The 56,139-nt window shown below is 53.1% G+C and overlaps 1 protein-coding gene across 2 annotated transcripts; it reads right to left on the reverse strand.

The window, feature by feature from the left end:
* Positions 1–10,571: 10,571 nt before the first annotated feature.
* On the reverse strand, positions 10,572–47,830 carry AKAP1 (A-kinase anchoring protein 1). 2 transcript variants are annotated; one of them, XM_055133129.1, is made up of 11 exons: positions 47,708–47,830; positions 24,182–25,751; positions 21,997–22,130; positions 18,598–18,724; positions 17,640–17,767; positions 15,431–15,608; positions 14,206–14,356; positions 13,696–13,763; positions 12,491–12,564; positions 12,228–12,290; positions 10,572–11,705 (listed from the first exon to the last, which is right to left on the reverse strand). In XM_055133129.1, the coding sequence occupies exons 2-11, from the start codon at positions 25,725–25,727 to the stop codon at positions 11,631–11,633; spliced, it is 2,544 nt and encodes an 847-aa protein (XP_054989104.1). In that variant the 5' UTR covers positions 25,728–25,751; positions 47,708–47,830; the 3' UTR covers positions 10,572–11,630. The 2 variants fall into 2 exon arrangements, with proteins under 2 accessions (XP_054989104.1, XP_054989103.1); XM_055133128.1 differs by lacking the exon at positions 47,708–47,830 and adding an exon at positions 47,481–47,634.
* Between the last annotated feature and the right edge of the window lie 8,309 nt (positions 47,831–56,139).

Genomic DNA, 56,139 nt, shown 5'->3' on the forward strand with positions numbered 1-56,139 from the left:
GAGTTCAGTAAAGTGGCAGGATATAAAATCAATACATATGTTTCTAGCATTTTATATATTCAAATAAATTGGAGAAAGGGAAATCAAGAAAATAATTGTATTTATAACTGTCACCAAAAAAAAAAAAAAGATAAAATATCTAAGAGTTCTCCTAACAAAGGTGGTACAGATCCATACAACAAAAACTATGACATTACCTAAAAGAAATAAAAGGCATTCTTCTTAAACTGGAGAAGGAAGTAGCATTATTAAAACAGTAATTTTGGGCCTGAGAGAGAGCGCTCAATGGGCTGAGTGCATGCTTTGCATGTGAGAGGGCCAAGCTTGATTCCTGGCGTAGCACAGGCCCCTAGCACAGCCAGGAGGGATGCCTGACCACAGAGCCAGGAGTGAGTCCCGAGCACAGTTAGGTGTGGTCCAGCCTCTTTTCCACCCACCCACTCACTCCCAAATAAAAGATTTGAAACAAATGTGGGTAAGGATATGGAGAAAAACGAACTTGCTACACCGCTGGTGGGAACGTTAAGGAAAACGGCATGGAGATTTCTTAAAAACACAAAAATGATCCAGCAATGCCATTCATTGTTATTTTTTTCTGAGGGATATGAAAAACACTAATTCAAAAGAATATTTTCACACCTATGTTCACAGACCTAAATGAGCGGAGGACTAGATGGAGAAGCTCTGGTTTATATACTCAATGGAATCCAAGAAAAACTGTTACTTGGGAGCAAAAGATAGAGCTTGAGGCAATTATGGTGAGAGAAATAAGACAATCACCAGCTGGTTTTACTCGTATGGAGAATCTGATTTAGCGCTTGTAGACTCCATGTAAGCTACAGTGGTGGGATTGATGGCGGGAGGAAGGAGCAGGAGTTTTCTCAGCGTGAAAGGACACAAAAGCATTGGTGGTGGCATTAGAGATAATGACACACACAGGAAACGGAAACCCTGAAATTCCCTAACACGGTAAATCAGTGATGCCAAAGGAAAAACAGTAAAATAAAGCTGTGCAAATTCAGGGCCAGAGAGGTTGTACAGTGGATGCTACTTGCCTTGCTTTTGGCAGACTCCGATTCGATTTCCAGCACCTCATGTGGTCCCTGAAATATTGTCAGGAGTCACTCCTGAGCAGAAAGTAAGCCCTGAGCGCTTTGGGTGTGGGGACCCAACCTTTTGTATAGCCAAAAAAAAAAAAAAAAAAAGCTATACAATTTTTTTAAACTGAGGATACAAGAAGTTAAGTATAAAAGTGTTTTTCCAGGGCTGGAGCGATAGTACAGTGGGTAGGGCATTTGCCTTGCACACAGTTGACCCGGGTTCAATTTCCAGCATCCCACATGGTCCCCCAGCATCTCCAAGAGTAATTCCTGAATGCAAAGCCAGGAGAAATTCCTGGGCATCACCGGGTGTGACCCAAAAAGAAAAAAAAAAAAGTGTTTTTCAACACTTTTTACCTGCAGATTGGCACCTGGCCTGCACACCAGTCCACAGACCAGCACTTATAACCTAGGCAGGAGATCAGCGTGGTCTTGAACCTTTCTACACCTGCAGACAGACAGGCTGAAGCAATAGCACAGTGGGTAGGGTGTTTGCCTTGCACGTGGCCAACCCGGGTTTGATTCCTCCGTCCCTCTCAGAGAGCCCGGCAAGCTACCGAAAGAATCTCGCCAGCATGGCAGAACCTGGCAAGCTACCAGCAGCGTATTCGATATGCCAAAAAGAGTAACAGCTCTCATAATGATGTTACTGGTGTCCGCTCGAGCAAATGTACGAGCAACGGGATGACAATGATACACCTGCAGACTGACCATGATTGAAGAACTCTGGTCTAATACCTGTGGGGGAAAAGGCTCCTTCTGAATATGAAACAGAGAGAAATATAATTTAGGCTAACAGTACAGAAACAAGACACTGAAAGCTAAATTTACTATAGGGAAAACTTTTAATCAAGCAAATAATGAGGGAAAAAAAAAAGCAGGAAGAAAAGATAAACAAATGGGATTACATCAAATTAAGATGCTTCTACACCACAAAAGAAAACAATGACCAGAATGAAAAGGCACCACACAGTCTGGGAGAAAATATTTTCCCAGAACTCATCTGACAAAGGGCTAATATCAAAGATATAGTAGAACTTTTTTCTTTCTTTTTGGGTCACACCCAGCAATGCACAGGGGTTATTCCTGGCTCTGCACTCAGGAATTACCCCCGGCAGTACTCAGGGGACCATATGGGATGCTGGGACTCGAACCTGGGTCAGCGGCATGCAAGGCAAACGCCTCACCCACTGTTCTATCACTCCAGCCCCGAGTAGCACTTGTAAATCTTAACAACAACAACAACAAAAAACAACCCTATCCAGAAAGGGGGGGAAGAGATGAACAAAAACTGCCTCAAAGTAAACATATGGATGGCCAAAATCTCTGCATTATTTAACGTTAGAAAATGCAAATCAGGGGCCGGAGCGATAGCACAGCGGGTAGGGCGTTTGCCTTGCACGCGGCCGACCCGGGTTCGATCCCCGGCATCCCATATGGTCCCCCAAGCACCGCCAGGAGTAATTCCTGAGTGCAAAGCCAGGAATAACCCCTGAGCATCGCTGGGTGTGACCCAAAAAGCAAAAAAAAAAAAAAAAAAAAATGCAAATCAAAACAGTGAGATACTGAGGCTCAAAAGAGAGTGCAGTGGGTAGGGCACTTTGACTTGTGTGTGGCTGACCAGGGTTCGATCCCCAGCATCCCAAAAGGAGTAATTCCTGAGTGCAGAGCCAGGAATAATCCCTGAATATCGTCACGTATGGTCCAAAAACGAAAACATCAAAAGTGAGAGAGCACCTCACATCAGTGAAACTGGAATACATCACAGAGAACGAAAACAGCCAGCATTAGCAGGGATGTGGGGGAAAAGGACCACTGCTGGTGGAATGTCGCCTGGTTCAATCGACCTTCTGGGAAACCAATATAACACTATATCACTGTCATCCCGTTGCTCATTGATTTGTTCGAGCGGGCACCAGTAACGTCTCTCATTGAGAGACTTATTGTTACTGTTCTTGGCATACCCAATGCACACGGTATGTAGCTTGCCAGGCTCTGCCTCTCGGGCTCGATACTCGTGGTAGCTGCCAGGCTCTCCAAGAGGGGTGAAGGAATTGAACTCGGGTTGGCCGCATGAAAGGCAAACGCCCAACCACTGTGGTATCGCTCCAGCCCAACACAATATAGATACTTTTTATTTTAAGAACTAAGAATTGGGTTTCCATATGACCCATCAATCCCAAATCTGACATCTATCGCAAGGACAAGTCATCTGTGTTTTCATGTTCACTGCAGAATCACTATCACTGTCATCCCGTTGTTCATCGATTTGCTCCAGTGGGTGCCAGTAACATCTCCATTTGTCCCAGCCCTGAGATTTTAGCAGCCTCTCTTTACTCGTCCTTCCCAATGGTGCCGCATTGGAGGCTCTTTCAGGGTCAGGGGAATGAGACCCATCGTCATTACTGTTTTTGGCATATCGAATAGGTCACAGAGAGCTTGCCAGGCTCTACTGTGCATTCACTGCAGTACTGTTCACAATATCCCAAAATCTGGAAAAAACCCAAGTGGCCAAGAACTGATTAAAGAAACTGGTATATACACACAACATTATACTACTAGGCTAAAAGACAAAACAGTGCAATTTGCCCCTATGCAGCTGGATCTAGAGGTTATTACGCTGAGTGCAGTCAGCCAGGAGAGACAGATACAGAATGATCTCTCACATGCGGATATAAGCATATAAGAGAATTTTAAGTGGCCCAAAGCAACTGCATTCTGTGAACTGGTGGACATTACCGAGCTTACCAGAGCAGAGAGACAAGGAGAGGCAGGTGTTCATATTCAGGGGACCCTGAGATAATGACCAAAGGAAGTGGACACTCTTAGAGGAGTGTGTGGGGTCGAGATACTAGTGCATGAACATTAACGACACTGTAAACCAAAAAAGAAAAAAAAAACAGGAAAATGAAATCAATAACAATATGGCAAGAGATCACAAGTTGGATTCACCTATGAAGGGACAGACAGTCCAGGGCTGGGAAGAAAACTCAAAGGGCTGAAGCACATTGCACACGGGAGGTCTGGGTTGGACGCCTGGCACCGTGTGGTCCCCAAGCACACCGATGGCGATGCCCAAGTCCTGAACCACTGAGCCAGAAGTAGTGCCTGAGCAACGCACAATGTGACGGGAAAACTAGAGAGGGCAAATTTCACTTTAAAAAAAGAACTCAGGCTTGCTCTTTAAACTGGTGTGTGCCCTGAACATGTATCTCGCTTGCTTTTTTCAATGTTTCTTTCTTTGCTTGCTTATTTCCATTCTGGAGAAGCCTTTGTTCTCTCTTGAACACTTATTTCCCCTCTTTTTCTCCTCTCAAATCTTTCAAAGCAAGTTCCATTCAATAAAAACGACCTGGATTCACTAGAATAAATAATTCAATGTCTTTACAGACCGCCCACCTGAAAAATTCAGTGAGAAAAAAATTCCAATGAAAACAAAACAAAAAAATATCCTAGCTACTTTACATTGGTAGGAAATACTATCTGCCTTTTTTTTTTTTTTCAAAAGAAGCAATATATATCTAATACTTACAAAAGAAGCTGCTAAGAACAGGAAAACATGAGAATTTAATGTACTTTTCTTAGACATGGACAGATCGTACACAAGAGGACAGAGGTAAAAGGAAAGAAAGTATATCTGAACAATCTCCAGAGTTGATTTTATAGACTGCACACTATTTTATAGCAAACATCATTGTGCATTTTCTGCTATGCATTTTCTGAAATGTCAATGCATTTATAAAGATCCCCTCTCAAAAATTTCTCAAATTCAACCTGGAAAAATGAATACAGAATTTTTTTTGAGTGCCACAAGGAAGAACACACGTTTAAGGATGTTAGTATTGGTATGACAGTAACCCAAGGAATGATCTAGTCCCATACTGCCCAACATGGTGGTCAAGTACAGTGGTCACAAGCCACCTGTAGCTACTCAGCAACTGAGCTATGGTTAGTGTCAAGACAGGCTGAAGGGCTGGAGCGATAGCACAGAGGGTAGGGCATTTGCCTTGCACTCGGCCAACCCGGGTTCGATTCCCAGCATCCCATATGGTCCCCTGAGCACCGCCAGGGGTAATTCCTGAGTGCAGAGCCAGGAGTGACTCCTGTGCATCGCCAGGTGTGACCCAAAAAGAAAAAAAAAATAAAATGAGTCTTTTTTTCCTTTTTTATTGTGACTCTTCAAAAAATTGAAGTTACACATGTGGTTTGCATTGCATTTCTACTGGATAGTGCTAGTCTAGAATCATACAGAGTGTCTATTTTCTGTCCACATTCCTTATGACACTTTCCAGTGAAGACTTAGTTTTCCCCTTTAAACCATGATCATCATAGATTATAAATGTTCACACTTTGATAAAAAAAAGTTACAAGCTTCAGGGGCTGGAGTGATAGTAGGGTGCTGACCTGGCACTAAGTGAACCCAGGTTTGATCCCCAGCACCCTATCGGGTTCCCCTATGCACTTTCAGAAGTAATTCCTGAGTGCAGAGCTAGGAGTAACCCCTAAGTATGTGTGGCCCCAAAACAAACAAAACCAAAAGCTACAGCTTCAGGCCAGAGAAGATAATACAGTAGGTAAGGTATTTGCCTTATATGTGGCAGACCTGGGTTCTATCCCAGGCACCATATATGGTTCCCTGAGGCCCTCCAGGAGTGATCCCTGAGCACCACTGAGTGTAGCCCCCAAAACAAAACAAAAACAAAAGATGCTACAAGTTTCTCTTGGCTTTATTTATATTGCTTAAAACCTGATCTTTCATTATTGTAAAAGAATTGGTCTCTACACAACTGGGTTGGAGCAACGTAGAGCACATAGGGTGCTTGCCTTGCATGCAGTTGATCTGGGTTCAATCTGTGGCATCCCATACGGTCCCCTAAGCACCTCCAAGAATAATTCCTCAGTGCAGATCCAGGAGTAAATTCCCTGAGCATCAAAACGTGTGGCCCAAACCCCAATAAATAAATTCCCAAACCTCGGTGGGCGGGTCATTTAACCAATGTGGCATTTATTTGGGGATATGAATCGAGGTACAATCAACCCTCATGTTTTCCAGTGGTTAAGAGAACCTAGCTTGGGACAATAGCTTTGCTTTGAATTCTAGTTTTGCTCCAGCTGGGAGTGAAATAATTATTTTGTTCATTATCTCCAATCCCGGGGACCAGGCAGTCCCTGCCTGGGTTGTTGTGAGGCCCAATATTACCAATGACATTGTCACATTTGGGGGAAACCTTCAAAATCCACTTTTCAGCTATAGAAAGTAATAACGGGCCCATGGGCACCACCTGATGTTCGTAGTGTCTGACATCATTCTGCAACTCTTAATTACAAACCTTGCTTGATCTGAGATGTCTGCGGTGTCTATGTTTTGCCTGTGTCTGCCAAGGTCAGAATCAAGTGTAGCAGTAAGGCCAACCCCGGGCACCCTGGGAGTCATTTCTCTGAAGCCAGCAGGCTCCCAGGGACCCAAGGAGAAGTTGTCGACCTGAGCACCTCCTGCCTCCTGCGTGGCGTCTCCTCCTCCCTCCCTCCACCAGGCACACTGTCAAACCTCCAAACCTCCAGCATCTGCTTCTCCTTCAAACTTGCCCTGGTTCCCTCCATGGCCCAGAGGTAATTGAAAGACTGTCAAAAATCACCTGCCCTATGAAAGACATCTGGAATACTGGTGCTGGGCTTCTACGTCCCCTCTTCCATAAAAAGCAAAGATTCGCTGTACAGGCCAGAATGTGGCTCAGCAGGAAAGGGCCTAACCTTCCCGGTTCGACCCCTGGGCTCAATTCCTGCCAACGTGGGCGGGGGGAGCAGGGGGGTGGGGGAAGGGGGGGAAGGGGGGAGGAATTTAAGTCGAGAGGAAAGTAGCAGTAAATAATTTCTAAAAGATTTCAGCAGAATAGCCAAAAATGACAAATAAAAATTTGTTTTCTAGGCCAAGCATATAACTTATGCAAGATAGGTACAAGGCCTAGTTTTTTGTTATTGTTTTTAATTAGTGAATCATCTTGAGGTACAGTTACAAACGTATAAACTTTTGTGTTTGCATTTCAGTCATACAGTGATTGTTTACCCATCCCTCCACCAGTGCCCATTCTCCTCCACCAATGTTCCCAGCATCCCTACAAGCACCCCCACCCCATCCCCCACCACCCCAACTCGCCTCTGCAGCAGGACATTCCCTTTTGTTCTCTCATTTTGGGTGTTGTAGTTTGCTATAAAGGTATTGAGTGGCCATCATGTTCGGTCTATAGTCTACTTTCAGCTCGCATCTTCCAACCCGAATAGGTCCTCCCAACATCCATCCTTTACTTGGTGTTCCCTTCTCTATCTGAGCTGCCTTTTCCCCCAGCATGTGAGGCCGGTTTCCAAGCCATGGAGCAGACCTCCTGTTCCTTATCTCTGCTACTCCTGGGTGTTTGTCTCCCATTCTGCTACTTCATATTCCACAGATGAGTGCAATCGATGTCTATCCCTTTCTTACTCATTTCACTTAACATGATACTCTCCATGTTGATTCACTTATATGCAAATTTCATGACTTCATTTTTTCTAACAGCTGCATAGCATCTCATTGTGTAGATGTACCAAGGTTTCTTTAACCAGTCATCTGTTCTTGGGCACTCAGGTTTTCTCCAGATTTTGGCTATTGCAAACAGTGCTGCAATGAACATACAAGTGCAGATGTCATTTCGACTATACTTTTTTGCCTCTGGGATATATTCCCAGGAGTGGTATTGCTGGGTCAAATGGGAACTCAGTTTCTAATTTTTTGAGAATCGCCCATACTGTTTTTCAAAAGGGCTGAACCAGTCGGCATTCCCACCAGCAGTGAAGGAGAGTCCCTTTCTCCCCACATCCGTGCCAACACAGGTTTTTTTGTTTTGGATGTAAGGCCCTTACTTTGATCTGTGTTCCCACATGGCCACTGGGTGCTACAGATACAGCCTCACAACTGGAAAAAAAAAAAAAAAAAACTTCAAAATTCACTTTCCAGCTATAGAAAATAATGGAAGGCCCAAGGGCACCTGAAAAACATGTATTCAGGGTCTGTCTGTCACTAACTTCCCAAGTGTCTTCGTGACATGATAGTAAAGACTAAAGCCACGGCCCATTCCTCATCCCCCAACCCTCAACCCAAAGATCCGGACCTGCAGGGTTTTTTGTTTTTGAGGGGGTCCACATCTGGTGATGCTCAGGGTTACTCCTGGAGTAACTCAGGAGTACTCCTAGCACTCAGGAGTACTCCTAGCAGAGCTCAGGGGACCATATGGGACGCTGGGGATTGCCGGGAGCCAAAATGTCAGTATAGCCTGACCTGCAATTAAGGACCCAACTCTTTTTTTGGAAAACTGTCCACACATTAAGAAACTAACCTCTTCTCTGAAAAATGTCTGAACACTTTGTGTAAGTTTCTGAGCAATGCCCGAGATAACTGTCATGTGCCTGCTGTTAGGGCTTGCACCGTGTCACTGAAAATGTGCATGTATTGTTACTTCCCCATTTTGCCTACTTCCTCATGTAATCAATGATAAAAAACCAGCTTGAGAGAAATAGAGCTTTTGCTTTTGCTTGCTTGCTTGCTCAAAGCCTTGTTTTGCTCCCATTCTTCTCTCTTTCACCCTCTCCCGGTTACTCGTTCACCCTCTCCCGGTTACCCACATTGACTAGTCCTGCGGGCTGGGACAGGGGATCAAGCCAGGCTCTGCCGTGTGCCAAAGGGAATGCCATACCTGCTTACTATTGCTCGGGACCCCAGACCTGCTTCCCCAAGCCTCCTTCCTGCACCAGTTTTCTCATTCCCACCTTTAAACTTCCAGCGGCACCCGTGAGATAAGGGCCAGGCCGGTACCCCAGCCTTTGTGAACACTCCCCCAAAACCAACAGGAAGGCACTCTTTTCCCAGGAGAGGAAACGGGTCGGGACCTGGGCGTTACATGGCTTGCTGCACCCCAAACAAGTGTTTACTGTTGTCACTGGGCCCTCAAGGGGGCGGGGAGCAAGCTGCTGGCCGGACCACGCTCTGGACAAGCAAGAGCCTTTCCAGGACCACCTTCAGGTGCTTTGTGGTGGGCGAGTCTGCCTGATCCCACACAGGAAGAAAGTTTCGGTGCATTCTGCCAGCCCCAGCTGAGCAAGGATAGCAGGTTCCTGCAGAGCTGGGACGAGCTCAAGGGGAGCCTGGCGGTGGGGGCCCTGGGGCCACCCTGGCTAGGGGAGAACCCCATACCTTCAGTCTGAGAGGCCTGCAGCCAGCAGGGGCAGGCCCTGAAATCAGCACTCAGGGCATGGTCTTGGCAACACAGGGGCTACTGGTGGGGGAGGGGCGCGCACCAGAGGGCCCTAGACAGGGTAGGTAGGGACAGGGGCAGCCACATACAAGGCCTCGGCTGGCTTTTCATCCTCATCACTGCCCATCACCCAACTCTAGAGGTATGCAACCCCACCCCCACTTCTGCCTCCTGTGAGGGCCCAGTGAAATCCACCCAAGGATGGGAGCAAGCGTATAGCGAGTAGGGCATTTGCCTTGCACGCAGCCGACCCAAGTCGGATCCCTGGCACCCCCATACATTCCACTGAGCACCAACAGGAGTAAATTCCTGAGTGCAGAGCCAGGAGTAACCCCTGAGCATCGTTGGGTGTGACCGCAAAACCAAAAAATAAATACCCACGCCAGGACAGTGCAGGAATACGAGTGGGGTCTGGGGGCCCAGAATTGACAGTGGGCTGTGTTGGGCAGTGACGAGACAGCAGCAGCATCTCAGCATTACCTGGAAAGCGGCTGGAGTCAGTGTTGGCTCTTTAATCTGGAACCCAGGCGCGCTACTGTCAACCCCGCTTCACCGGGCATAGGCGGGCACTCCGTGGAGCATCCCTCACTCCTGCGTGCCACCGCTCCATCCTCCCAGACCTGAGAGCGGCACTCCGCTTCCAGCTGCAGCGCTTCTGGGCAGCCCCAACACCCTCACGGCTGGCTGTCGTCACTGCATTGCAACTTGCTATGTGCATGAGCCTGTGAGGCTGAGTGCCCCATTTTGTGTGGTCAGGCGGGCCCCTGCTCCCGGCTCGGAGGATCCCCACCATGTGGGATCCCCCAGGACAGCCCCAGCAACCGCGGGCCACCAGGAGCTTGGAGGGTGGTGACTGAGTTCAATGTAAACTATCAGTGGATAAAAAAAGAACTCGCATTTGTATATGGAACATGTTGAAATTATAGTTTTAGAATGAATGTAGCAGTAAAAGTTTTTCTAAAGGATGAAAACAAATTTATAAAACTTGACTCTTTAAATAAGGTATGAGAGACATTCAAATGTCCCAGTGGTTCCTGAAGTCGGAGCAAATTTAGCTGCCACAACTTAAGGCAACAGGAAGGGAAGAAAGACAGCTTGAAATTTCCACAAACCTCCTTAGTTGGGGTCCTCTGGACCCTCTACACCCACCCCCAATTTTGTTTACCATGGAAAAGAACGGACTCAAAGCTACAGTGTATGCAAGTTGAGATTTATATAAGTTTTAAGTTACTTAACTTATTTTAAATAGCACAATGCGGAAGCCAGTCTATAAAAGAACCAGACACACCACTGCAAGCTAATTCAATGAGTTGCTTTTTTTTTTTTAAACAAATTTGTACAGGAAAAAAAAAAAACCAACAAACAGAAAACAGAAAAAAAAACCACCATGAATCACAAGTTCTACCATCCAGCCACCCTGTCCGGTGGGCCGAGGGGCCTGGGCGGGCCGCTGAGGGCTGCGGGGCGCTTTTGCTCAGAATGGTGTGCGCTAGGAGGTCGTGCGTGAGTTCCCTTTGTTCTCCAGTGTATGTTGTACAAAATATTACATTTTTTAAAATATATTTACAGTTTGCACAAATAGAAAATGGTTACAAATTACAACCTATCAGGCTTGGCAAGATAACAGATTCCCTTCCCCGTGGACCAAGGCCAGAGGTATGATTAAAAAGCCAGACTTCTTAGAGGCCTCGATGAAGTTTATAAAAACTGGTTTAAATACCATAAATTCATTTATGCAAGTTATACAAGTAATCAATACCAATTAGTCACATCATGTCTTGCTCCTTGAAGGGACATTTTTTTCAAGTTAAAGAAACGTTTCGAAGCAAGTGATGAATCCCTTGGTCTGTCTGCTACAGCTGTCCTGATCTGGGATGGGGAGGAAAGTGCGGAGGCAGGGAGCAACGGGTTACGTGGGGGAATGCGACACCTGATTGGGGGAGTTTCCCTTCCACTCAGTTAATAGCTTAGAACCAGGTTAAGCCCACTGGCTTGAAATACCCACAAAAGCCCGATGGCTTGTAATATGCCATCCCAAGGCTTTAAAAAGAACCCACAGTTCCTTCCTTTTCTCAGAGACATTTTCTCCACATAACTACCACATGTTGTTGATTTTTTTTTTTTTTTTAAGAAAAGAACTCTCTGGGGAGGACAAGGCTTGTAATTAGGATGTAAATCTTTGCCTTGAGTACCAAGCCCAATTTCAACAGTGCAAAAAAGACAAAAATTGGCTGTGAAGGACCAGGGGTCAAAGGCTCGCGTAGTAGCTGTCCACCCACTGGGCAAGTCCTCGCTCCACCAGCAACCGGTTTATCAACACCACCTGGAAAGGAAAAGGGCTTTGAGCGCTCTGCCCGTGGCGTGCAGGGACCACTTCCCAATCCAATGTGCATTCTCCCCCTTGACGGTCCCAAGGGCCACCCCAGGCAAGAGTGGCTAAAGCCACAGAGGTAACCAACAAGACTTAATGGTCCAGCTGGCAGGAGGAAAAGCTTGTCAAGAACTGAAGAAATCTGAGCCTCAATACCAGGAAATGGAGAGGAAAACGAAGAGGGGAGCGTGGAGGAAGGTCAGCACGAGGCACATGAACATTCTGTTGTGGGGCTGTCCTGCGTACTGCAGGATGTCTGGCAGCACCCTGGACTCCAGCCCAGTAGGTTACAGTGGCATCACCATCCACTAATGAGGTGATCAAAATGCTCTCCAGACTCTCCGGTGTTCCCTGGGCGACCCTGGCCCAGAGCTACATCTTTTCATGAGCTCAAGGGGAAACAATGCTGGAACCGGCTACCAATCAGCGCACTCCCGCTGGCCAGGAGCTTCGGCAGGAAGGGAAAGAACTTACTTCGTCTCCAACCACACTCCATAGCTGAATTAGAGGAAGACCAGTCGCACTGTAATTTGTCACCTGGAAAGTAAGAAAAACCACCAGGCATGTTTATTAGCACCACATGCACCCGTCTCCAAAGGCTACTTGCTAGCCAACCGGAAAACCGCGGCCCCGGGAAGGAATTCAGAGAGTAACTCCCACAAAGCCGGGGTTCAGACTGATGAGGCTGGAGGTACCTCGGGAAGGTCCCGCCAAGCCTCCACCCCACGACCACACACCTGAGCCAGCAGTGCTGTGTTTCCCGTCATCTCACTCATCGCTGCATCAGCTTCCGGTGAAAAGTGGTCGTCATCTTAAGAGAGAAGAGAAGCGGCCATTAGACTGTCACTGGAGCTGGGAATCTTGTCGCTTAGAGTTTGCAGATGTTTCAGAAGACCACTGCCAATGCTGCAGGGGGCGTCTGAACCTCACTGGGGAGAGCCCCCTTGGACAGGCCGGCTCAGGACTCCGAGCAGACACAGCTCTGGGCCACGCCGCTCACAGGGGAAGGGAGGACCAAAAGCATGCGCTCTCTCTGCAGGATGGGCACTGAGGCAGCACTCTTGGTCAGATCACAAAAGTGTTCACAGAACACTTTTACCATGGCAAGCAGCGGTACACCAAAGACCGGGTCTGTGTTACGAAGGTCTTATGGAGGAACCAGCACGTCAAGCGGGCCTGGTCAGACTGTCACCGAAACAGAGAGGGAGGCCAGACCAGAGCCAGCAAGGAAACTGAAGCCCACTGTCCCAGGGCACGACCACAACCAGCCGTGCTTCTGTGCATTTCACTGGAAAGAAAGGCACGGAGGAGCACTAGTGAGTGGACTCGCATCTGACTGACACACCGGAGCCAGGGATAGGCACAGAGAACTTGGAACGGGGAGTCCGGGATTACTGCGCTGACCACACAGCAGCAAGTCCAGAGCCTGAGTAACTCCCTCAACCATGCTGAAAGACCAGCACCACCCCACTTTCCGGGAGGGGGGCCGAAATCAAGGCTCAGGAACCTTCCCGGGTTTAGGTGCCCAACCTCATCCCTCAGATCACGTGCTCAGTCTCGGGCATCAGTGTCAGTGGGACCCTGATGGCCCCCCGCCCCCCGCCCCCACCACGTCTAGGCACGCCGAGGCCCAACTGAGCCGCAAAGTCTTCTCTGGCTGCAGCTGTACAGATCTGGTCTCTGTAACTACGTGAGGGGTGTGGGGGGGAAGGACTCCAGCTGGAGCCCTGGGGACAGGCCGGTGCCGTGGGCCTGAAAGGACAGTCCAAGGCTGAGTAACACAATCCCGCCCGCGAGCTTCCTCAGAGAGCCGAGCTCGAGGCCCACCACCGTCCTGCATCTGCTGACACCCACCGAGGGAGAAGCGGGACTCTCCAGGAGCCAGGCCCATCCCCAGAGGCGCCCCACCCCCCCTCCCCCAGCCCGGTGCCCGGTGTGTCACCTGACAGCGGCATCACGCTGTCCAGAAGAACCTCTGCTCCCTGGAACGGCAGGGTCACAAAGTCAGACCTAGAAAGGCAGAACAGGAACAAGCTGAGCATGGGCTTGACGGCCGGTGGCCCCGGAGGCCCGCCCTGAGCACCCGGACCTGATACCCAGGGTAAGACACGAAGCCTTCGAGGTCCAGGGAGGGGCAAGAGGCCACGGAGTCGATATGCGCGCGCGTGGGCAGCCGGCCACCACCCGCCGGCCCCGGCCCGAGAGGCGTCTCGCCTACAGCTCCCCAGGAGCCGGCTTCACTCTGGCCGGTGACACTCCGGGGGATTCTTCCTGTCACTGGCTGCCTTTCCGAGAGTCTGCTTAGACCAGACTCTTCTAAAACAGGGCAGGCTAGAGGACGCTTTCACCCACGCCCCAGGCTGGGATGAACGGGGTCAGCCGAGCCGAGACCGCGGCCCCCCGGCCAGCGGGACGTGCGCCTGTGTGCATGTGTCTGGGGGTCTCAGCTCACCGGATCTGCCGGAGCACGTCGACCTTCACTCTCTTGTAGCCGCCGTAGTCCACGTAGCGGATCTCGACCTCGTCAGTATCCTCATAGGAGGCCACCACCTGGGCTCGCCACCAGGCTCCGTCCACGCCAGGAGCCGCGCAGATGACCGTTACTGCAGGGAGCAGAGCGTGGGGGCACTCAGTACCACCCGCTCAATGCCATCCGCCTCCCCACTGAGCCTCTCCAAGGCAGAGGGCAGTCGGCGGTCCCCAAGCATCCCCATGAAGTGGCCTGAACCCAGGGTCAGGCACCAGCTGGGGACGTGCCCTCTCACTTGAGCCATATTCCTCTCAACGTATTGAGAGGTCCGATGCCCTCCCTGGGCAGCCTACAGGGACCTGGTGCCCGGTGATGGCTGCCAACAGCACCCGAGGGGCGGCACAGGGCAGAGCACAGGGGTCTGTGGCATAAGGGCCTGGTGGCACTCTGAGGGGCTGTGCCAGACAGGGTGGGGTTAAGGGCCTACAGGCCCCAGTGCCCTGGCCCCGGCTCAACTGCCTCGTGGCCTCCAGTTCAGTCTTCACTGCTGCATGGAGGCAAATGACAAACAAAATAGCTTATTCCTCCCAGGGAAAACCCATGGAAAAGGCTGCGGCAATGTCCAAGGTTTCAGAGGCGCCTGGAGGGTCAGGCAGGGATGGGTGGGTAGTGATGGTGTTCGAGTCAGGACTCCCTGAAGGGGCCGGGGAGATGTTCTGACATTCGATTCCCACCAAGAAGCCCAACTAAGTTCGCCGTGACCAAGGACGGAGCTCAGGAGAGCAAGCGGGTTGGGCTCCCAGGCCCTATTTGCAAAGGGGCCACCGGGCAGGCCACTGGACTTCAGAGGCTTGGCCTCAGCTTTCTCAGCCTGTGAAATGGAGACGCCCTCACCCACCGCAGAGGCCTTCATGGCGACTGCCATTTGACAAGTGTCACACTTACACAACTCTAATCCATGGGGTGGACGGACAACAACCTCATTCCTCCCCGTAAGTGGCAGGCAGAGAGACCTCTGAACTGATGTGTCCAAAGATTCCCAACACCACGTGTCCGGGGTCAACAGTGGCCTGGGCCGGCTAGGAAACAGCCCACCATGCCGCCAGGCCAGCGGCAAGAACGCGAGGACGCTGTTTCCAGACAGGGGCCCGGAGCCGACTGCTCTGGCCAAGTGGGTCTCTCCCCGCCCCCTGGGGGTCGCACTCACTTTCCACGGGGGTGGGCAGGGTGGGGATGCCGGGCTGGGAGTAGCAGAGGAACATCTGCTGGTCCAGGCTGCGCAGCGCATGGAAGGTCGGGTGCGTGTGCTGCTGCACGAACAGGTGCCCGGCGTTGACCTGGCTGACCACGATCACCTCCACCGTGATGCCGTCAGGAAGCATGAGCTGCAGAGAAGGGGAAGGGGCAACGTGCCCTACGGCAACCCACCTCACACTCGGGGGGTGGGGGGCCCCATGCCAGCGTCCAAGGCCCGGGCAGAGCCGTTCACAGAGTGCTGGGTCCACTGGGGCCCTCACCCTGTACCAGCGCGAGTAGTGACCGGCGGTGCCTCGCCCGCGGCCAGGGCGGGGAGGGTCCGAGGAGCCAGGAGGGAGTGAAGCACCAGGCCTCGAGCAGGTCGGAGCCCGGTCCATCCCCCAGATCTCACTCCCCAACCCCGTGGCCCCCTGTGGCTCTATTAAGACCTAGAGGAGGAGAATGGGAATGAAACCACTCACTCCTCTCCTCTCCCTCCCTCCTTCCCTCTCCCCATATTCTTTGTTTCTTCACTGAAAGTGCTTTAGGTCAAGGTCACCCCGAATGAGAGGGAAGCAGGCCCCAAGCATCAGGACCGGCAACTCGGGCCTCCTGCTGCCGACCCAGGCCCACCACCTAGCTGTGATGCCCTCTCCCAGTCTCCCCCAAAACAGTGGTCTGACGTGAGGGCTATTCACTCTGCCCACAGCCCGCAGGCATTCCCCCAAATCTCCCCATTTTGGCGAATGTAGATGTAGGTTGGCTCAGCGGTCAGGCCCCCACAAAAGGCCCTGGAGGAGGTAAGACTGGACTCTAAAACCACAGACATCCTTTCTGATGGCTAAGTCAGGCAGCATGGTGGGGGGAATCCGGACACCAGGGCATCTATCCATCCCCTCACCCCTGTCCAAATGCCTCAAGGCGAAACCCAGCCTCGATTTCCTCTCTAGTCCCAGAGTCCAGCAGAGCACAACAGAAAGAAGTGAGTCCAGGGGGCTGGAGCGATAGCAAGGGCATTTGCCTTGCACGCAGCAGACCCGGGTTCAAATCCCAGCATTCCATATGGTCCCCTGAGCAACACCAGGAGTAATTCCTGAGTGCAGAGCCAGGAGTAACCCCTGTGCATGGCCGAGTGTGACCCAAAAAGAAAAAGAAAAAAAAAAAAGAAGTGAGTCCAAGTACTCCATCCATCATCCACACTGCACTTAGAGGGCTGGCCTCTCTGCCCCAGCCTGAGGTGCGGCCACCTCTAGTGGTTATTGAAGGTGTTGCAGGACAGGGGTCACAGCAGGGTCAAATAACTTGAAGCTTTGTTTTTTTCCCCCTTTTTCGGTCACACCCAGTGATGCTCAGGGATTACTCCTGGCTCATGCACTCAGAAATTACTCCTGGTGGTGCTCGGGGGACCATATGGGATGCTGGGAATCGAACCCGGGTCGGCCGCGTGCAAGGCAAACCTGCTACCCGCTGTACTATCGCTCCAGCCCCAACTTAAAGCATTTTAATTAAAAATAAAGAATATGGGTCGGAGAGATAGTGCTTTCCTTGCACGCATGAGGCCTGGGTCTAATTGCCACCACCACCCCTAATCCCCCACTCGATGCACACGATGAGTATCGATCCCTACCCCTAGAGGTACACGGATCCTTAGGAGCGCGTCCAGTGGGGAGAAGAAATAAAACAAGAGGTAAACTTCTCTAAATAAAGCCCAGGACAGCCTCTCGAGGGCTGGCTCTGCTTTACAGTCTCGGGTCTCCTGCCTCAGAGCTAAGGGAAGGAAATCCTTCGAGAGGCAGCCACCAGACCTAGATCAACCAGCGAGGCCTAAGAAATGCCCTGGCCTGCTGCAGCCCCAGCCCTGCCCGGTGACGCCTCCCACGCAGGTCTCAGAGGTGGCAACTGTGGCCCTGGAGGCAGCGCCACCCTGAATGCTCAGCCAGTGTACACACATGCTGTCTCCTGGGTGGACTGTGACCTGCTCTCAACAGGGGCCTTGGAAAGACGCAGGATGCCCAGGAGGCACGACCAGGAAAGATGGTCCTGCCAGGAGAGGCTGCTGGCTTCCTTCCGCCTCGCCACCCCCCAGCCCTGCCCCAGAGAACACAGGCCAGCGTCTAGTATGCGCAGCTCTGGGGGCAGGGGAACGCCAAACAGCCGCGGCCCCCCGGGAGCATACTCACCCAGGAGGTCATCGGCAGAGAAGGCAGGGGCAGTGAAGGCAGTGGCGGGGCATAGATATTGGTGAGGTTCAGTTCCTTAAACTTCTTCCCAATCAAGTTCAGTGCTTTGTCCACGTGATGCTGAGAGCCTGAAACGAGGCGGAGCAAAGGCACTGACATTTCGCAGGAGAGAAACACCAGCTGATTGGGTCGGAGAGATAGTGCAGCGGGTAAGGCTCGTGGTCGACCCAGGTTCCATCCCCTGCATCCCATAGGGTCCCCTGATCCTGCCAGGAGGAACCCGGTGTGGCCCCAAAAACAAAACAGACAAACACAAATGAAACCTATCTCCCATTCTACACGACTCGTCCTGACTTCATGTGCTGACATGCTAACTTTCGCCTTGGAAGGAAGGCACTTCAGCTCCGCTCGGTTGAACGGAGGTGTTTACAGCCTTTGGGAAGACAACTCCTCCTTGTGAGCTGTATTCAGGACACAGAAGGACACGAGCAGCCATGAAAGGTATGGCCCCCAGGGCCAGAGGGGTCCCATCCTGGTGCTCTGACAGAGCCCACGTGGGTCAAGACACTGAGCTCATCTCCCCTGGCGAAGGGCTTTCTTTGCTCCTTGCAGGAGACACCAGAACAGAAGATGAGGGGTGACATGAAGACACTCAACGCTGTCTGCTTTGCTTTGGCCACGATGTGGTACTCAGAACTTCCTCCTGCCTCTGTGCTCAGGGTCACTCCTGGCAACTCTCGGGGGGACCTTCCGTGGGGATCCAGGGCGGGCCAGTGCAAGGCAAGTGTCTGAGCCTCTGTACTGTCTCCCCCGAGCTCAGTGCTGCCTTGAGGTAAACAGGGTTTTCTATCTGTGGATTTAGGTAGCAAAAGGGTAGCAAGTGGGGCTTAAAATGGCTTCAGTTCACTGACGGAGTCTAGGGAAGAAATCTAACCCCAGGGCAGCAGCTGCCACTGACCTTCTATGTGGCAGATCTGGACGTTCTGGGTGTACGGCAGGGTTGAGATGTAGATCTTGGCACCAGATGTTTGCTTCAGAAAACTCACATAGCGGCCCTGCTTGCCAATGAGTCGCCCGACGAGGTGCTTCCAGAGAGAGAGAGAGAGAGAGAGTTAACCGGACTGACCCACGGGTAAGCTGGGGCTCAGGCAGACTGTCCCCGCAGCCGCTCTCACACCCACCACTGCCGCCACACCAACGGCCCGACTCCGCTGCCTCACCACGGAGCTCGGCAGAGACCCAGACCGCCAGGAACTTCAGGGACACCAGCCACTGGGCTGAGAACTCGGGGGGCTTCTCCAAGTGGAGGCAGGCAGCCTCCTCCTACCCCTCTCTACTTCCGGAGGCCTCGGCAGCCATACCCACACCCCACAACTCCTGTTCTGTATTTCACAGCCCAGTTAAATACTCTAGAGTTTCTGGAGCATGTGCCTGCATTTGAAGCAGCCGACACCTCCAACCTCTACAGTAGGAGCACACCAAATTAGATGGGAAAGCAACACAGAAGCCAACTAAGCTCAGTAAACAGAATCTTTAACACAGGAGGTTCGACTAGCAACAGTTGCTTAGCAAAGCCTCAGACAAGAACTTAATATCCCCATGGTGAGATGTAACAATTTTCGCAAATTTTTCTTTCACCGAAGTATTTGATAATTACATTAGCTATTCAGTTATAATGCACTGTAGCACTATCATTCATCACACATTCAGTTATAGGGGCTGGAGTGATAGCACAGCGGGTAGGGCGTTTGCCTTGCACACGGCCGACCCAGGTTCGATTCCCAGCATCCCATATGGTCCCCCAGCACTGCCAGGAGTAATTCCTGAGTGCAGAGCCAGGAGTAACCCCTGTGCACTGCTGGGTGTGACCCAAAAAGCAAAAAAAAAAAAAAAAAATTTAACATAGCACATTCAGTTATGAGCAACATAAACTATTTTGTGCCACAAATGGCACAGGCTTAAAGGGATGGTTAGGAAAACGGGGACAATAATGAAAGGAAGGTCAGTCACACTGGTGGTGGGACTGGTGTTGGAATACACAATGAGAAAAAAATAAATACACAATGAAAAAAATAAAAATGCTTTTAAAAATATGTAACTGGGTCTGGAGAGATAGTACAATGGCTAGAGAGATAGTACAATGGTTAAGTGCTTGCCTTGCATGCGCTCAACCCACATTTGATCCCTGACATTCCATATGGTCCCCCAAGCATCACTAGGAGTAATTCTTGAGCACAGAGCCAGGAGTAAGCCCTGAGCATGTATGGTCTGAGCCAGGTATAGCCCAAACACTTTAAAAAAAAAAAAAGAAAGTGGGGGCTGGAGAGATAGCACAGCGGGTAGGGCGTTTGCCTTGCACGCGGCCAACCAGGGTTCAAATCCCAGCATCCCATATGGTCCCCTGAGCACGGCCAGGGGTAATTCCTGAGTGCAGAGCCAGGAGTAACCCCTGTGCATCGCCAGGTGTGACCCAAAAAGCCAAAAAAAAAAAAAAAAGAAAGAAAAATGTATGACATACAATATTAACTCATTTGCCAGACACTGTTCTCAGCCTTGGTATCTCACCCATGACACTGATCACAACATTACAGCATTTCAACGCTAATGAACAAGGTCAGGAGAGAGACTGGCCAAGGTCACAGAGGTACTGTGCAGCTGAAACGCGCCCTCAGGGGCTCTGAGTCTTCGCAGTCCCCGTGTCAGCCCTTTCCGTGTGGCCCAAACCCAGGAAGCTGCCAACACAGCAGCATCTCCAAATGCTGGCTCTGAGTTGCACTTCAGGCAGACTTGTGACTCCCCCTCCTCCTCCACACTTCTGGGGTCCGAAGACCGAGGGACAGTTGAAGATCAAGGTCTGAGAAGGGTTTACAGGCCCCAGCTGCCGAAGGACAGCCTCGAGGCACGAGGCCGGCAGATGCCCAGCGCGCCGGCGTTCACAGCGGAGAGCAGCCGCCAAATTTAGCTGTGATGTAAGACAAGGCCTGACATGATCGCTGAAGACCCCACCCCAGCAGCCCCTCAGGGCCCGGGCCCAATGCACCCAGAGCGCCCTCTGCAACCACTCATGCAGTGGCAGGAGAACTCATGACTAGGAGGGTCACTAGGAGGAAGCAAGCAAAGAGGGCGCCCACCTGACCGAGCTCAGACCCCAAAGTCTCCACATCCACAGAGAGCTCGGGGCCAGGGGAGAATGCAGTGGGCCAGTTGTTTCTGAGCCCCAGAGAAAGACACCGAGATCAAACTAGTAAGTCGTGAGATGTAACAGCAAGAAGCTAGAAACCACTTAAGCACCCTGGAACTGAGGACCAGTGCAGTGAACTGGCATGCGCACAATGAGTGATGCAGCTAAAAACTACACTTTCAAAGAATAATAGAGGAAAAATTAAACTGTTAAATATTTAAGAGCATTAATTAAAGCAATATAATCTCAGTTTTGTTTAAAAACCACAGGGTGCAAGATGAGAAGGAAATAAAAGTCTTCCTAGTCATTCTCCGGGGTAGGATTAGAGCTGGTTTTCATTTCCTGCACACGATTTGATTCCTCAAGTTCTCTGAAATGGAGACTGATCTGTGCTCAATTATTCAGTGCTTTGGAGGGCTCATGTAGAGCCTGGCAACAGGATTCTGGGGGGCCCCCACCCTCGGTTCTTGTTCAGCAGTGTGGGGATCAAACCCGGGCCTCCACAGAGACCGCACAGTGGGGAGAGCATGCTTGCCTTCACACAGCCGGCCCAAGTTCAACCCCTGTACCCCGTCTAGTCCCTCGAGCATCGCCAGAGTGACCCCTGAGTGCAGGGCCTGTAGGAAGCCCTGAGCACAGTGGACGTGGCCCCCGAACCAAAAAGATACATCAAGAAATTTGCAGGAGCACTATTGGGTAGGGTGCTTGCTTTGCTCGTGGCAGACCTGCATTCAATCCCTGGCACTACATGCCATCCCCCAGCACTGCCAGGAGTGACTCCTGCGCACAGAGCCAGGATACGCCCTGAGCATCACTGGGTGTGGCCCAAAATACGAAATTAAAAACAAGCCAAGAAAACTTCACCGGGCCTCACCTGCCTGAGGCACACACTTGACCATACCCCCGGCCCATCAGGCCCGCTAGCATCTTCCCACAGGCCAGAGCCCAGCACACACAAGGGACTGCGGGAGACTAAGCAGGAAGAGGACCAGGAGTCACTCTAGACGGCAGGAGACCTGTTCCCCGAGGCTCGAGGAACCTGGGCCCCACAGTTTCCTTTCCTTCCAGCCTCTGGCTCACCAGGGGGCTTCTTCTGGTTGACAGCCCCTCCCCCTGAAGCACCCCCCGACCAAGCAACCATCTAGACCCGACGGGACCGTGAGCTTGCAAGCCTACCTTCGGCACCTCAATCTCCCAGATGATGAGGTCGACCTTCTGTGGGCTGGAGCCTGTCTGGGCACTCTGGAAATCATCGGTCTTCCTGGGGCCACAGCAGCCGTCCACGGAATCCATGCTGTTCCCGTCCGAGCCTGCAGGGGAAGAAGCAGCACACGGACACGCGGACACTGGCTCAGCGCACTCAGGAACACTGATCCCCCAAGCCCACATCCCCCCGGAGGCCCTGCCCCACGCCCCCTCCTCAGACTTGGCAGGCGGCGGTCAACTTGCAGTCTAGAAGGCTCAGAGCAAGCCCACGAAAGGGCGGGGGGCGGGGGACTGCTGTAGAGATACACCTAATTTTAGCCTGTCACTCACAGCCCCACTTGCTTCACTGACAGCCGCGCCCAGCACACAGCTGCTGGGGCAGAGACAAGTGGTGAGTGGAGAGAAGCCGGCACTGGCCCAGGAGGGGCGCCCACGGGGAGGGGGTGGGGGGCCGGGAGGTCCACGGAAAGAGGGCGGGCCGCGCCTCCACTCGGATCTAAGGCGACAGCGGAGTGCGGGGCACCAGCGTGGGCTGCGTCGCTTGGGCGCGTGGAAAGCAGGGATCCAGAGGGGACGCCCCGGCTTTCAGAGAGGGACAACTCCACTGCCAGAAATAAGTCACCCCCGAGACCCCACTAATTAGGTTAGTTTCCACATGGTTTCCCCAAACCCTCGACATCCTCCTTCGCCGAGCCCGCACGTGCTGTGGGAAGGCGGGCGTCGGGCTGCAGGGAACCTCCCTCGCGGCCCAAGCCGCCCCCCGCCCCTGCCTCTGCCCCTCCCCATCCCCCTCCTCCCCCTCCTCCCAGGCGCTCCAGGGGCTCTGCCCCGACTGCTGAGACTGAGCGGTGTCTCCAGCACTTGGACCCCCAGACCCTCCCAACAGGCGGCAGTCAAGTCTCTGCAGCAGGTCCCGGGCACCAGGGCCCTCGGTGCCTGTCCCTCTCCGCCTCCACCTCCCCGGCCTGCGGGGGCGTGCAGGGAAGGGGCAGTCTGTGTGGGGGCCCTAACCCCCCACCTCCCACCACCAGGCCTCAGGCAGCTTCTCTGCAGGGAGCCTGAACGCGGAAGCCCTGCCTAGCTGTGCAGCCGCCACAGTCATCCCAGAGCTGGCAGGCTGAAAGGAAACGTCTTTATCTGCTTGGGGCAGGGTGGGCAGGGGGGCGCTGGGGAGACACACTGGTCTTGAGGTGTCTCTTGTGTTGGGGGGAGACCTGTTTGTGGGGGTGTGTCATTGGGGTGCTCCCCCACGCTTGAGGTGTTTAGGATGTAGCAGGCAGCACCCGGCCTTCCAGTCTCAGCCAGGAGAGCCGCCCCTCCGCTCCCCCCGCCCACACACCCCCTTTGGAAGTACACAGCCGTGGTGTCCTCACTGACTGAAACACTGTGAGGGGTGTGCTAGCACGGGCTGGAAACACAGAGGTGCCCGGGAACACCTCCCGCCTTCCCGGGGAGGACGAGCCTCCAGGCCCACGCAGGGGTCCAGCCTCGATCCCGAGCCAAGTGGAAGGAAACCATGCTGGGGTCCAGCGCTGCTGACCCGTGTGTTAGCAGTCTGAACCACCTCTGCGTGGCTCCAGACTGGAAAAACTCAGCGAACACCTGGTTATCAAAGGGCCCCCTTTTAGGGTGTGTGTTGGGGGTGGGGCGGGGCAGGGTGGTCGCAGAGCTGCGTCTGCGAGGCCCGAGGCAAAGGCATCAGTGGACACAGCCCCTCAGCACTCACCCCGGGAGAGCCGCCGAGGACATGGGAACAAGCCCACGGTGAAAGGATGCGAGTCCCGGAAAACGGCCTCGGCCAGACTCGGGACTGGGGGGCGTCACGCCAAGGCTGGCTCCCCGTCCCGGCTGTTTAAGGGCGAGCTGGCCGAGGAGGCAGAGGGGCACACTTAGGCTAACCAGTGGCCCCCAACGACCACGGGGTTCCTTCGTTGGGGTTGGAGCAGGTGACCGACAACGGCCAGTCCGAGGTACGGCTCCCAGGCCCAGAGTGAAGCCGACGGGCCCCACCCCGGCTCCCCGCAGGCCCGTGGGGAGGCAGCACTGGCCAGTGCCCTGACCGCCCGCGCACCAAGGCGAGGCCGGCCGGCTGGACTCCCAGAGAGCCGGAGGGAGCCCCGCCCGCTCAGCGTGGAGCCCCCCGAGCGCCGCCTACCTCCCGAGTGATCCGCCTCGGCGTCCGGGGGCCATCCGTCCTCAGCCCCCAGGTCCGACAGGCCCTTCAGCACCCCGTTGCTGAAGGGCACAGTACTCTCGGGCAGCGGTGGCGTGCTGGCCTTGTCCCGGGGGCTGGAGCTGGTTTCTGGACCAGAGTCTTCCTGCCCCAAAGTGCTGGCAGAATCTGAGGACTGCCTGGAGGCCACGGAGGGGACAGCCTGGCTGCTGTCGGAAGAGCAAGGAACACAGCCCGGATCTTCCACCGGGACGCCGGCCCCGCCGAGCAGCTCTCCCGGAGGGGTGGCCGGGGGCGGGCAGGCGGGTGTCAGGGAGAGGTGGTGCGCGGAGGTCTTTGGCTTCTTGTCCTTGGTGGGGCTGCACAGAGGGCTGGTCAGGCAGCTCACGTAGGTCTTTGGAAGTGGCGCGTCCTCTGCCGCCGGGGCTGGTGTGGGCGGGGCTCTCTGCTGGCCCCCGGGAGCACCTCTCTCCTCCTGCCCTGGACACTGGCTGGCAGGGGCCTGGCCCAGGCAGCCTGCGATCTTACCCACGGTCGTGGCCAGCACTTCTTCCGTCGCTCCCAAGATCACTTTGGAAATTAACTGGAAAGCCGCCTGTTCGATGGCCTCGTCCTGATCCAAGGCCTTCTCGGGGCCCGGCTTCCCGGCCGGCGCATCTCTGTCCCGGGTCCTGCCACCTCTGCCGGGCGGCTCGGGGCTCTCCGCCTGGCCCGGCTCTGTGCGCGCCACCTCTTCCTCCTTCCCCAGCTCGGCGGGGTGGGCACATGCCTTCCCTCCGGCCTTCCCCGACGGTCGGCCGCTCGGCCCCCGCTCGCCCCCGCCTCCCGAGGGGGCGGGGCCGGGGCCCCTGCTGCTCTGCAACTCGGGGCCAAACTCCTGACTCAACAGCCCTTCTTCCAGCACGCTCTCTCCCGGCGCGGCGGCCGCGTCGCCCGTGCCCTCGGCCCTCTCGCGCCCCTTCTCCCCGGCGCCGTGCTTCTCCGCCTGGGCCCCGGCCTGGCTTTGCCGGCCCTGCCCCGAAGTCCTGCTCAGCAGGGACTCCCGCTTGCACATCTCCGCGGCTTCATGGGGGAACGGGACCGCCCTGGAGGCTGGAAGGTGACACTCCCGAGGAACTGACTTGGCTTCGTCCCCCGTTGGGGCCAGCCCCACCTGCGCGCCGTCGTCCTTCCGGATCCCGGGGCGGAGTCGCGGGTCGGTGGTGCTGGGAAGGCTGCCCGAGGACTCCGACCGGCGGCAGACCGGCTGTGCCCGCAACAGGGCGGGGGGCTCCACCACTGGCTTGCCCGCCGGGGACAGCTCCTTCTCGGGCGGCAGACTAACTCTCAGGGGTGTGGACGCCAGTCGAGGGCCCGGGTCCCCGCCTGGGAACGTCTCCTCCTCGGGTGCAGGCGTGGCACCCACCTCCTCTGGTACGGCGGGGGTGCTGCTGTGCTCTTTCTTTCGAGAGAAGAACCACCACCAGCCGAGGAGTGCCAGCATGCCAGGCACTGCCAAGGGGAAGAGGGCGCGGAGCTGGATGGCCATCCTGGAGGCTGGACGCAGCTACACCTGGGAGAGGAGGGGAGAGAGGGAGCAGTGAGCCAGGTGAGGGGACCCAGGGACCGCAGAACGCTCCCTCCACCCACACCCACGTAGCTGGGGGGACCCCCTGCCACAAGGTCAGAAGATCTCCCACTCTTGCTCCCACACGTGCTGCCCTGCAACAAGGCCACCCTGGAGTCCACGTCCCTTTCACTTCTGGACGCCAAATTCCCCCCAAGCCCCCCCTCCACAGGGGGATAATTATATCCTGTGTTTCTCATCGCCAAGTCCACCTTTGTCCATTCCCAGGGAGGTTGGAGCACTGTGACGTCTCCATGGAATTCACATGTTCACACCCCTGATAGGCACCAAGAGGCCATGGGGCATGGAAAGGCAGCTCTGAAGCCAGGGGAGGCGGAGATGCCGGAGCAAGAAGGGGCATACTCATTTATGTATGATCAAGTTATTCGGGGTCAGGGGAAAGCCATGAGTACGGGCATTGGCATATACACACCAAGCTGCCTCCAGGAGATCTGAGAGCAGGACAAACAGGGCATCAAACAAAAGCAACCAGGAGGCCTGACCAGTTCCATCCAGACAAGGAGAAAAGAGAAGGGCCTGGAACAAAGTAAACAGGTTCCATGACAGGAAACCGAAGTTTCTGGAAGATGGGGACACACCTTAAGTCAGGGATACGAGCACTCACTTTGCATGTATGAGGTTCCAGTGGCAACCACCAGTTCCCAATCCCACCCCACCCAACACACGCGCACATGCACACACACACAGGTGTGCACACACAGACATGATTTATATTTAGTGTCTCCTGTGGCAGAATTTTTTTTCCCCAAAGTTATATCCTTCTCAATACCAAAGCTGTGGGCAGTAGGGATAGTACAAAGGGGAAGATACTTATCTTGCATATGGCAGACCTGGGTTCGATTCCCAGCACCACCTAACAGTCCCCCGAGTTCCACCAAGAATGATCTCTGAGCACTGCCAGGTGTGGTCCCCAAGCAAAAGAAAACAGTGACAACAACAAAATCCAAGGCTGCATCACTGGTGTGGTGAATCACACCTTAACACAGGGTTGTGCTTTGTGCAGAGATCACTGGAAAGGTCATACAACTCTTGGCAATCAAATTTGCTTATATTCATGATCTCTAACAAAACCAGATGGCAGCTCCCTGGGAGGCTCCTCCTTCCCCTGAGGCGGGGCACTGCCACTGGCACCTTGGAGTGCCATCTAGGGATGGGAGGGCACTCGGAAACCTGCAAGAACTAAAGGAGTCCAGTCCCAGCCAAGCCCCACTGAGCCAGAGCCAAGATTTCTCATCACTTTATACCTGTAGACCAGGACAGGGTACACCCGGGCACTGCAGGCCTGCTGTTAAAACCCATGGTCCTGGGGCCAGCCTGGCACTCAATGGGCTGAACGCACCTCGCCATGCCCGAGTCTGAACCCCTGCACCATCCGCCCCCACCCCACCCAGAGCCGGGCATAGACACAGACCACCACTGGGTGTTGCCCAAAACAAACAAACAAAAAAAACACTGATCATATGTCATAAATCCATTCCGAAACAAAGTTTTCCTGCTGATCACATTTAGTTATGCCACTGGACGGTGATCCACAGCTGAAGAATCTAGGTCCAAGAAAGGTGACACACACTTTAGAGTGTCTGAAGGAGCGCTAGGGAAGGTGTCCTGTCCACAGAGTTCAGGGGTGTGATCTCCAGAAAGTCCCTCCCCCTTTAAAGATAAGCCACCCTGGTGATATCTGGGGACCAATGTTTCAGGAGTCAGGAAGAGCTGAGCAGGGCTCAGAATACTCTGTCTGAATCCTTCCAAGGGGTAAGTTTCATGATGCTGCCTTACTGCTTCAGATGCAAACACGTAACCGCGGGAGACAGATGGCCACCTCAGGGATCCGAAGAACTCAAGGCTGCACATGCAAGGCACTGGAACTCGGGTTCTGGTCCACATTAGACCTAGAACCCACTAGTTCCTGGGACTAGGGGGAAAAAGGAAGTTCCTACTGCTCTGGGAACTTCATGACTGTATCCACCCTGTGGGCCAGAAATTCCACACTTGGAATCTTTCCTTTAAAATCAAACAATAAACAACACAGGCCAAGAATGAGCACAGGGTGCCTGAGGACAGTTCAGTGGGCTGGGCACAAGCTTTGCATGCAGGAGGCCCAAATTCATCCCCAACACCCCGTGGTCACCCAAACCACACCTGAGCAACCCTCAAGGAAAGAAAAATAAAAAGTCACTAGGCATCATTTTAGGTGGGGGAAGCTAATCATGGACCAACAAAAATCCAAAGCACACAAAAAAGCACACCACCACCCATGGTGGTGTCTATATCCACAGGCTCCCGGGAAAAAACCCGTCAGAAAGATAAACCGCAAGCGAGGACATTTTCGCACGTGGATCTTCTAGCCTTGTGGAACTCATTTATTAGATCTAATAGTTTCTCGAGCAGGCTCCTTGGGATTTATCCGAAAATAGTCTCGCCTCTTCCTTCCAGGAAGAGAGAATCTTTATTTCTCTAACAGTGGTACTCCAATTCGGCTGCACTATTAGCACCGTTTGGGAAGAATTACACCCCAAGACCAACGCAGCGCCCGGTTAGGCCAGAATCTCCCAGGGAGAGTCCCCGGCATCAGGATATTTCCAACGCAGGCGACTGCAATGTGCAGCCGAGTTGAAGAACGACTGCTCTGTGACAAGGGACACAGCCAACAGGTGACAGATGACAGGGACTTTGCTCTGTGCTCAAGGACTTGGGCATGAAAAAGTGATTCTGAGAAGGAAAGAGGCTTCGGGAGGGAGGGAGGGCATGAGACCCAGCAGTGGGCAGCGCCGCGTGCCCCGCCCCTGCCACAGCCCACGGAAAGTTGAGGGTCCGAGCCCAGGTGGTCTTCTAGCCAGTGAACGCACATTCTGAGTCAGTCTTAACCGAGTAATCCCACTGCAGGAAGGGTTATAATTGTGATGCCGTAGTGTTCTAATGGGGTGGGGAGAGAACAGAACCCCCTGGAGAACTCAGAGGGTCGCCTCCACACCTTTATTGTACCCACACCTGAGGCTTCACACTCCAACTGTGCGTGCACATGTGATGGGGAGCGAGGGGAGGGTCTTGTCCTGAAACCGCAAAGTGGCCCTAGGTGTCCGCCACAAGTTGACTCTACCAGACTCCTGGCACCGAGACGGAGGCCCACCATTCCATCTGGCTTTGGTCCTACCCCTCAGAAGCTCTGCGCCAGCTGCCAGACCCTGGCCCGCCCCGCCCCACTCCCGCACTTCTGCCGTTTTCAAGGCCTTGTACACACTGAAAACAGAACCACGTGAGCCCAGGCACGTTACCCCAGTCTACCGCTGTGTACCACTGCGCACCCAGCCTTTCACAGCCAGCCTTTCGCCCAGACCTGGACGGCCACAGAGCAAGTGGAGTCTCTGCTTTGTTTCCAAGCCAAAGGCCCCACACTGTTGTGCAAGGACTCCAGAAGGGGAAGGGGAGAAGGGTCAGTAGGGAGGCTGGGTGGGAGAGGAATGTGGCATGAGGGCTCAAACTCAGGGCCTCACACATGCAAGGCACGTGCTCCACCCCTTGAGCCACATCCCTGACCCTCACAGGTGTCTTATACCGCACCTTGCAGCCATGTCACCCAGTTCACGACTGATCCCAGTACCCACCATTCACCCTCTGACTATGAACTTTTGCTGAGAAACCAGAAACCAGGCACCTCCGCTTCTCCGGGTGAACCCCAGAACTATCTCTCAGCAGGGGCGGGAAATTCCAAATGCTTAAGGAAAATATTCCAGGCACTTACAGAGAGGAAATTCCCAGATAAAGGGAAAACATGTTCTATTTTTCCCTTGCTAGTGGCAGGGGTTGTGATTAGAAACGTGACCGCTGTCTCCAAGCACAGAGCCGGGAGCTCCGGGGAGCAGGCAGCAGCCGCCCCACGGGGCTGTGCGCACACGGCCTGGCGGGGCTTCATGTGGGTCCCCCAGGGCTCTGGGGACCCTGAGCGCCCCCTTCCTACCAGTCAACACAGGCCTCTCAGTTCCTCAGCCCGTCATTCACATAAGTGCTCCCCTCCAACAGGGCAACTGTTCTCCTCTGTGCCCTGTCCTGAGAGGCCCAGACTGTGGGTGGGATGCACCAACATTCCCCAAATGCCCAGCCAGGGCCACCTTCACGCCTGCCTGCACACAGGCGACCCAGCCGGACAGGGCCCGCGGGCGCCTTCCTGCCCAGGCACACCCCTTCTGAGGCTGTCCTCTCTGGGTTCTGTTGTGGTTTGGTCTTTTTGTTTGTTTTTGGTTCTCTGGCCACACCCGCCGGTGCCCAGGGCTTTTTCCAGGCTGAGCTCAGGGATCACTTGTGAGGGGTGGGGGGCATATGGGATGCCAGGAACAGAACACTTGACCAGCTACATGCAAGGCACGTACCCACCGACCTGCTACACACTCGCTCAGCCCCAGATGTGTCTTTTTCAAATTGCACCGGGTAGCTGACACTTAACACTGTGGGTCTAAGAGCTCTCACGCCTCGGGGCTGGAGCGACAGTACAGCAGGCCTTGCATGCAGCTGACCTCGGCTCAAAAGCTGGCATCCTATATGGTCCCCCCTGAGCACTGCCAGGAGTGATTCCTGAATGCAGAGCAAGGAGTAAGACCTGAGCAACCCAGGTGTGACTAAAAAAGAAAAAAAAGAAAATGAAAGAAAAAAAAAAGGGCTCTCACACTGAGGGAAGATGCCCCCCTCCCCAGGCCCTCCCACTCCTGAGACCAGGGCATGGGCGGGCGGGAGAGGAACCGGGGGAGCCCTGCCGGGGAGCGGGGGGGCGGGAGAGAGACTGCTATTTTGAATCTGTTGGAATTAAATAGCTGCTGGCTTATTTTTAGCAGGTTCATCTGCGCAGTGAGGAGATGCCTGCTGGCTGGCTGCCAAGTGGTCACAGCACCGAGGCAGGCACGCTCCGCCTGCTCATTCCAGGTTCCAAAAGGATTCCCTGTTTCTCCCAGACGCTCAGGCACAGCTTATCCCTGGAGAAGTCGAGGCTCCACGCTCCCAGCCCAGATGCCACAGTCTGGAGAATTTTGCAAAGCAGCAAACAAATGTCTGGAAACGGTCCACAGAGCACTGGTCCCAGCGCGGAGGCCAACTTGGCAGCGGAGACAGTGGAAAAAGAGCCGCGTGTCACTAGCTGGTGGGAAAGCCGACCCTGAGGGAGGAGCGGCAGCGGCGCCGGGGGCCGCCCCGTCTGCGCAGCCACAGCTGCTCTGCGACCCCAGTGGGCTTCCACGCACCCTGCGAGCAGAAGCCCGACCCTCTCCTCCAGCGCCGCAGAGCTACGTGCCCATTTCCAAGCCTGTCCCCCACCCACCAGCCACCAGCAGGCGACACTCGACTCTGCAGCGTCCGCACGTCAAGTTGGTACCGAGGGGTCTCTCCTCTTCCAGGGACAGCGGAGAGCCACTTGATCTAGCGGCAAAAGCTCAGCACCACGTGGCCACTGCATTCGGAGAATAACCACACGCTGGGGGCCAGGCTGAGGGCCGTCCGTCCCCGTCTCCCACAGCAAGTCCCTGGCTTGCTAGGAGACCACAGAGGTCTTCTAAGGGAACAAGAGGGCCTCTAGGTTAGTATCAGGTGCGTTTACTTAATTCAGCCCTGAGCACTGACAAGTGTGTCCCAAGAAGGACGGGGGTGGGGAAGATGATGCACATACATTCAAATATTTATTTTGTTTTGGAGGGCCATACCTGGCTGTGGGGTGGGGGGCAGGTTGGGACGAGGGTTGCTGAACCCAGGCCTCCTGCACCAAAAGCAGGCATGAGTCCACTCAGCCTTCTCGAGCCCAGATATGTTTAACGTGCAGTAACAAATTCCTAGGGGCTGGAGAGCTCAACGGACAGGGTAAGTTTCGCTTGCAGGGGACCTGGGTTTGATTCCTGACAGACCCTTCAGCCTACAGGGAATGACCTATAGTCAGAGAGTAGAAAACAACCTCAAAGCACAGCGAGGAGTAGCTTCCTGCCCTCCCCAAAACAAGGAATCTTCGATGTCTACCAAACGCTCACAGTTCTGACGGGAGAGTCGAGACGCCCGCTAGACCTGACTCCGAAGCAGGCGGAAGTGACAAAAAGACTTTGGTCCTCCACGGAGACCAGATTGCCCCAAGTTTGCAACGGGGAGTTAATGACATGAATCTCCAGCCAACGGGCCTTGGGATGGGAGCGAGTCCCAGTCCTGGGAGCCGACACCGGAGAGCTGATGGGAGCGGGAGAGAGTTTGACCTTAAGTGTCAGGGCGAAGAGAACCATCAAGAGTGGCAGCGCTTGCAGCGTGGCTGAAGCGGAGCAGGTCACAGGAGGCAAGGGCCTGGGCGATGCCCAGCGGCAACTGCAGCCAGCGCGGGCGGCCCTGGAGTCACAGGGGACAGCCGAGCACTTGGACTGTGGCAGGGAGCCGAATCTGGAGATTTATTGGCGGGTAATGATACAGCTAGAGAGCCCTCCCCCGGGCGGCGGCGGCCAGCAGCGCCCACCCACCGTCCCGAGGCGCAAGGCCTACCTGGCCGGGCAGCGCTGGGTCCCGCCGCCGTGCGTGGGGGCTGATCCGATGGTAAGCTGGGTCGCTGCCCCTCAGCAGCATGGCTGAGGCCCGGGACTCAGACGGCCGGGGCCATGGCGCGGCAGGGTTGGTCTCGGTGCAGCCCCGGTGTTCACAGGGCTCTTACCGCCATCCTGAGGGGGCCTGAGTGAGCTGTGACTCATGGTGGCGCCCTGAAGATTCCACGCCAGCTCACAGAGGGGCTGGGAAGTGCCGCTCAGGAGCCCCCACGCCCTCCATTATGACGGCCCCAAGAGGCCGGAGCAGCCAACCCCGAGCATGTGCGGCCCCTCGCGGTAGAGCAGCTCTCCCAGAGCCGAGGTCCGAGGGCCTGCCCCGGGGAGGCAGACATGCGCCTGGGGAAGGGGATTCTGCTCAGCGAAGCCTCTGCCAGTCGGGATGGAAACACAGAAGCGCAGGCTCTGGGCAGGGTCTCCCACTCATTAGGGCTCTTCCTCCTAACTCCGATGATGGCAAACCACACGTGTGGAGGGCCTGGCCAAGACAGGACTGGCACCGGGAAAAACTGCCCCGACCCACTCCTCCTCCACTTAGAAAAGGCCCAGGGTTTTTTTTTGTTTGTTTGTTTTTTCACTTTGTTTTTTTTTTTTGCTTTTTCGGTCACACCGGGTGATGCACAGGTTACTCCTTGCTCTGCACTCAGGAATTACCCCTGGCGGTGCTCAGGGGACCATATGGGATGCTGGGAATCGAACTCGGGTTGGTTGCGTGCAAGGCAAACGCCCTACCCGCTGTGCTATCGCTCCAGCCCCAAGACCCAGTTTGTAAATGAGGAAGGGAAGACAGTGTCAGCACCTTCTAGAAAGGTCATCCCAGTGATTCACTTGGGGATGGGGATATGGTTTTTAAAACTTCGATGACCACGTCACCTCTGTCCCATCCCTCATCCCTACTCTTGGCAACCATCTTGATTCCTAAGAGAATTCTGAAGAAAATCCGACAGGTGTCAGGAAAGCTTTCCCAGCCACAGAGTTCCCGGCGGTGATCGTGGGAGAGCATGAGATTGCTCAAGGGGTAAGCGGGGGTCTGGGAGGGGAGGGGAGGGAAGGGGAGGAAACACAGATGAGAAGGGGTCCAAGAGGGAAGAGAGGGAACACAGGTGCGGAGGGGTCGGGAGGGGAGAGAACACAGGTGAGTAGGGGGCCAGAGGGGAGGGGAGAGAACACAGGTGATAGGGGTCTGAGAGGGGAGTGGAGAGAACACAGGTGAGAGGGGTGCAAGAGGGGAGAGGACAAGGTGAGTAGGGGTCCAGGAGGGGAGGAACGCAGCTGAGGGGGGGGGTCCAGGAAGACAGGAGGGAACACAGGCTGGGGGGTCCGGGAGGGGAGGGAACCCAGGCTGCAGAAATGCCGAAACACTCCTTTCCAGTCACCTACAGCGGGACACTGAGATCAGAGAAACGCTCAGTCTCAAGAGCCTCGTGGGGCTTTTAGTTTCTTTGGGAGGGAAAAAAAAAAAAAACCACCAAAGGAGTGACCTCTTCTCTAGTGGGCCTTGTTACTGCCACCAACTGACAATTTCAGTCCAAGAGTCAGTGTCCTGGCTGGCGTTGGAGACCAACGGCCAGTTTCCCTGGGTGAGAACACGCCAATGTCCCGGGGTGAGAGATGGAAGGGCGCCAGCACTCCCGGAGGCGCCTAGGGGGAGCGGGGAGCACGTTCACCCCGACTTGGCACCACAACCCAGACCCCTTCTTGGAACTGCTCCGCAGAGGAAAAGCCGTGCATCTGCTGGGGTGGCAGGAGGGACAGGGCCTGGCTGGCCCTGCCGGCTCCCTGCCAGCCCTGTTCTCTCCGACAACTCGCCTCCCCGGGACCTGGGTCTGCACCCCGCCACCTGCTTAGCTACTGGAGGACAAGCACCACCAAGAGAGGAGAAAGCTGGGAAAAGAGGGAGCACTGGTACAGAGCAACAGAAACGGGGAGAAAGGAATTCCCAGGACGGGGAAACAGAGCTACAGCACGTCAGCGACACAGAGGAGACCGGTGAGGGCGGGGAGGGGGAAATGTGAAAGACTAGAAACTTTGTAGCCAAAAGCAACATTTAGTCTAGAATTAAAACTCTGCCTCCTATATACTGAGAGGATGAGGGAAGAGACCAAGTAGCAAGGAAGTAGCCCTCATCCTCCGGAGTAGAAAAGCATCAGATTGTGCATTTGTGCGCCTGTGTGAACACCATGGGGCTGAACAATAGGTCCCACACATGCAAATGTCCTCACAGTGCCTTTACTGTACCTTGACTTGGAGAGATAGTACAGCAGGTAATGCACTTGCCCTGAATGTGGTGGCCCCAGGTTCAATCCTTGGCACCACATATGGCCCCCTGAGTCTCGCCAGGAATGATCCCTGAGCACGAGGTGTGGTCCAATCAGGCCCCTGCTCCCAAACGTACTGAGCCATTCCCTTGCAGATACCTTACAGAACAGGTATTTCAAAAAGGAAAAAAAGAAGGAAACAATGAAGCCCGTATCCAATCTAGGATTGAACTGAATGAGCTCAAACAGGTGGGGAAGCCCTAGGGACAGACAGCTGTTCTTTCCAACCCCAAGCAGTCAGAAGTCAACTCTTCCCCTAAACGATGCTTTGATAAAAAGCCAACTCCTCCCTAAGATGCACAAGTATTAATCTGTGCCTACTGTCCTGTGGCTATTTCTCGCCAACGAGCAGGGCATGCGTCAGTGTCAGCTTAGCTACATATACCTAACTGCAATTATTTTCCTAGTGGATTGACAACATTGCTTCAGACAACCCCAACCATCCTGATGACACAGTAATGATCCAAAAGCAACATGCATGTCCAGTAAGACACTCCCGGTGTCTTACTTCTGAGTCGGCAGGCCTTCCACCAGGGGGCGCTGGAGAGCGGGCCAGCATAGGTCACAGGACCCCCAAAGCTTTTCTTTTTTGAGGCAGTGACTGACATACCTAGGACTAGTAAGACTTCAAGCATACAATGTTGCTCTACCACACCCACCACTAGTGCCCCTCTCCCCACCCCAACCTCTCACAGTCTCTAGGGCCGTCTCTCACATCTCCCTTCACCCCTCCTCACCCCTTTGCAAACTCATTTAGTTCTGTGGGTCACTAGGGGTCAGTTATCATGAACTGTTTTATATTCTTTACTACGTTCTCCACTTAATAAAGATGTCGACAGCCCTCTGGGAGGCGGGTTCTGCAGGAGAGGCTAGGGAAAGAGCCCCTGGGAGCAGAGGAAGAGGTGCAAGGTGTCACATTTCAAAGATTAGCCGATGCCTAGGCGGAACAGGTCCCCCAGGCACTTACAGGTAATGAATGAACTGCACTGCCAGTCCCCACGGGAGTCTTTGGGTTTGCATCTGCGTGGGTTCTCTTGGGGTTCCCTGGCTCCCTGGGTATCCTGTCTGTCTCAGCCTGACTGACAGTGAAGGTTCCCCTGTCCAGGCCGTGCCCCAGCTGATAGGAAAGCCGCTAGAAGCCTGGACTGGGATATGCAGACTCAAGAACGAAGGGCAGGACGACCGGATATGATCATTTAGTTATCATAAGGCCCTAATTTAGACATGTATTCTACATGCTGCAGGCGCTCAGCTTGGTTCTATCGATTAGCCAGTGGTGAAACAGGCTTCATCCTCTGTAGTTTCGCTTACAGCTCTCGAGAGCCCAGTGCTGTGATGTGAGAAAGGTGCTAATTGGGAGAGAAGAGGAACTGTCCGCAGACATCTCGTTGACTTGCAGATGAGAAATCTAGGCTGAAAAAGACTGGCTAGAGTGTCTTCAAAAGGGGCCAGAGCGACAGGACAGCAGGTAAGGCGCCTGCCTTGGACGCGGTCAACCTCAGTGCGACTCTAGTGCTCCATATGGTTCCTGGAGCCCCACTCGTGTGGCCCCCAAAAACAACAAATGACCAAGGTGGGGGCTGGAGAGAGAGCTCAGCCTTGCACACTGCCAAACTGGGGTTCTAACACTAGCACCCTGTGTGGTCCCCTGAGCCCCCGGCAGGAATAAGGCCCTGGGCACAGCAGAGTGTGGCACAAACAGATTATAGGGGGCAGGAAGTCACAGGGATGGGAGCAAACCGGCTTTCCCGGCATCTGGCAAAAATGCTCACAGAGGAAGGTAGGGACCCAAACCCTACCGAGATGGAAAACAAGAGACTGGAAGCTTCTTAACGAACAGATAGAGGCTGGTTCAGAAATCCAGTTCAGAAACACAGCAGAACCAGCACCTGCAGGAGTGGGCAGGAGTTGGCAAGGACCTCCCGTGTGTCCTCAGCCCTAGGGCAACACGGCAGAGCACAGCAAAGAAGCCCTGGGGACAGAGCACACAGACATACACACACACACACACACACACACACACAGACAGACATACACACACACACACACACACACACACACACACACACACACACACACACACACACACACACACACACACACACACACAGCCCATATAAGTCCTGGCCATTTGTTTGATTCAGATTTTGTGAGAGCAACCTCACTCCCCAGCCAACATAAACCGTAGGCAACAGCGGGCCTTATATGGTTTGAAGCTTGCTTAATCAGAAACAGAGAGATGGGCTGGAGTTGGCAGCTCCTGGGGGGAGGGAAGGAGGAGCAAACCAGAGAGGAAGAAGAGGGAAAGGGAGGGAAGAGAAGGGAGAGCCAAGCCAACAGCAGCGAGGAACAGGATCTTGTTTGAAGTCACCTTTTCTACCTCTTCCCGCCCCGGTGGCTGCCCCACAAGACCAAACCAGCGCTCGTGGCCTTGTCTTTCATTCTGACTCAGGTCAGGGCCACCGGTGATCAGGCTGATCAGGCTGCCGCAGACCAGGATAAAGAGTTTCTATGTTGGGAGTAGCCTGTCTTTAGGCCGGGGACTTCCTGTAAGAAACGGGGGCAGGAGGTTTTCTGAGGCAACAAAGGGTCTCCGTTCCCCAGGCCAGTGGCCCTGAACCCACTGGGCTGCCAGGGTTCCATGCCCACCTGGCCCGGAGCTAGAGCTGGGCCCCCGCCAGAGGTCCAGAATAGCAACAGTAGCCCCAGAGACCATTTACACAGTCAGCTGCCCTCGCCCCACACACACACCCCGTGACCACTTCTAGGGTGGCTTCTCCTCCCTCCCCCATTAGGATGCAGCAGCAGCCCCAGGGCCTGCCCTGGACACTGAAGCCACATGCACTTGGCCCTACGCTAAAGGATGCCCCTTGCCAAAGCTAGAGTCACCAGCAGACGCTGGCCGGGCGGGCCTCACCACCGTCAAAGGACAGAGCAAGGAGACTGCTCTCGGCGTGGCCTCTCACTGGAGACAGAGCTCAGAGAAATGGGCCGAAGCACAGGGCATGTCTCAGGCTCCTTTCTCTTTGCAGGGACACTTGGGAAAAGCTTGAGGAAGGACAGGAGGGACCAGAAGCAGATCCAGCAAAGACAGCCTTCAGCTCCCCCAGCCCAAGGGGAGATGGGGGGGAGGGGCATGCATGCCCTGTAGGGCTGGCAGCAGAGCCAGACCGGACCAAGCTCCTCCCAGGTGAAGCCTACTGAGGGCCAAGGGATGGTCTCGTGACCCCCACATGAGGTCTGACAGGCCACGTTATTATTAGCAAGTAAATGAGTGACTTGAGCCTTGTCTTTCCAAAGAGGCAACTGAGGAACTAAACATAGTCTTCCAGCAGGTTTGCAGGCCCCGAGGCACAGCTACCTGAGCTAGAGGCTTTCTTATTCAGAGACCGTATTTGTGCAGCTCAAGGGCGCTGGATGGTTGCATAACTAAGGATAAAACAGAGCTTTGGGAAAAAAAGGGCATTTAAAGAGCAAGAGCCTAAACTTCAGTTTCCTGTGAAACAGATAGGAGAAACCTCCTTCAAGGGCTGTGATGAAACCAAAATGACTCAAAGAGTCGGTCTGACTCAGTTTGTGGGATACATTATTTTAATCTTTTAAAAGCCCAATTTAGTTTTCCACATGCGGGTGACAGTGCCAGGAACCCACCTGAGCACCGAACCGGAGGTGCTGACGGCGCCTTCAGCACGGGTCTTGGTGTAAAGCCAGTGCAGCCCCCCTCAGGCTCTGCGCTCTGCCCCCACACCCAAGGCTTTGTTTCCTCAAGTGCAACTAAAGACACCAGCCATAGCAAAGCTTTAGAAGAGAATAAAAAGGGTGCGGAGAGACAGCTCAAGGGGCCAGAGAGCAAGCTCTGCCTTGGGAACCCCGGGTTCATCCCCCCCCCCCACCTAGTTCCTCTCTCCCCCACCTCGGCCAGGTATGGCCTCCAAAACAAAATAAAAGGGTATTTTTTAAATTTTATTATTTTTTATTAGTGAATTACCGTGAGGGTATAGTTACAGATTTACACATTTTCGTGCTTGTGTTTCTATTATACAATGTCCGAGAACCATCCTTCCACCAGTGCCCATTCTCCACCACCAATGAACCCAGTATCCCTCCCACCCCCCAATCCCGTCCCCCCCCACCCCACCCCACCCAGCCTCTGTGGCAGAGCATTCAAAAGGGTATTTTTTTTTAATTTTATTGAATCACCATGTGGAGGGTTACATAGTTCTCAGGATTATGTCGGTTATACAATTCTCAAACACCCTTCCCTTCACCAGTGCCCATCTTCCATCACCAACCCCCCCAGTATACCTGCCGCCTCCTCCCACCTCCCCAGTCCCCACCCTTGTACATGATAAGTTTCACTTCGTTTATGCCTTATCTCGATTACATTCCATGTTTCAACACACAACTCACTACCATTGCTGGGGTTTCCCCCAAAAAAGAAAAGCAGTCCTACTGCCAAGGAGGCATTTGATAGTTCTCCACTGCTAAGAATATAGAGATATTAAGTCCCGCTGTTTGTTACATAACTTTTCTTTTTCCCCCTTGCCCCGAGCCACCGAGTTCACGCCTGTTTAGTAATCGCCACGCTGCCTGACAAGGGAAAAAAAACCGAAAAGGATGGTTATTTCCCGTCATCAGCAGGCGTGGGGCTCTGGCTTAGTTGATAGACTAGCAGAGTGTCTGCAAGCAGTTTCTGGAACCGAAGGTCTTGCGCTGGTATCGGCTCCGGCTCGAGATTCCACCAGCGTCCCACTGTTCCATGTACATAGAAAGGGTATTTTTTTAATGTAGCAGTACTGCTATTTATTCAGCCACGGATTAAGCTGATTGAATTGGGCATGAACTCCACATTACTTTTTTAAAAAAAAATATTTTAATTAAATGTCCGTGAGATAGACCATGGCGAAGCTATTCATAATTGGGTTTCAGTTCTACAATGATCCAGCACCCATCGCTCCACCAGTGTACGTCTCCCACCACCAACGTCCCTTTTCCTGCCCACCATTCCCCGACACCCCACCCCCAGCCTCCCTCTATGGGAGGCACTTGCCTTCACGCTCTCTAAAAGGGACCAGGCTCCTCCCAGGAAAACCCTCCTAAGACAACACACGTAGCAGGTGCTAAATACATCTGCTTTCTGGTGTCAAGGAAAAGATCCCACACAGACCTAAGTTCAACAGAGCAGGACTCAAGCAAAGCACACCCAGGCCCAGAGGCGCACTTGGCTGTAACACCCACACACTGCAGGAGTTTCCTCCACATCTCTCGGGCAACAACTGCCCGAGGCGGCAGATACGAAGCGCCCTGCTCAGTAAGGTATGCGGCCTGCAGCGGGGACAGGTGGGTAAAGAACCAGGCTGAAGACCAAGGACAGACAGGGGCTCCCCAAGGGGTTAGCATGTGGCCCTTCTGCTGCATGCACCTGTTCCCAGAACCCTCCCTACACTTCCTCCCGAACTGCTTCCTGATTACTGCCCTCCAGAGCCGCAGATCAGAACCTGCTTCCGATGCCAAGCCCCCAAGAGAACAGACACATGAGTGATTTGTCACCAACACTACTGGGTTTGTGAACTATGGAAGACCAAGCATTTGTGCTTTGCAAAATATAGCGATTAAGTGTCTGAAACTTAGGCAAAGAGCTAGGACCAAAACACTCAAACACTAGTTTGGGGGTGTTGTTGTTTGGGGGCCACACCCAGGGAGCCCCTCCTGGCGGTGATCAGGACATCAGGAACTCCGGGAATGAAAGCAGAGCGTACACTCCGGCCACGACCCACCGCCCCAGCCCCTAAGAGTAGGGTCCACACCACCACCCTCACCCCGAAGGGCTGGACAATTGGTTCTTAGTAGGAGGCCTGCCACAGCAGTGAGATGGAGGGCCATCACGGAAATGACAGAGAAGTGATCACTCGGGGCAGGAACTAGGTGCTGAAAGGAGGAAAAGCGATGCGCATGATACCCTTTCAGAAACAATACTGCAAACCAGGGAGCGGGGAGGGCGCTTGCCTTGCGCTCCAAGCTCTCAGCAGGATTCATTCCCGGGCATATCCCACATGGTCCTGCTCTCCCCTCCCCCACGCACGGCCAGGAGTAATTTCTGAGTGCAGAGCCTGGAGTGACCCCTGAGCATCACCCAGTGTGCCCCCCAAACAAAATTAAAACGACAGTGCCTCAAAGAAAATGCTTGCCGTAGAGGCAAGCTGGACGGCGGAAGGGGCGCCACGGGCACTGGCGGAGAGACGTGGACACTGGTGAAGGGACTGGTGCTCAGACACTGGATGCCTGAAAGTCAACCAAGAGTAACTTTATAACTTAGTGAATCACAGTGATTCAATTCTTTTTAAAAGCTTTTTCCGGGGCTGGAGTGATAGCACAGTGGGTAGGGCGTTTGCCTTGCACGCAGCCGACCCAGGTTCGAATCCCAGCATCCCATATGGTCTCCTGAGCACCGCCAGGGGTGATTCCTGAGTGCATGAGCCAGGAGTGAGCCCTGTGCATCGCCGGGTGTGACCCAAAAAGCAAAATAAATAAATAAATAAATAAATAAAATAAAAATAAAAGCTTTTTCCTTTTTGGTCCACACCCTGCTGTGCTCAGGGTTTACTCCTGGCTCTGCACCTCAGGGGTCCCTCCCTCGGTGGACTCAAGGAAGGGACCATATGGGGTCCCAGGGATTGAACTTGGGTCAGCCCTGTGCAATACAAGCACCCTACCGGCTGTACTATCTCTTCAGCCCCCCGAACAGAAGTTCTGATGTTGAAGATGTTTCAAACCTACTGTTTAGTACCATAACCTAAAGCCAGGCAACAGGAAAGTACTGGGTGCTTGAACTAGGCCTAATGACACCAAGGAACTAATTTTTGAACTTGATGCTTTAAAAAGTGAAATTTGGGGGGGTTGGAGCGATAGCACAGCAGGTAGGGCGTTTGCCTTGCACGCGGCCGACCCAGGTTCAAATCCCAGCATCCCATATGGTCCCCTGAGCACCGCCAGGGGTGATTCCTGAGTGCATGAGCCAGGAGTGACCCCTGTGCATTGCTGGGTGTGACCCAAAAAGCAAAAAAAAAAAAAAAAGTGAAATTTGGGGCTGGAGCAATAGCACAGCGGGTAGGGCGTTTGCCTTGCACGCGGCCGACCCGGGTTCGATTCCCAGCATCCCATATGGTCCCCTGAGCACCGCCAGGAGTAATTCCTGAGTGCAGAGCCAGGAGGAACCCCTGTGCATCGCCGGGTGTGACCCAAAAAAGAAAAAAAAAAGTGAAATTTAAGAGTCAGTGAGATAATTCAAAAAACCAAGTGCATGGACAGACTAGCATGGTCCTCCAAAGCACTCCTGAACAGCCAGGAATGGGCCCCCTTCACCCTGCCACCCCCACCCCGCCACGACAATAAATGTTAACTTTAGCCATACATGGCTTATAATTAGCTACTCCAAGAGCCAAAAATATAGCCCAGAGGTTCCCAAACATATTTGGCCTATCACCTCCTTTTCAGAAACAAGAGTACAGTGTCCCCTTGGAAATCCCTCTCCTATAAGCAAACCAGCAGAAAGGCCTCCCCCCTGCCAAGCACACATACATATTATACTCCAGCCCCCCAAGGGTGTTCCAGCGGCACCATATCACTCACTCTGTGAAACACAGACTTTTAAGTGGGGTAAAGTTTGGGTCACACCAGTGGCGTTCAGAAGCTATTCCTGGTTCTGTGTTCAAGGATCACTTCTGGTGATGCTCAGGGAACCATCATATGCATTACTGAGATCAAACCAGGGTCAGCTGCATGCAAGGCAGGTGCCTTAACCCCGGTAGCATCTCTCCAGCCCTACACTTAAGCTTTTTCCACTTATGACCTTTTTTTTTTTTTGCCAGAAAATTGCAACATGGGTGAGTATTGCCAGACAGACCCTGCATTCATTTATATAGATGATTCTGGGGGGGTGGGGGGGTGGAGAAGGCTGTTGTATACTGAAACCTTTTACTATTGCCAAATTTTTCATGGCCTCTCTGACCCCAACACTTCTTAAAAACTAACTTCAAAGGACCAGAGCCATAGAACAACATAGAACAGCCATCAAGTAGTGGATAGGGTGTTTGCCTTGCACGCAATGATCTAGATTCAATTCCTGGCACTCCATATGGTCCCCCCCAAGCATGCCATGAGCGACCTGAGTGCAGAGACAGGAGTGTGGCCCCCCCAAAAAACTAGGCTATAGAGCACATTCTCTTAGAAGGAATTACAAGATGAGTACACTTGGGGGTGGGGGGGCATGGCTGCCAGTGTTCAGGGGCCCAGGGGCCACTCCTGGCAACACTCAGGCAATGTGCAAGAAGGTTCAGTGCTTGGAACAAAAGAGACAGTACTGCTTGGGTCTGCTGCCAGGGACCATCAGGGCCACCGGTTATGCGCAGAGACCTGCAGAGAGACACCTGGCGGTGTTGGGAACACACCCAAGATCCCGAGCGCACAAAGCAGATGCCCTTGACTCCCAGGCTAAGTCCCTCACCCCAGTAATGGTTTATGTCTTTAAGGCAAACTCCAGCCCCTCCCTCTAGAAGGGGTGCCGGCAGTTCCACCCACGGCCTCACAGCTGCGCTCTGTCAGAACCACATCCCTGGGGCCTTTGACCAACCCTCTTTCAAGAGCTCCAGAAACTGAGACCCCGAGAGCCAACACACCTGCCCATTGACCCTGACAAGAGTTCAGCTCTGAGAGCTGCCGAGTCCTCACCACAAATCCAGGGCTCGGATAGCAGAGCCCAGCAGAGAAAGGGTCCTCACTTCCAGCCTGGACCCCATGTGATTCCCAGCACAGAGGACTTCGGTGACACCTGGCTAGAGGAAGGCAGCCAGCCCATGGGACAGGCTGGGGGCCGGGCGTTTACTGCTGACCTATCAAACCAGGTCACAGAAATGCCCAAATGGCAAAGACCTGAACAGAACGCTAGCAGGAAGCAAAGTGAAGGAAGAGAACACTGAAAGTTACAACTCAATCAGAATGCTGAGGGGTAACCACTTCATGGCAATAATCTGCCGCAAAAGCAAGAGAATGATTAGGAGAAGGCCCAGATTCACAGATTTCGCCCCCGTCCTTGGTGGTGGTGATGGTGTAGGGGGAGCCTTCCAGGGCCAAACTGAGTCTCAGATCACACTTGTCCATTTCTCTAGCCCTTAAGGTGTATTTTCATTAGTCACTGAAATTACAAATGACTCAGTTTCACCATCCTGAACTGAATTTAGAGATGCAAGGATAAAAAGATTTGGGAGGTGTTTGCCTGGAACTCACCTAGCTTGGTAACTCGCCAAGGAAAAAGCATGTTGTTCATTCTAACTGGCTATTTCTCCAGCTGTGCCCTATTCCTACCATCTCAGTGACCCACGCATTCCCAGCCCAAGTTTATAATGAGGGATGGGGGAAGCCCTGGGAGCAGACTGGTGGAGCACATGCCTTATGTATGCAAGGCCCTGGCTCAATCCTCAGCACCACATGGTCAGATCTGGTCAGACACAAAACAACGCTTTTTAGCGGCTGGAGTAATAGCACAGCGGGTAGGACGTTTGCCTTGCATGTGGCCAACCCAGGTTTGCCAGCATCCCATATGGTCCCCTGTGCACCACAAGGGGTAATTCCTGAGTGCAGAGCCAGGAGTGAGCCCTGTGCATCGCTGGGTATGACCCAAAAAGAAAAAAAAAAAAAGTTTTTTAAATGTTAAAGGACCAAAAGGGCAAAACCTGTGTGAGTTTCACCAGGAAGGGGTGTGGGTGAAACAGAACATGTCCAGGGAGGCAGAGGTTAGCATTAACCGACACCTCACACAGCAGCAGCAGCTCAAACTGCATGTGATGGTTTTGGTGGGACAACAGGCCCACAAACCCCTCCACCTTGCAGAGGTCAACTCAGAATGGCACTCTCACCCCCAAAGCAATGCCTCCACAATGGCACGACAGACAAGCTGCCAAGAAACTCCACTCAGGGCCAGGGCAATAGTATCCCAGGTACGATGCTTGCCTTGCACACACAACTGACCTGTTCTGATACTCCATATGGTCGGTCCCCCAGGAGTGATCTCTGAGCACAGGGCCCGGAGTAAGCCCTGAGCGTTGCCAGGTGTGCCTCCACACTCCCCTGCCCCCTTCCCATAAAAAAAAGAAACTCACTGCAGAACCACAGGGAGAAAGGTCTGGGTAAAAGGGCTGGAAGACTTCACCAGGCACCTGAGTGTCCCCTCTGTGAACAGGACCCTGCACAATGGCCATGTTGTAGCAGGCAGAGGGCCAGCCGCCAATTGTGGGGAAACCAAGTTGCTTCTCCTCCAACCAAGTCTCCAGGTTGGAAGAGAGGAGTGCCTTTAACAGAATCCAAAAGCACAAATGATTTAAGAGAAATGTAACAAGTCTCAGAGATTTACTGGGAGAGAAGAAAAATTAAAAAGCACGTGTCATGGAGCAGGTGGCATCTCCAGTCTCCCCTGCCTCTCCATTCTTTCTCGAGGAGGAGGAAAGGGACACAGTGAAAACTCAAACAGCCTCTACCTCTGCACTATGGCGAAGATGCAGCCTAGGGTTAAGGCCCAAGAATATTTGGGTTACCAGGTGGCCGGACAAATTGCATTAAAATATTGATGCCCTGCAACCTTACACTGGAGATAGACTTTGGCATGTGAGCCAAACAGACACCGCCACTGTCACCATGCAGAGGCCACGTGTGAAGGTGCTTCCCAGAAACAGGAGGAACTGGCATACAAGCCAAAAGGATTCCAGCTAGACACAAACCCACTGGAACAGTCTTCCTGGCAAGAGGAGTCCCCAGCCAGTCGACTCCGGGCCAGATGTGTGACGAACAATCTACGTGATGAGAAACTTATTTAATCCCCCTGGGCAATAAAGCTTCGATGATTTGCCTAACTGCGGCATCAAGGACCTCTAGCTCCGTACCCATGCTTCTGAAAAACGTGCCCAAGAATTATTACCCAGAACCCACCAAACTAGTTAATAAGTGAAAGAGGAAAGGGTCAAGGCGAGTCAATGAGCTCCCAAAACACCACTTCCCTCTGGAGGGAACACGTTGCCAGCGCTCAGAAAGACTCCACTAGACCACACGTGAATCACTAACACGCCTGAACACAGAGGAAGCAGCTGCTCAGGATTTCAAAGATGCTCTGTGCCTTTAAGAGCAAAGTGGCTGGGTGGTGCCTAAGAGTTCAATCTTTGCTTTTTTTTTTCCCTAAGAGCTTTTAGGTTCTTTCTGGTTTTTTGTTTTGTTTTGTTTTTTTAATTTGGGAAGGACATACAAGATCCCAGTAAGATTACTAGTTGCCAGAAGGACACGTTTCCCAGTGCGTGAACGAGGGCTGCGATTGCGACAAGGGGGTGGGGGTGGGTGAGAAGGGGGGCAGGGTAAAGCGGACTGCACCGCGGCCCAGATTTCCCCGCCGAGTTAAATTTAAACACCAAGTAGCCGGTGCCTTGATAAGGGCAAGAGGGGCAGGGTAAGCTCTCGGATCGCTCTGCCCGCACCCTCTACCCGGCGAGCGCAGCCTCCCCCGCAGCTGGAGCCAAGTTCACCGGGTTTGCGTTAGCGGCGGGAGCGGTCCCAGAGGGTCCCGGCCGCCCCGGGTCTCTCCCCGTCTCCTAAGGGGAGAGGAGAACGCAGCAAGGCCCGGGGAATTCGGGGCCACTTCATCCCTGCACTTCATGCCCCCCCAACTCCCAGTCCCGGCCGGCTGGAGGGCGAGGGGAGGAACCGCGCCTGGGAACACAGAACTGCCAAGAGTGCTGAAAGCCCCGGCCCGGAGGGGGCCCGAGCGCCGGTTGGGGGTACTAGGAGGCCGGGGCGGAACGTGCAGGCGGGGCGCGACATGTGACCCACAGCGCCCCCCGGGAGTGAAGTCAGGACAGCCACCTTGAAGGGACTGCAGAAGCGAACAGGCTCAGACACACTAGCCTCGGAGACCCTAACTCGGGGCATAAGACCCCGCCCCTAGCCCCCACCGAAACAGGCTTCCCCTTGAAAATCAAAACTGGTCCCCGAGCCCATCTGCAACCGTCCCCTCCTCCAGCCCTTTCCTCGGGCGCCGCACGCAACGTCCCGGGACTGGGAACCCTGCTGGGGCCGAGTCACCGGCCGGGCCAAAGTGGGGGGTGTGCGGGGGACAAGACCCCAGAAGTTGGACGCGCTGCCCAAACGGCCAGATGCACGCCAAAGCCCTCGCGGGGCAGGAAACCCGGTCTCCAGCCGGGGCCCGAGGGGGGAACGTGCTCCCAGCCCTGCGCGCCTGGCACGCCCCGCCGCGACCCACGCCGGGTACACACGACCTTTGGAAAGTAAACGGGTGCGGGGCCCGGCGACCTTGGGTGCGACGCGCGCTCCGCTCGGAGCCCCGCGCGCTCCCACAAAGTTGCGCGGCGGCCGGGCCCGTCCCGAGCGCCCGCCACGCGCGTGGGCAGGGACCGCGCGGCCGCCGCGCGCCGAGCCGGGCCCCGCACCGGCGATCTGTCAGGGGGCGGCCCCCGGGCAGGCGGCCCCGGCGGCGGCCGGGGAGGACCGGGCACCGCGCGCGGGCGATGGAGCGGGGACGAGGGCCTACTTGACAGCCGCCGGCGGGCCGCGCGGCCCCTCCGCACCCGCCCGGCGCCACCTGCCCGGGGCGGCGCGCACCTGCAACCCGCTAGGCTCCCCCCCCCACCACCACACCCGCAGCCCCCCCCCCCGATCCCCTCGACGGCGTCGCCCTTCGGGGGGCCCCCGGGAGGAGGCGCCCAGGCCAGCAGTCCCCGGCAGCGCCAACTTACCGCTCCGCGGCGAGCGTCGGGATGCAGAGCCCTGGCGGCGCCGCCGCCCGCCGCCCCCCACCCCGGCCGCCCGGCCCCGCCGCGCGCCGCTCCGGTGGCTCCCCCACGTGCTCGCCCGGGCCGGTAGAACACAGAGACGTTAAATACTGAGGACGCGCGGCGACGTGCCCGCGGCGCGACGCGAGGCCCCGCCCCCCGCCCGCGTGCCCCCGCGCCGCCCCGCTCACCTGCGCGTGCGCGCCGCCCGCGCGCGCCTCTCCCCGCGGCGCCCGGAGAGGGCGCGGTCTGCAACGCTCCGCCGACTTCCCGCTGCCGCCGCCGCCGCCGCCGCCGCCGCCGCCGCCGCCGCCCGCCGCCCGCCGCCCGCCGCCCGCACCGGCCGGCCGCGCGCTCTCGCGAGAGGAGCTGGGATCTCGCCGTGCGTCGGGGAAAGGGCCTGCCTGCGGGCGTCGGGATGATGCCCCGGGAACCGGGAAGCGGGCGCGGCGCACCCTTCCCGGCCCGGTTTCTCTGCCCGCGGGCGCCGGCCCGTCTCCCAGCGTCGGGCCGTCAGCCTGCGCCGGGCCCGAGACCCCCTTGGGAGAAGGCGGGAGGAGTGGTACCCCAGCCCTGCTTCCCCGTTGTCACGCGTCCTGAAGTAGCCATAGCAATTGCGTAACGGGCGTAACTAGCATCACTCAGAGGCAACTTTCTTGCGCTTTTTCGTAACTCTGTGATGTCCGTTCTGCTCTCGGGAATGATCTGGCTAAAGAAAGTGACCAGGAAGCGCCGACTCGGCCAGGGACACACACAGGTGGACAGGGCAGGTTCCTGCTGGCCAAATCAGCTTTTAGTCCTAAGATTTAGAAGACTTTAACTTGAGTTTTAGTTTGACAAAAAAAACAGAAAAGAGATCACACCAAGAATGAACCATAAAACTCAATGGCAAAGCACATAACTCGAGTTGCCTGAGATCCGAGTTCCATAGCGTTCACTTAGAGTGTAGGAACACATAACTGCCGTGAAGAGAGACAGAGGAAAGAAGCTATGCCTTGAAGAGCTCTACGTTGTAATTTAAGCCTAACGGATGAGAAGGGGCCACCTTGCAAACGGTGTATGGGAGTATTCCCAGGGGACACAGCACAAGCAATTACAGTATGATAACAGCTCCTGGTGAACCTGGAAGATCAGTGTGAATCTTTATTTTTTTTCTTTATGAGTCACACCCGGCGATGCACAGGGGTTACTCCTGGCTTTACACTGAGGAATTACTCCTGGCGGTGCTCAGGGGACCATATGGGATGCTGGGAATCGAACCCGGGTTGGCCGAGTGCAAGGCAAATGCCCTATCTGCTGTGCTATCGCTCCAGCCCCTATTAACATAAATTTTTACATACACTAAGTCATAACAAATAGATTCTTGGAAACAGACTCTAAATGAAATGATTATAGTGAAGCCAATTTTCAATTTCAGTTCTGGCTAACAAGGTGAAGTTTCTGAGACTTGTTATAAGCTGAGTGAGGACTTAATACAAAGTATTTTTAACTACATATACACAACGTATTTTTTAAATAAAGGACCCAGAGAGAGAGTACAGGCATTAAATAGTACAGGGCATAGTACAGGTAAATACATAATTGCCTTGTATGTAGTCATTTCCTGGTACCATTTACGGTTCCCAGAGCACCTCCAGATGATGTCAAAAAGCTCTAAAACAAGGGGCTGGAGTGATAGTACAGTGGGTAGGGTGTTTGCCTTACATGCGGCTGACCCACGTTCGATTCCCAGCATCCCATATGGTCTCCTGAGCACCCACCACCCTGTGCATCACCGGGTGTGACCCCCCACAAAAAAATAGTTCTAAACAAATGAACACATATCAATCAATACACTTTATTTTAACATTTTAATTGCTTTAAAATACATTATTTACACTCCAGAGATTCCACTTTTTAATTTATTTTTATTGTTTACGTAACACAATTATAATAGTGTTAATGTTTTGACAGTATTGTAAATTACAGTGACTAAAATTAAATTTAGAAACTGAAACGGGGCTGAAGCTAGAGAACAGTGGGTAGGGAGTTTGCCTTGCATGCAGCCAACATGGGTTCCATCACCAGCATCACATACAGTCCTCTGAGCTTGCCAGGAGTGATCCCTGAGTGCAAAACCAAGAATTAGCCCTGAGCACTCCCAGCTGTGGCCCAAAAACTAAAAATTAAAAATAAAAGTAAAGCAACAAAAAAAACCCGCTAAAAATCAGTAGTGCTTATATTTATGTCTGGACGTATGGTTTCTGCACTTTTGGCATCACTAAAGTGACTGTCCTATGTCACTTCTAATCTACCTCTCCTCCTTTCACACCCTGTGTTGTTTTTTAGTCAACCAGTTGACTTTGTGGTCCCTCTAGCATGTCCATCCCTCTGGAAGAGGACAGACACATCTCACCAGAAGGATGTACAAAAGAAACTTGGTTAGTGAAATGGTCTACATTCTGAGCCATAGAGTAAAGAGTGTGTTTAAATACATAAATAATGTTTAAATTCATTAAACTAAACCTTAACATGAAAAAGCATTTGGTTATTTCCAGGACCATGTGAGTCCACAGGGAAGAATAAATTGCCTAACTCCTAGGGAAGCCAATGGAAAAATCTGGAAGATAACAATACTAATAGCTTCTCCTTTTGTGTACAAGAGGTGCCAGGGGTTGAGTCTGTGACTTCATATATAGAACTATATGCTCTACCGCTGAGCTACATCCCTGACCCACCAATGACTATAATTAATGAACTCTTCATGGCAGCACTGTGCAAGGTACCTTAGGACAATCTGCTACCAGTCTCAAAATCACTGCATTCCCATTGTATGGCCCTTTGTCCCATAGCAGTAGAGGCAGGATTTCATCCCAAGCAATTTGACATACTGTTCATGGATTAACTGAATCATTATTCCAAAGGAGGCAAACCCTAAGAAACAGGAAAGACTTGCTGGAGCAATAGCACAGCGGATAGGGCATTTGCCTTGCATGCGGATGACCCAGGTTTGATCCCTCCATCCCTCTCAGAGAGCCCAGCAAGCTACCGAGAGTATCCCGCCCGCAGGGCAGAGCCTGGCAAGTTTCCCGTGGCATATTCGATATGCCAAAAACAGTAACACAGTAACAAGTCTCACAATTGGAGACGTTACTGGTGCCCGCTCAAGCAAACCAATGAACAACAGGACAACAGTGCTACAGTGCTACAGAAATGTATCTCAATAGATTGGTGTCTCCCCTCCTCACCCCCATCCCCCCAAAAAAAATCTGTCAAGGGGTCAAGGAGATAGTACTGCAAGATACTTTCCTTTCATGCAACCAGCTCAGGTTTGATCCCTGGCACCCCATATAGTCTTCTGAGCACCAACAGGAGTAATACCTGCATGCAGAGCCAGGAGTAACCGCTGTGCATCACTGGGTGTTACCCAACAACAAAAACAAGGAAATATTACAGTTCAGATCCCATTTGGTGGATTCTGTCAGAGGTCTGGATGGCTGTAACCAGAGCCCACTTCATTCTTCCCATTTATTTTTATCCTTCCTTCCTTTAAAAATATTTTTCCCTTATGTTTTTGGCACCCCAGTGGGTAGTGGTCAACACTTACTCCTGGTTTTAAGCTCAGGGATGACTCCTGGTGGTGCTCAGAGATCATACATGGTATCAGGGGTTGAACCAGGAACAAGTCAGCCAAGTACAAGGCAAGTTCCCTACCCTTGTATTACCTCTCCTGCCCCAATTTCTCCCAGTTTTTTCTTTTCTTTTGGCGGGGGAGTCACACCCAGCAATGCTCAGAGGTTATAATCCTGGCTCTGCATGCAGGGATCACTGCTGGTAGTGCTCAGGGGACCATATGGGATGCTGGGGATCAAACCCGGTTTACTGCACACCCAGGTCAGCTGCATGTAAGACAGGCATCCTGTCCACTGTCCTAATGCTCCAGCGTTCTTTGCAGTTTTTTTTTTGTTGTTGTTTTTTGTTTTTTTTTTACTTTTTGGGTCACATCCGGCAGTGCACAGGGGTTACTCCTGCCTCATGCACTCAGGAATTACTCCTGGCGGTGCTCAGGGGACTATATGGGATGCTAGGAATTGAACCCAAGTTGACCGCGTACAAGGCAAATAAATGCCCTACCCGCTCCAGCCCCTCTTTCCAGTTTCTTAACCTTAGAAACTCTTCTAAGTACATCAGGGAGAAGAAAGTTCTACCCAAAACCAATTTAGATCCTTCAACTACAGTCAGCTCATGCATGGAGAATGGCTGCCATTCTCATTTTATTCCCTGGCAGCTAACTTCTGCACCAGTTGTTGGAGGCCTCCCTGGAGGCTGCCAGATGCCTCTGGCGCCTGTGTGTGGACTCCACATACCACTGCAGCAGACATGGTCTGACATGGCTGATGCAGAAATCTCAAATGATGCTGGGAGACAGGGGCTTCCCTAAACATAAGGTGTTTTATCAAAGCCATCTTCCTCTAGTAGGGATACAGCAGAAGACAGCGAATGAGAGCTGGGGTACTACATGCCAAATTTCACCTCTTCCTAGACCAGGGAGATGTGAACAGCTAGACAACATGCTTCATATGTGGGAGCCCCACCCCCTATCCCTGGCTCCACATTGTCCCCCAAACACTGCTGGGAGTCACCTTTGAGCAGCATGCTGGGTATCACCCCAGAACGCCACACATGTAGCCTCCAAAACAAAATAGAATGTTCCACTGTCCCCAACCTCTACACATAAACACGCCTAACTGCCATTGCCCTGGATTCTTTATTCTTTTCTTTTTTTATCTTTCTTTCTTTCTCTCTCTCTCTCTCTCTCTCTCTCTCTCTGTGTTATAAGGGGAGCATTTAGACTATATCCAGCAGTGGGGCTGGAGTGATAACACAGCGGGTAGGGCATTGGCCTTGCACATGGCCGACCCAGGTTCGATCCCCAGCATTCGATATGGTACCCCAAGCACTGCCAGGAGTAATTAATCCCTGAGTGCAGATCCAGAAGGAACCCCTGAGCATTGCTGGGTGTAACCCAAAAAAGCAAAATAAATAAATAAAAATAATAATAAAATAAAAATATCCTTAGACTATATCCAGCAGTGCTCAGTGTTTACTGATGACTCTGCGCTCATGGATCACTCCTGGCAGGCCCAGGGGACCATATGTGGTATTGGGGACTGAACCCTGGTTGGCTCCATGCAAGGCAAATGCCCTCACCCCTATAACTATCTGTCCCTGAGGAAACATTTTTTCACACCACCTTAGCAAGTTCCTGGCAAGCTTCTCTGTCTTCTGTTTAACTAGGCAGTCGAGTTTCCCGCAAACTAACATGTCTACCCTCTGCTTTCACCAGCCCAGCTGGGAGCATTGTTCATATTAGACCACAGGTGCCTCTCCTCCCAGACGGACCCGCCCTGGGCCAGACTCCAGAGTGCCCGGCAGGCGGGATTGCAGCCCTGCTTGCCCTTGGGTGGTGTGTTCTCACACAGGACGGGACCTGCACAGCCTTTCGTGGCATGCCTATATGTGGGAGCAAGTCCTAACAGCGCTCGTGCTCTCTTACACTGTGACACAATGCCCTAGCCAGACGGACTGATGGTGCTGGAGGCTGCACCGTACCGCAATGGCTTTATTCATTCAACTCTTGCCAAAGCCCAACATTGCCTTGCTCAGCACAGGAACTTAAAACCCTCTTTACCTTCCAAGTAATGCTTAGCCTCTCAGTTTACTCATCTGTAAAATGTGACCCATTCGGTGATTCACTAATTAAAAAAAAAAAAAGTGACCCGTAATAGGCTGTTTCACAGGGTTGTGACAATTAAACAAGGGAATCCATAAAAATACTTTGCAGGGGCTGGAGCGATAGCACAGTGGGTAGGGCATTTGCCTTGCACGTGGCCAACCCGGGTTCAATTCTCAGCATCCCATATGATCCCCTGAGCACCGCCAGGAGTAATTCTTGAGTGCAGAGCCAGGTGTGACCCCCCCCAAAAAAAAAAAACTTTGCAGGGGGCAGAGAGATAGTATAGGAGTAAGGCACTTGCCTTGCTTATGGCTGACCCAGATTCAATCCCCAGCCCTATATATGGGCCCCCGAGCAGCGCCACACCGGATCCCTAGCACAGAGCCAGGAGGTAGCCCTGAGCACTGATAGATGTGGCCCTAAAATGCACAAGTGAACAAAAATATTTTGCACCATACTAAGCCCAAGAAATAAGAACTCTTATTTCAGTTCAAGAACTGTCATCAGTCATGTAAAATTAGTCAAGATTCATTCAACAAACATGTATTGAGGGGCCAGAGAGGCAGTACAAGGGCCTCAGTCACCTTGCGCGTGACTGAGCAGGCACCAAGAATCTCACCAGATGTGATATCTGAACACCACTGGGTGTGGCAAAGAAATAAAGGAAAGAAGGAAGGAAGGAAGGAAGGAAGGAAGGAAGGAAGGAAGGAAGGAAGGAAGGAAGGAAGGAAGGAGGGAGGGAGGGAGGGAGGGAGGGAGGGAGGGAGGGAGGGAGGGAGGGAGGGAGGGAGGGAGGGAGGGAGGGAGGGAGGGAGGGAGGAAGGAAGGAAGGAAGGAAGGAAACAACAGAAACCAAGTATGTATTAAACAACTCTCTGTGTCAAATCTTATATAAGGTGCTGTGGTTGCCAAGGTGAATATCCTTGGCACATCTGGTAAGTGCAGGCGAGCACAGAGGTAAAGGCTATATACAGTGGGCTCACTGTATCACAAAGCTCCTCTTCCTCCTCCCCCCTGCCCCCACCACGCCACCCCTTCCTCTTCCTCCTCCTGTTTTTTTTGCCACACCCAACAGTACTCCAGGTTTACTCCTCCTAAAAAACCTCAGCAGTTAGGCCGTGGAATTGGAGCACAGATTTGTGGATTAGTTCAAGCTTTTGGAAAACAATTTAGTAATCATTAACAAGAGTCATAAAAAAAAACGTTCATATCCTTTGACCTTATAAGCAGTTTTCCAGAAAATTATCTCAAGGGAATTGATTCAAAAGAAATGCAAAACCCGTATTCACAAGTTCTTCATAACAATTTTCTCTAGATCAACTGAAAATAAGGAAACAGCTCAAGAGGCTGGAGCAATAGTACAGCAGGTAGGGCATTTGCCTTGCATGCAACCAATCCAGGTTTGATCCCCAGAATCCCATATGGTCCCCAAGCACTGTCTAGAATAACCCCTGAGCATGCTGGGTATGATCCAAAAGCAAAAAACAAAACAAAACAAACAACAAAAACAGCTCAAATCTCTAGTAGTACAGTAATGAGTAGCTAAATTATGATCCAAATAAATACTTGCTGGAATATTATGCAATTCATAAAATGACAGTTATTCTCTCTATACAGCATCATAGAAAAAATGTTAATGAAGTGCTAAATAATAAATTTGAAATTTAAAATAATTCCTTACATGACCAGCTACTAAAGCCAAACATAGAAAAAGCATTCGTTAGTGTTTGGGAAGTGGGTAAGGAATTGATTTATTTTCTTTAAAAATAGTCTTTGTTGTGGTTTTAAGTAGAAGTCAGAGAAGAAAGGAAAGGTCATGCTGAAAATAGTGTACTGAAAAAGAAAGGGGGAGTGGGCCATTTCTTCTTCACAAAACAAAAGAAAGTGAGAAGGCGCTTGCCTTGCACACAACTGGCCCCAAGTTCGATTCCTGATACCACTTATGGTCCGCCAAGACCTGCCAGCAGTGAGCCCTGAGCACAGAGCCAGGAGTAAGCTCTGAACACCAGTAGGTGTGGCCTAATATAAAAAGAAAATAAATTAAGAATTAAAACTCTTTACAGGGCCAGGGGTGTGACTCCATAGTAGAGTATGTGCCTCTCATGTGTGAGACTCTGAGTTCAATCCCCGGTGCTGCTCCCCAAATTAGCAAAACTAAATTACAGCTGCTGACATTCCCCCCTGGAGATTATAATTCAGAAGGTGCCAGGTAGAGCCCGATATTTATTTGCATATCGAAAAGTTCCACAAGTAAGTCTGATGTACTCTAGGGGGAGAACAACTGAGATAGACAATCATTATTCTTTCAAATGGTTTCATAAACATTGTTTGGAAATGACAATACAGGGGCCAGAGCTATAGTACAGTGGGTAGGGCGTTTGCCTTGCCAGTGGCTGACCTGGGTTCGATCCCCAGCATCCCATATGGTTCCCCAGCACTGCCAAGAGTGATTCCTGAGTAACCCCTGAGCATCGCTGGGTGTGACCAAAAAAGCCAAAAAAAAAAAAAAAAGAAATGACAATATGAAAGAAAGAAAGAAAGAAAGAAAGAAAGAAAGAAAGAAAGAAAGAAAGAAAGAAAGAAAGAGAGAAAGAGAGAGAAAGAAAGAAAGAAAGAAAGAAAGAAAGAAAGAAAGAAAGAAAGAAAGAAAGAAAGAAAGAAAGAAAGAAAGAAAGAAAGAAAGAGAGAGAGAAAAAGAAAGAAAGAAAGAAAGAAAGAAAGAAAGAAAGAAAGAAAGAAAGAAAGAAAGAAAGAAAGAAAGAAAGAAAGAAAGAAAGAAAGAAAGAAAGAAAGAGTGAGAAAGAAAAAAGAAAGAAATGACAATACTAGGGCCCAAAGTAACTCAATGGTAAAGTGCATGTCTTACATGCATGAGACCTGGGTTCGAACGCTGGCACTGCAAAACAG

Source organism: Sorex araneus, chromosome 3, assembly GCF_027595985.1.
Source record: "Sorex araneus isolate mSorAra2 chromosome 3, mSorAra2.pri, whole genome shotgun sequence".
Classification (NCBI taxonomy): Eukaryota; Metazoa; Chordata; class Mammalia; order Eulipotyphla; family Soricidae; genus Sorex; species Sorex araneus.

Bases quoted from the DNA above. Each gene is read 5' to 3' on its own strand.
- AKAP1 (XM_055133129.1), bottom strand. From the start codon at position 25,727: ATGGCCATCCAGCTCCGCGCCCTCTTCCCCTTGGCAGTGCCTGGCATG. The intron at 15,609-17,639 runs GTGAGTATGCTC...CCTTCTCTGCAG, and splicing joins CTCTGCCGATGACCTCCTGG to CTCATGCTTCCTGACGGCAT. The intron at 11,706-12,227 runs GTAAGTTCTTTC...TTTCCTTTCCAG, and splicing joins GGAGTGTGGTTGGAGACGAA to GTGGTGTTGATAAACCGGTT.